Source organism: Dendrobates tinctorius, unplaced genomic scaffold, assembly GCF_039654945.1.
Source record: "Dendrobates tinctorius isolate UK_male_01 unplaced genomic scaffold, ASM3965494v1 ptg000028l, whole genome shotgun sequence".
NCBI lineage: Eukaryota > Metazoa > Chordata > Amphibia > Anura > Dendrobatidae > Dendrobates > Dendrobates tinctorius.
The window spans coordinates 10,723,805-10,795,893 of record NW_027361696.1 but is presented as its reverse complement, the minus strand read 5'-3'; the positions used below and the strand labels follow the sequence as shown (position 1 = coordinate 10,795,893).

At 46.0% G+C, this 72,089-nt stretch overlaps 1 protein-coding gene across 2 annotated transcripts; it reads left to right on the top strand.

The window, feature by feature from the left end:
• Positions 1-15,017: 15,017 nt before the first annotated feature.
• Positions 15,018-65,247, top strand: LOC141085074 (guanylin-like). Of its 2 annotated transcripts, none has more exons than XM_073570108.1 (3): positions 15,018-15,264; positions 15,357-15,531; positions 60,410-65,247. In XM_073570108.1, exons 1-3 carry the CDS (start codon positions 15,058-15,060, stop codon positions 60,466-60,468), a joined length of 441 nt encoding a protein of 146 aa, XP_073426209.1. In that variant the 5' UTR covers positions 15,018-15,057; the 3' UTR covers positions 60,469-65,247. The 2 variants fall into 2 exon arrangements, with proteins under 2 accessions (XP_073426209.1, XP_073426208.1); XM_073570107.1 differs by having other exon boundaries at positions 15,027-15,264; positions 60,407-65,247.
• Positions 65,248-72,089: the final 6,842 nt, after the last annotated feature.

Here is a 72,089-nt window from a genome sequence, read left to right as displayed (position 1 = left end):
CACCTGCAGGTCCTGAAGGAAAACAGGGGTACAGTCAACACCGTCACCCAGAGGTGAGGCAATATGGGTAGCCAGACCCTCCCATCTCTCATAGCTACCCGCAACCCGGACCCAGGTGCACTAAACGCCGTATTAGTGCTCATGTGCACTAACAACAAAATACTACGGGTTGCATTGCAGGGAGCATCCATTTCTGTGACAAATACCTCCCATTAACCACGCGACCACCAGTCACACCACAAATTCCCCCCCTCTGTTCAAACCTGTGGGATTGAACACTTGCCCTAAACCGAGGGCCTTGAGACAGGGCACCCATATCACCTTGCCCTACCAGTCTAGAGGGCCTTCCCAATTGGTTTCGAGTGTCAGCTCCTGAGACATAGTCTGTCACTGTCACCACATCCCTGTCTGTGAACAATGTGCTATCAGACTTTGTCGCCTCATGTTTCAGTGTCAGAAATCTATTAGGTCTTCCCCGACCCCATCAGTCAGTATGAAGGCATAAATTCCTTGCACCCATACGTCCTGTCTGGTCTGACTCTTTGTCATTTCGTCTGCTACAGGGTCTCTCGCTTAGGTCACTCAGCCCTGAGCTAACTGATTCATCACTGCTTCTACCTCTTCCAGCAGGCCACCTTCTGATATCTCGCTGCTGACCACTTCTCCTATGGTCTTTATTGCCTGGAGAGCAGTCCTTCCATTTATCTCTATGTGCTCTGTTATCTCCAGCTTGAGGACTTCCAGTCTTAAGCGAACCTCTTCGCCTCTCTATACCGCGAGTTGAAGGACGTGGCCATCTTCTTCCCATTTCCTGCAGCTCTCTGTTGATCTGCTCTCCCTCAAGTCTTAGCTGCTCTACTTCTTTCAGGAAGGCCACACGGTACTCCAGGAGCATCCGGATATTCCCAAGGCTCTCCAAGGATCCGACAACGACGAATGGAACCAACCCATCTTCACCCATGTCCTGGGCTTTGTCATCAGCCGGAATCCTCACTCTCATCACACCTTACCTATTCACCATCTCCTGCATTACTTTCCCAAACATACTGATAACTTTCCTCACCAGACCTCTGGGCACTTGAATGATGTCTTCTGCAATGCCCCGCTGACTTTGAACTTTCCTCGCATGCTCTAGATGTCGAGCAGCTTCCTTATTCCTCAACAGGATCATCTGCTTCGTGCGGAGGCATTGTAGATGCATATCCCTCAGGACAGCCACCCGCTTGACTGTGACTTCCCTAGTTGACAGTATGACCAACTGCTTCGTCTCTGGTGCCCAGTTCACACTACATGCTTCTATAGCCTTTCTAAAGACGTCATGCGCATCCTCAATGGCACACGCTTCTCGCATGTCTTCGGGTACCTCTATTATACACTTGAAAAGCGAAGTCTCCCCATCTTGGACATACTTTTGGACCCCCTTGTCCTGAGCATCAGCACAGTTTTCCAAGACATCAACGTCCCTTGTATGGCCATCTGCGTGGCACTTTCCCTGCTGGATTTCTTCCTCTGTGGAGGCCCCTTCTGTGGTCAGCCTCTCCAGTTCACTCTCCTTCATTGTGATCAGATCGGGAGAGTGTGACAGTTCGATTTCCCGGTCATCCGTGGATTTCTGGAACTGGGCATTAGTCTCCTTCTCTATCTTGAGCTCTCTAAGAACTTTTTCTCACTCCTCTGCCAGGCAGCGATGCTCATCCTCTCTCCGGAGAAACTCCTGCTGACGCTTCTCTTGGGCCTCTTTGAGCACCTCCATATCTTTCATTATAGCTTTGTTCATAGTTTGACATGCTGACAGGTGACCTCTGAGCTCAGAGACTTCCTTCTCCAGCTCATCCACTCTGTGCTCAGCTGCTTGTCTTAGGACCCTTTCTTGTTCAACATGCTCTTTTACAGTCTCTTTAAACAGCTCTATCTCATGGTCCTGCTCTCTTTTAGCCAGCATGTGTCGCACCATCAGTTCTTTAATCAGATTTTCAGAGGGACTCTCTTGCCCACCCATACTCTGCCTCTTCAGAGCTCAACCTGTTCCTGCATCCGCCTCTATGGTCTCTGCGGGTCTACTACAGGTCTGTTTTAACTCCAGCCCATCACCAACTCCCTCTGTGTTGGGATTTGTCTGAGATAATGTGACCTCCTTACTACACACTCTTTCCCTTGCGTTCGAGTCACAGTCTGAATTGGAGTCACCCCCACTCACCCTGTCATCCTGGAATAGCAAGTCCCCACACAAACAAGTGTCGGACCCCTTGCCTGGAGGTACCCCGTTTCCCACGGTTACATGTTTGGTCACCCCAGCTAAGTCCTCGAGTTGGTCAGACCAAGACTTTCTCCCGGAACTCTAGACTATCGACCTTAGGGGGTGCTACCTCCTCCTTTGAGCCACCCCACACATCAACTTCCCATGCATCTTCAAACAACACAAAGTCACGGCCCCTCTCAAAAGGGTACAATAAGTTTGGTGGTATACTGCCACCTTCGCACTCAACACTTTTGGACATATCAATCATCACTCTGTCCACAGTATAGTCCACAGTGACCCCATGGTTGCAGTGAACCTTGACCTTTTTCTCGGTTAGACAGAGAACGAGAGGAGTTCCTGTCAGAGTCACCTGACTTTTTGAGTCCAGCCGTGCAGAGACTCCTTCATGGTGTAGCATCACAGTACACACCTGCGACCTGTCGTCATATGGAAAGTCTATGCCGCATGCGGAATAAGAATAACACAAACACCGCTGTTCCCCAGACATGTCCACTGGGGTAACCGGTGCAGCACCTTTTGAAAGATCTGTCCCTTTTTGGGCCACTATCCCCTTTTGGGACTCCACCCTTTTTGGGCCATCACCCCCATTTGGGTCACCGCCCCCTTTTGGGATTTCCCCATGTCCCCTCTACAAGCCTGTACACAGCAGGTCTTTCTGGGCTTGCATTGGCCCTTTAAAAGTTTTGTGACCTGGTTCACACTGTCCTCTTATGATACCTCCCCAGCTCCTGCTGGCACTGCCACAGCTCCTGCTACAGCCACAAACCATGGCACCTCCAACTGCCTCTCACTAGCCGCTGCTGCTGCCACTGCAGCTCCTGCTGCTGCAGAACCTCTTGCAACTGCAGCTCCCGCAAGTCCCTGCACGGCTCTACACCACAGACTCCGTGGACCCGCCGATCCACCGCAAGCTTCATAACCCCGCCGAGTTACAGCCAGATGCTTGTCACCTTTGTGGCCCCGCTGAGCCACAGCAAGCTGTCTTGAAAAAAAAAAAACTTCGTAACCCCGCTGAGCCACAGCAAACACCTCACACATGTTTTTTTAAAAAAACCACAGTCTCTCACTGACCCCGGTCAGCGCGACACGGACTCCTGTCCGTTACCTGATGGTGTCAGCCACACAGGTTCCCGGATGCCTCTTCTCCTCAGAGGTATCCAACAAACATTTCTCACTGACCCCGGTCAGTATTACTCACGGTTGTCAGACCGTCGACTCCTATGGCTCAGCCTAGCCAGCACTGCAACATGTGCTTCTTGGACCGTTGCCCCGCAGTCTAGCGCCAATTTTAACCCCTTAAGCCCCAAGGGTGGTTTGCACGTTAATGACCAGGCCAATTTTTACAATTCTGACCACTGTCCCTTTATGAGGTAATAACTCTGAAGCGCTTCCATGGATCCCGGTGATTCTGACAATGTTTTCTCATGACATATTGTACTTTATGTTAGTGGTAAAATTTCATTCAAATAACTTGTGTTTATTTGTGAAAAAAATGGAACTTTGGCGAAAATTTTGAAAATTTCGCAATTTTCCAACTTTGAATTTTTATGCCCTTAAATCACAGAGATACGGCACACAAAAAAACTTAATAAATAACATTTCCCACATGTTTACTTTACATCAGCACAATTTTGGAACCAAAATTTTTATTTGTTAGGAAGTTATAAGGGTTAAAAATTGACCAGCGATTTCTCATTTTTGCAACACCATTTTATTTTTACGGACCACATCACATTTGAAGCCACTTTGAGGGGTCTATATGATAGAAAATACCCAAAAGTGACACCATTCTAAAAACTGCACCCCTTAAGGTGCTCAAAACCACATTCAAGAAGTTTATTAACCCTTTAGGTGCGTCACAGGAATTTTTTGAATATTTAAAAAAAAATGAATATTTAACTTTTTTTCACTAAAAAAATACTTCAGGTTCAATTTTTTTATTTTACCAAGGGTAACAGGAGAAATTGGACTGCAAAAGTTATTGTGCAATTTTTCCTGAGTACGCTGATACCTAATATGTGGGGGGAACCACTGTTTTGGCGCATGGCAGACCTCAGCAGGGAAGGAGCGCCGTTTGACTTTTTCAATGCAAAATTGGCTGGAATTCAGATCGGGCGCCATGTCGCGTTTGGAGAGCCCCTTATGTACCTAAACAGTGGAACCCCCCCAAGTGACCCCATTTTGGAAAATAGACCCCCCAAGGAACTTATCTAGATATGTGGTGAGAACTTTGAACCCCCAAAGGCTTCACAGAAGTTTATAACATACAGTCGTACAATTAAAAAATCATATTTTTTTCCTCAAAAATGATCTTTTCACCCTCAATTCTTATTTTTCCAAGAGTAATAGGACCCTAAAAGATATTTTGCAATTTGTCCTGAGTGCGCTGATACCCCACATGTGGGGGGTAAACCACTATTTGGGCGCATGGCAGAGCTCGGAAGGGAAGCAGCGCCATTTAACGTTTTTGGCTGGAATTGAGGTCGGACACCATGTCGTGTTTGGAAAGGCTCTGATGTACCAAAACAGTAGAAACCCCCCACAAATGACACCATTTTGGAAACTAGACCCCCCAAGGAACTTATCTAGATGTGTGGTGAGCACTTTGAACCCTGCAGTGCTTCACAGAAGTTTATAACGCCCGGGCGTGAAAATAAAAAAATCGTATTTTTTCCACAAACATGATCTTTTAGTCACCAATTTTTTCATTTTCCCAAGGGTACCAGGAGAAATTGGACCCCAAAAGTTGTTGTCCAATTTGTCCCCAATTATAACTCCAACCCTAACCCCAACACACCCCTAACCCTAATCTGAGCCCTAACCCTAGCCCTAACCCTAGCCCTAACCCTAACGGGAAAATGGAAATAAATACATTTTCTTTTAGTTTTATTATTTTTCCCTAACTAAGGGGGTGATAACGGGGGGTTTGATTTACTATTTATAGCGGGGTTTTATTTTTGGCAGCTGTCACACGCTAAAAGACGCTTTTTATTGTAAAAATAGTTTTTGCATCACCACATATTGAGAGCTATAATTTTTCCGTATTTTGACCCACCGAGTCATGTGAGGTCTTATTTTTTGCAGGACGAGTTGACGTTTTTATTGGTACCATTTTCGGACATGTGACATTTTTTGATCGCTTTTTATTCCGATTTTTGGGACGCAGAATGAACAAAAACCAGCGTTTCATGAATTTCTTTTGGGGGGGTGCGTTTACACCGTTCTGCGTGCGGTAAAATTGATAAAGCACTTTTATTCTTCGGGTCGGTACGGTTCCAGTGATAACTCATTTATGTCGTTTTTTTATGTTTTGTCGGTTTTTTGCAATGAAAACAATTTTATATAAAAAATAATTATTTTTGCATCACTTTATTCTGCGAGCTGTAACTTTTTTACTTTTTGCGGATGATGCTGAGTGGCGGCTTGTTTTTTGCGGGACAAGATGACATTTTCAGCGGTACCATGGATATTTATATGCGTCTTTTTGATCGCGCGTTATTGCACTTTTTGTTCGGTGGTATGATAATAAATCATTATTTTTTGCTTCGTTTTTTATTTTTATTTTTTAAGGGGTTCGCTAAAAGGGTTAACTAATGGGACAGTTTTATAGGGCGGGTCGCTACAGACGCGGTGATACCAAATAGGTGTACTTTTATTTTTTCATTTTTTTTTTTTTTTTCAAAAAATGAATTTATTGGGGAATATTTTTATTTTTTTTTACTAATTTATTTGGCGATTTTTTAACCCCTTACCTACAATTGACGTAATATTCCGTCCATGTGACCCTGGACCTAATTACCATGGACGGAATATTACGTCACCGCGATCAGCGGCGCCCACGTGGTGAGCGCCGCTGATCGCGGCCGAGTGTCAGCTAATTATCATAGCTGACACCCGGCACAATGTGTCAGGGGCGGTCACGGACCGCCCCCGACACATTAACCCCTTGCACACCGCGATCAAACATGATCGCGGTGTACCAGGGGTTAAAGGGAAGCATCGGCAGGGAGGGGGCTCCCTCCGTGCTTCCCTGAGCCCCCCACGGCAGCGCAATATGCAGCGCTGCTGCGGGGGACTCCTTTCCTGCAGGTCCCCGGATATAATATGGCGACGGGGACCTCCGGGGGCCTGCAGGAAGCTGGCTTCCTCAGTGCCTGCAAAGCGCAGGCATGAGGAAGCCTGTGCAGTGCCTGTGACAGATCGCTGATCTGTCACAGTGATCTGTGATGTGAGAGATCAGCAATCTGTCACAGGACAGTTATGTCCCCCCTGGGACATTGTAGTAAAGTAAAAAAAAAAAAAAAAAAAAAAAAGTGTAAAAATAATTAAGAAAAAATCGCTAAATAAATTAAAAAAAAAAAAAAAATATTCCCCAATAAATTCATTTTTTGGAAATAAAAAAAAAAAAAACACAATAAAAGTACACATATTTGGTATCGCCGTGTCCGTAACGACCCGCCCTATAAAACTGTCCCAATAGTTAACCCCTTAAGCGAACCCCTTAAAAAATAAAAATAAAAAACGAAGCAAAAAATAATGATTTATTATACCGCCGAACAAAAAGTGCAATAACGCGCGATCAAAAAGACGCATATAAATATCCGTGGTACCGCTGAAAACGTCATCTTGTCCCGCAAAAAACGAGCCGCCATACAGCATCATAAAAAGTTATAGCTCGCAGAATAAAGCGATGCAAAAATAATTATTTTTTATATAAAATTGTTTTCATTGCATAAAAGCGCCAAAACATAAAAAAAAGACCTAAATGAGGTATCGCTGTAACCGTACTGACCCGAAGAATAAAACCGCCTTATAAATTTTACCGCACCCGGAACGGCGTAAACGCACCACCCAAAAGAAATTCATGAAACGCTGGTTTTTGTAAATTCTGCATCCCAAAAAACGAAATAAAAAGCGATCAAAAAATGTCACATGGCCGAACATGATACCAATAAAAGCGTCAACTCGTCCCGCAAAAAATAAGACCTCACATGACTCGGTGGGTCAAAATATGGAAAAATTATAGCTCTCAATATGTGGTGATGCAAAAACTATTTTTACAATAAAAAGCGTCTTTTAGCATGCAACAGCCGCCAAACATAAAAACCGCCATAAATAGTAAATCAAACCCCCCGTTATCACCCCCTTAGTTAGGGAAAAATAATAAAATTAAAAAAATGTATTTATTTCCATTTTCCCATTAGGGTTAGGGCTAGGGTTAGGGTTAGGGCTAGGGTTAGGGTTAGGGTTAGGGCTAGGGTTAGAATTGGGGGTTTCCACTATTTGCGCACATCAGGTGCTCTCCGAACGCAACATGGCGTCTGATCTCAATTCCAGCCAATTCTGCGTTGAAAAAGTCAAATGGTGCTCCTTCCCTTCCAAGCTCTGCCATGCACCCAAACAGTGTTTTACCCCCTCATATGGGTATCAGCCTACTCAGGACAATTTGCAAAACAACTTTTGGGATCCTATTTCTCCTGTTGCCCTTAGGAAAATAAAAATTTGGGGGCAAAAATATCATTTTTGTGGAAAAAAAAATATTTTTTTATTTTCATGCCTGGGCGTTATAAACTTCTGTGAAGCACTTGGGGGTTCAAAGTTCTCACCACACATCTAGATAAGTTCCTTAGGGGGTCTAGTTTCCAAAATGGTGTCATTTGTGGGGGGTTTCCACTGTTTTGGTACATCAGGGGTTTTCCAATCGCGACATGATGTTCGATCTCAATTCCAGCCAAAAACGTCAAATGGCGCTGCTTCCCTTCCGAGCTCTGCCATGCGCCCAAATAGTGGTTTACCCCCACATGTGGGGTATCAGCGTACTGAGGACAAATTGCACAATAACTTTTAGGGTCCTGTTACCCTTGGGAAAATAAAAAATTGGGGTGAAAATATTTTGTGGAAAAAATATGATTTTTTAATTGTACCGCTGTACCTTATAAACTTCTGTGAAGCCCTTGTGGGTTCAAAGTTCTCACCACATATCTAGATAAGTTCCTTGGGGGGTCTAGTTTCCAAAATGGGGTCACTTGTAGGGGGTTTCCACTGTTTAGGTACATCAGGGACTCTCCAAACGTGACATGGCGTCCGATCTGAATTCCAGCGAATTTTGCAAAAAAGTCAAACGGCGCTCCTTCCATTCTGAGCTCTGCCATGCGCCGAAACAGTCGTTCCCCCCCACATATTAGATATCAGCGTACTCAGGAAAATTGCACAATAACTTTTGCAGTCCAATTTCTCCTGTTACCCTTGGTAAAATAAAAAAAATTGAACCTGAAGTATTTTTTTTGTGAAACAAAGTTAGATGTTCATTTTTTTTTAAATATTCAAAAAAATTCCTGTGACGCACCTAAAGGGTTAATAAACTTCTTGAATGTGGTTTTGAGCACCTTAAGGGGTGCAGTTTTTAGAATGGTGTCACTTTTGGGTATTTTCTATCATATAGACCCCTCAAAGTGGCTTCAAATGTGATGTGGTCCGTAAAAATAAAATGGTGTTGTAAAAATGAGAAATCGCTGGTCAACTTTTAACCCTTATAACTTCCTAACAAAAAAAAATTTTGGTTCCAAAATTGTGCTGATGTAAAGTAAACATGTGGGAAATGTTAGTTATCAAGTTTTTTGTGTGCCGTATCTCTGTGATTTAAGGGTATAAAAATTCAAAGTTGGAAAATTGCGAAATTTTCAAAATTTTCGACAAATTTCTGTTTTCTCACAAATAAACGCAAGTTATTTGAATGAAATTTTACCACTAACATGAAGTACAATATGTCACGAGAAAACATTGTCAGAATCACCAGGATCCATGGAAGCGTTCCAGAGTTATGACCTCATAAAGGGACAGCGGTCAGAATTGTAAAAATTGGCCCGGGAGTTAACGTGCAAACCACCCTTGGTAGTGAAGGGGTTAAAAATTATTTTTACACTTTTTTTTTAACTTTATTACATAGTCCCAGGTGGGACATCACTGTCCTGTGACAGATCGCTGATCTGTCACATCACAGATAACTGTGACAGATCAGCAATCTGTCACAGGCAGTTCTGCAGACTTCCTCATGCCTGCGCTTTGCAGGCAGTGAGGAAGTCACTTCCCTACAGGCCCCCGAAGGCCCCCGTCGCCATCTTGGATCCGGGGGCCTGTAGGGAAGGAGACCCCCGCAGCAGCGCTGCACATTGCGCTGCCGTGGGGGGCTCAGGGAAGCACGGAGGGAGCCTCCTCCCTGCCGATGCTTCCCTTTAACCCCCGGTACACCGCGATCGTGTTTGATCGCGGTGTACAAGGGGTTAATGTGTCGGGGGCGGTCCGTGACCGCCCCTGACACATTGTGTCGGGTGTCAGCTGTGATAATCAGCTGACACCCTGCCGCTGCTGATCGCAATAGACGTACTATCCCGTCACTGGGAATTAAGTCCCAGGGCACATGGACGGGATAGTACGTCTAATTGCAGAAAGGGGTTAAGGTTTGTACTCACTCAGCTGCAACGGGAGGGAAAACAGGAGGCATGCTTCTTTAAAAGAGTCCATGCTTTTTAAAGAGTCCGTGAGGGTTTATTTGCTCCATATCCTCACAGCAACAAAGCAAGGTTTCCAGCCTTTACAGTCGAAAGCAACATAAACAGTCCTTAGTCCTTAGCTGGGCTTTATTCCCTCAGGTCCTGTGAGCACACAAGCTGGACATTACAGAGTGGGCTGTGTGTATGGCTCAAGACAGAGCCTCCGGGCTGGACATTGCCCTAGCCTGTGTGTGCACAGGGCCTGAGGGAACAAAGCCCAGCTAAGGACTGTTTATATTGCTTTCGACTGCTGTGAAGGCTGGAAACCTTGTTTTGTTGCTGTGAGGTTTATGGAGCAAATAAACTCTCATGGACTCTTTTAAAGAAGCACGCCTCCTGTTTTCCCTCCCTTAGTAGCTGAGTGAGTACAAACCTTACAACATTTAAAATGAAGAAGTGCTTCTTCTCAGCGCCGGAGTTCAAGCAATCCGACACTGTGGTCTTCTGGCTCCACACTGTCGCGGGAACCTTGTGACACCTAGGTCCCAACTTCCAGGAAAGAACCCTCAAGCGTCACCAGACCCTGGTATAATATACAAGACCACTGAGGATAGCGATGAGATACTGGTAGAAGTGTACACAGCCATTATACATGCGTCACCAGCCCCTGGTAAAATACTGTAAATATAACCACTGAGGATAGCTATGAGATACCAGTAGAAGTGTACACGGCCATTACACAAGGGTCACCAGCACCTGGTATAAAATACTTAACCACTGAGGATAGCAATGAGATACTGGTAGAAGTGTACACAGCCATTATATTGCCTGTTTGGAGATATGGACATTGACATGTATATGGAGCGCCCCGCGCTCGGTGCAACAGGGCCGTGGGGTACTCGGTACCGGGCACGTCGACTTCAATGGGGGACGGTGTCACGGCGGCGGTGACCCGGTCCGTGGCCCTGGGGCGTCCATTAAATAATAAAATAGGGGGAAAAGTTGTTTGTTAGATTCAGTAAAAATGAAGATAAAGTTTATAGATGATTAAATACGTGACGCCACTTGTGGTATTCTGGTGAGAGGTGACCAGCGCTGCAGTGTTGTTCCCCTGAGACTGTTGGTGTGTCGCAGCTGAGGTGAAAATAACTTTCCACAGGTAGAGCAATAGTCCCAGGGCAAAGATGTTTGATTAATAGTTAAGATGGCTGTGAACGTTGGGGTGCAGAGTAATGAGAGAAGGACACAGAGAGGTGCAGTTTCTTTACCTTTTACTGGCAATTGGTTGCCATCCGAAGTACCACATACAGGTGATGGCTTGAGTCTGGCTCGCCTGGAGGCATTCAGGGGATCCACCTTGCCAGGTGGGGGTTTAGGAGCTTCCTTCTGCGCTTTTTGTGTGGGTCTCTAGTGTTTGTAACTAAGCTGAGACCCTCAATTGCGTGATGATTTCACTAACCTGAACGGCTGTCAGCATGAGCCTATTCCACGGGTACCGTCCTTTTCACCATCAGCCCCGGGCTCCTTATCTGCTGCCATGCCCTCAGGTATTCAATGTCGCTCAGGAGTTTACAATCCCCTCTACTTCCAGATTCGGTGGCAGGACATACAGCTCCTGCCCATCCAGGACTCTGGCGTCCCTTTCTCTCTATTAGCGATTCGCTCTGGGGTCTGCTATTTGAAGTTTTTTAGCTTCCTCAGAGCTTATCTGTCTCTGCTCGTATCCTTTCCCTCTTCACAGATCAGCTTCCCCTCACCAGCTCCTCACAGATCAGCTCCCTGTCTTGAACTGACTGGATCTTCCAGAAAGATCTTTTTACCTCACGTTTAACTGTCTTGTTGTAATTTCACATGTGACTGGATACACCGCCTCCAGCAGGGCGAATTTCTATAACACCTGTGAACCTGGATACGCCGCCTCCAGCAGGGCGAATTTAAACAGAGTTAAGAGAAACACCGGGGAAACAGTTACAATGGAGGGCCCTGCAAAAGGGAACGGGGATGTGGAGACCTCCTGCACTCCCCTGAGTCAGTGTCCCTACACTCCTGACGATCCCTAGGCAGGTTCCGCACCTGGTGACGAGCAGGATTCCTCAAATCCCTAGCTCGCCCTGCACCTATCCCTTTCTAGTGAATTGGACGGTGCAGAAACTAATCCCACCACTGCACTTATACACACACAAGGAAAGTCACAAACAGGGAAAAACACCACTTAGCTTAGCTCTGTTACTATTGCTCCCAGCAACAGAGTACGACACCAAAGTTCAGCTTCACCCCTGAAGTTCGACACCTGTATTCAGCTTCTGCCTGAAACTATTACACCAGAGCTCCCCTTAACTGCCAGGAACTCCTCTCTGTAGTTCCTTCCTTCACCAGACTTGGTTGGAAATGAGCAATATCACCAAAACGTGAGTGAGACCACCTGCTACTCCTATATAGGTAGCAGCCAGGGAATCACACCTGCTTCATTATCACGTGCAATAACACTAGCGGCCACCGGGGGCAACTAAACTAAAGTAACCAGAGTGCAATGACCCTAACGGCCACCGGGGGCAAAACTAGAGCTAAAACAACCACAGTGTAATGACCCTAACGGCCGCCAGGGGCGAAACTAACTTTAAGCCAACAGCTTAAAGGAAAATAAAGGTTCTTGTGCAAAATCTGTCAAAATCCAACCTGGATCATGACACTTGTCATTTGCTCACAGCTGCTCTCGTTTCCATGACAACTCCCTCAGCTCATTTCTAGCTGACTCACCAACCCCCTCTACTGGCCAGAATTTATAAGGCAGCTCCTTTTTCTGACCTGCAGCAGGAATTCTGATTTAATCTATGTTACCTGGCATGGGGGTCCCCTTTCTGCCTCCAATCATGACTTCACCTCTTAGAGGGAGTCACATGCAGATGTCACTGTGCAGGAAGGGGGAAGAGGTGAGCTGTGACACTACCTACTGTGAATGGTGGATTCCGTTATCTCTGTTGTGGATTCTGTTATCCTGCTTGTTATGATAACGAGATGATTGCTAATAAGGGATCGCTTCTGGACATGCCAGTCTATTAGAAAAGTTGTTTCTGTTTATTATTTTATGATATAAAGAGTGACATATTTTAAAGTAAATTCTTGCAAAACTTTAAACTATGATTAAAAGGATTGGCCATGTTCTTGTTATTGTTGATGAATGTGTTGGAGATGATAGGGCTCTGGCTAATATGGCCTTTCTGAAATTTCAGCACCAAATATGAAATGTGGGAAATAGAAATATTGGCTATGCTGAATTTCTGCACTAGATGCCTTTTAGTCATCTCATATACTTTGTAGATTGTGAGCCCTCGCCGGCGGGGTCCTCTCCCCTCCTGTACCCGTTGTGACTTGTATCGTTTAAGATTACTGTACTTGTATTTATCATGTATACCCCTCCTCACATGTAAAGTGCCATGGAATAAATGGCGCTATAATAATAATAATAATTATACAAGTGTCATCAGACCCTGATATAACATACATAATCACTCAGGATAAAGATGAGATACTGGTAGAAGGGTACACAGCCTTTATTGATGCGCCACCAATGCTTGGTGTAAATATGTTGAGAAATACAGTTGTGGCCAAAAGTATTGACACCCCTGAAATTTTGTCAGATAATACTCAGTTTCTTCCTGAAAATTATTGCAAACACAAATTCTTTGGTATTATTATCTCCATTTAATTTGTCTTAAATTAAAAAACACAAAAAGAATTGTCCTAAAGCCAAATTGGATATAATTCCACACCAAACATAAAAAAGAGGGTGGACAAAAGTATTGGCACTGTTCGAAAAATCATGTGATGCTTCTCTAATTTGTGTAATTAACAGCACCTGTAATTTACCTGTGGCACCTAACAGGTGTTGGCAATAACTAAATCACACTTGCAGCCAGTTGACATGGATTAAAGTTGACTCAACCTCTGTCCTGTGTCCTTGTGTGTACCACATTGAGCATGGAGAAAAGAAAGAAGACCAAAGAACTGTCTGAGGACTTGAGAAACCAAATTGTGAGGAAGCATGAGCAATCTCAAGGCTACAAGTCCATCTCCAAAGACCTGAATGTTCCTGTGTCTACCGTGCGCAGTGTCATCAAGAAGTTTAAAGCCCATGGCACTGTGGCTAACCTCCCTAGATGTGGACGGAAAAGAAAAATTGACAAGAGATTTCAACGCAAGATCGTGCGGATGTTGGATAAAGAACCTCGACTAACATCCAAACAAGTTCAAGCTGCCCTGCAGTCTGAGGGTACAACAGTGTCAACCCGTACTCTCCGTCGGCATCTGAATGAAAAGGGACTGTATGGTAGGAGACCCAGGAAGACCCCACTTCTTACCCCGAGACATAAAAAAGCCAGTCTGGGGTTTGCCAAAACTTACCTGAAAAAGCCTAAAACGTTTTGAAAGAATGTTCTCTGGTCAGATGAGACAAAAGTAGAGCTTTTTGGGCAAAGGCATCAACATAGAGTTTACAGGAGAAAAAAAGAGGCATTCAAAGAAAAAAACACTGTCCGTACAGTCAAACATGGCGGAGGTTCCCTGATGTTTTGGGGTTGCTTTGCTGCCTTTGGCACTGGACTGCTTGACCGTGTGCATGGCATTATGAAGTCTGAAGACTACCAACAAATTTTGCAGCATAATGTAGGGCCCAGTGTGAGAAAGCTGGGTCTCCCTCAGAGGTCATGGGTCTTTCAGCAGGACAATGACCCAAAACACACTTCTAAAAGCACTAGAAAATTATTTGAGAGAAAGCACAGGAGACTTCTAAGGTGGCCAGCAATGAGTCCAGACCTGAATCCCATAGAACACCTGTGGAGAGATCTAAAAATGGCAGTTTGGAGAAAGCACCCTTCTAATATCAGGTACCTGGAGCAGTTTTTGTCTGGCCCATTTTTGGAGTTTTGTGGGAAATGATCAATGTTTTGCTTTTAGCTTCATTCTCTTTTGTGTTTTTCATTTAAGACCAATTAAATGAAGATAATAATACCAAAGAATTTGTGATTGCAATCATTTTCAGGAAGAAACTGAGCATTATCTGACAAAATTGCAGGGGTGTCAATACTTTTGGCCACAACTGTAAGATAGATGACAGATGCGGGACTGAGGCATCTCTCTGGAAATTAGCTGGGAAACTAAGCTGTCCCAGGCAGAGAGGCACAGATAGTGACCTTTGCCATCTTCTGCCTGTTATTTGGATTGTGATTATAGGAAGGTGGAGTGACAGTGACAGAGAAGACTCTTTCTTATCAGCACCAGATAGGCTCATCCTCATCTGTGAGACATGTAATGCGCTTCCAGCCGACTGGGCAAAGACATGAAGAGGTTAAACAGTTTATAAGTAACTTTGGTCAGAACAAAAAAGGGAGTAATCTGAACAGCGCAGACACAAGTTACTATAGACAAAGAGGACACACAACATCCAATATGAGGTCCGCCCTGCTGCTGTGCGCCCTTCTTCTCCTGGTCCCTGGATCTCCAGCACTAAAGATACAGGTCAGTATTTCACCGCACACCATTATAAACACAGGTCTAATACAGAGCTTGGATATTATAGTATGACATAGTGGACACTTCTTGGTTTACAGGTCGGAGATTTCACATTTATGTTGGATTCAGTGCTGAAGTTGAAGCATTTCTTGGATGGATTCGGGAATGACATGGAGGCTGCAGCAAAAGAAGCGTGCCATAGTCCAATACTCCCAGAGGAATTTCGTCCGGTGTGCGTGGAGGACAATCCTGCGGACATCTTCATCAGGCTTAGTAAGCACTACTAGTAATACTTATATAGTATGGGTAAGTTCACTTTGGGCGTTTTTGCTGCTTTTTTTCTTCAGCAAAACCTGATTTCTTGTCAGGAAAGAAGCTTCGGCAAAAACGCAGGTTTAGGTGCATTTTTGGTGCTGGTTTGGTGCAGATTTGGTGCGTTTTTGGTGCATTTTTTTGTGTCTCTTTGTCCATGCTAATGTCCATGACTTTTCTGCAGAAAAACTGCTGCAAATAATGATACCTGCGTTTTTGCAGCGTTTTTTCAACACCCATTCAAGCCAATGGGTGAAAAACGCTGCAAAAATGCTGAAAGAAGTGACATGCTCTATGTCCCAAAAACGCAGCAAAGCACAAAATCCTGATGACAAAAAAAACAAGGTGTTTGCATAAGATTTCTGAAATCTCATAGGCCAGTGATGGCGAACCTATGGCACGCAAAGCCCTCTCAGCTGGCACGCGGCCTCGCCTCACTGATCCAGAGCTGGAGCTTCCTGGCTGCCTCTCACACATTGAGCGTCGCGGCCGCGGAGCTGAATGATGATGTCATCCAGCTGCGGCCCCGCCTCTCAATGTGTGAGAGGAAGTGAGAGCCGAGGAAGCTGCCGGCGCGCGGAGAGGTGAGTGTGGCCGCTGGTGTGTGTGTGTATGTGTGTGTGGCCGCTGGTGTGTGTGTGGCCGCTGGTATGTGTGTGTGTGTGTGTGTGTGTATGGCCGCTGGTGTGTGTGGTGAGTGTGGCGGTGAGTGTGGTGTGTGTGGCCGCTGGTATGTGTGTGTGTGTGTATGGCCGCTGGTGTGTGTGTGTGTGGTGAGTGTGGCGGTGAGTGTGGCCGCTGTGGTGTGTGTGTATTTGCCAATGATGGGGAGAAGGCCAGTGATGGGGAGGTGGCCAGTGATATGGGGAGATGGCCAGTGATATGGGGAGATGGCCAGTGATATGGGGAGAGGGCCAGTGATATGGGGAGAGGGCCAGTGATATGGGGAGAGGGCCAGTGATCAGGGCTTTGGACCAGGCAGATGCCTGGGGCCCCCACCTACAAAGGGGGCCCCCTGCATCTGCAGTCCATTTATGAAGTGCCCAGACGGTGTACAGCAATGAATAATGCTGTGCATTGCTGTGAAGTCTTGGAGTGTCTCTCGCAAAGCCCCTTGAGCCCCCCTGTCTCTTTCTCCCTGAAGTTAGGTAAAAAATTGAGAGTGAGGGGAAGGGGCCGATTACAGCACAGTGACAGCACAGGACAATGCCTGCAGCTCTGTCTCCTCCTGAGTCCTGTTCATGGCTGCTCTTAGCACTGTCCTGAGAATGGATATGCCAAGTGAAGCCGCAGAACCTGGTAAGTAAGAGCAGCAATAACATGTTAGAGTGCAGTGATTTACTCACTGTGGTCCCAGAGCTCTGTGCTGATTGCTGTAGGATCAGGATTCACAGACACATACAGCAGCGATCAGCATCAGCTCTGACCACAGTCACTAATCACTGCTTGTAATGTGACAGGGCGACCTCCTGTCACTACTGTCTGGATGACACAAGACAGGAATATTGTCTGCTGAATCAGGGGATTTATGATATAGAAATAAATGAATTCCCATGTGAAATAATAAGGGTAAACCATACACATATATAGTATAGGTGTGCATATGAATCAGCGTTTTTGGTGCATTTTTTTTTGCAGCCAAAGCCTCTCTCTTGGCATTAAAAACACTGCTTTCAAAACACCCATTTTTTAGGGTATGTGCAGACGATCCGGAAATGGCACTTTGGACGCAGCGGACATGTGCTCCGTCTAAAGTGCTGCCATCTGTTGAACGCAGGTGATTCCGCGTGTGGTCACTAGTGTTGAGCATTCCGATACTGCAAATATCGGGTATCGGCCAATATTCGCTGTATCGGAATTCCGATACCGAGTACCGATATTTTTTCAATATCGGATACCGGAATTGGAAGTCCCCATAATGCAATGAGCCACTGTTGTGGCCGTGATTGGCTGCTGAAATGATGTCATCATGATGCGCGGTCTGTGCGCATCATGATGCGCGGTCTGTGTCGACAGCCGGGGGTCTGTATGGGCCTGCCGGGGGCCTGTGCCGGCTGCCGGGGGTCTGTACGGGCCTGCCGGGGCTTGTGCCGGCTGCCTGGGGTCTGTACGGGCCTGCTGGGGGCTTGTGCCGGCTGCCAGGGGTCTGTACGGGCCTGCCGGGGGCTTGTGCCGGCTGCCGGGGGTCTGTACGGGCCTGCCGGGAGCTTGTGCCGGCTGCTGGGGGTCTGTGCGGGCCTGCTGGGGGTCTTTTGTGTGTGCAGGCATTGTCCGATGTAGTCCCATCGGACAATGCCTGCTACAATGACAGTGATTGACACATTAGCCAATGATGGGACAGTAGTAGTCCCATCATCCGGCTAATATGTTGAATGTAAAAAAAAAATATATATATACATACTACATACATACTACATATATACAACATTCATACATACATACTACATACATACTACATATATACAACATTCATACAACATACATACTACATATATACAACATTCATACATACTACATACATACAACGTACATACTACATATATACAACATTCATACATACTACATATATACAACATTCATACAACATACATACTACATATATACAACATTCATACATACTACCTACATACTACATACATACATATATACAATATTCATACATACTACATACATACATACTACATATATACAACATTCATACATACTACATACATACTACATATATACAACATTCATACAACATACATACTACATATATACAACATTCATACATACTACATACATACAACGTATATACTACATACATACAACATTCATACAACATACATACTACATATATACAACATTCATACATACTACATACATACTACATACTACATATATACAATATTCATACATACTACATACATACTACATATATACAACATTCATACAACATACATACTACATATATACAACATTCATACATACTACATACATACTACATACATACATACATACTACATATATACAACATTCATATATACAACATTCATACAACATACATACTACATATATACAACATTCATACATACTACATACATACAACATACTACATACATACTACATACTACATATATACAATATTCATACATACTACATATATACAACATTCATACATACTACATATATACAACATTCATACTACATTCATATATACTACATACATACTACATACATACTACATTCATACTACATATATACTACATTCATACAACATACATACTACATTCATACTACATACATACTACATTCATACATACTACATTCATACAACATACATACAACATTCATACAACATTCTACATACATACTACATTCATACAACATACATACATACTACATTCATACAGCATACATACATATATACTACATTTATACTACATACATACTGCATACATACAACATACATGCTATATACAACATACATACTACATAAAATTCATTCATACAACGCATACATACTACATATATACTACATTCATACAACATACATACATAGTACATACTACATACATACAACATGCTACAGACATACAACATACATACATACTACATACAATACATTCATACAATACATACAGTACATATGACACAGAGTACATACTCACCATCAAGTGACACTGGCTTCGGGGATCAAAGTGACAAGTATTCATGAGTATGTACTCTGTTATATCTACTGTATGTCTATATGTATGTATTGTATGAATGTATTGTATGTAGTATGTATGTTGTATGTCTGTAACATGTTGTATGTAGTAAGTATGTATATATGTTGTATGAATGTAGTATGTATGTATGTTGAATGAATGTAGTATATATGTAGAATGTATGTATGCATGTTGTATGAATGTAGTGTATATGTAGTATGTATGTATGTATGTAGTATATATGAAGTATGTATGTAGTATGTTGTATGTATTTTGTATATATGTAGTATGTATGCTGTATGAATGTAGTATATATGTAGTATGTATGTTGTATGAATGTAGTATGTATGTATGCTGTATGAATGTAGTATATATGTAGTATGTATGTTGTATGAATGTAGTATATATGAAGTATGTATGTAGTATGTAGTATGTATGTATGTTGTATGAATTTTGTATATATGTAGTATGTATGCTGTATGAATGTAGTATATATTGTGAGGTAGCGCTGTCATTCAAGGTTGGGGGACACTCGCTTGGCAGCAAATAAATCACATCCGGTACGGGTTTTCCATAAAACCATATCAGTCCGTGAGGTTTATTATTCAGCATAAACCAAAGGAAGCACCACAAAGTTCATTATCTCATCCGTCAGGGTTCCTTATGCGGCTTCACCATCGCATATGTTAGTTCCCTCCAGGGAGCTCTCAGGCACACATCGCCAATGCTCACACAGCCGCTCCACTGGCTGTTAGCCAGGAGATCCTTCTTACGGGACCTTCCAAACTGGACCAATCAGGTCCCAGCATTCCCCCATGTGACCTACCCTGGCCACCACCATATATGGTCCGTAGCCACGCCCACCGGGTCACATGACTATGACCTCATCACAGGTCCTTCACATACTCATATAGCCTTTTACTATAGGTGTTATCAGACACACCCCTGGGTGGATTTGTAGGTAACCAGAACCCGCCCATCTCTCTAGTTACCTGAAGACTTCTCCCTTATACTTAGAAACAACACCTCAGCCATGATATTGCTGATCACACATACACAAGTCTCCATCTCAAAGCCACCCACTTTGAGATACATAACTATCCTTCAGGATTCTGCCACTCACCCGTTCTCTTGGGACATCCACACAGCGCCCCCTAGTGGACACAGTGGTCATTACACCACATACCCCGCCCCTCTGTTCAAACTTGTGGGGTTGAACACACAATCTTACACCAGGATCTCGAGACCGGGCACTCATTACACCTTGCCCCATAGGTCGAGAGAACCGTCTCCCTCTGTCATCCGGCCATATTTCTACGTTAGGCCTCCCCCGCCCCCAGCGGTCATAATATCGGTCATTGTCTTTGACCCTCCAGTTGCAGCCTGTCTGCGTCATCAGACTTTGTTTAGTCACCACCCTCCTAGAGTGCGCTTCGTCACCTGACCGTTCTCCCACTGACCGGCTGTCCCGGTTGGTATGGTCATCAGTCTTAATCGGTCCTACTGTCTGGCCTGCGCCTGACCCATTCAGCGTCTCACAGGAACTGCGGTCTCTCAGCCTCGCACGGCCCATTGAACTGCCACTTGCTGACATTTTTCGGCCACCTGCCATGTCACTACTTGGAGGAACCCTTCGGGTCCTTACATCTTGGGTTGGAGGCGGCCGCCACCTGGTATTCCCTACTTCTTTATTAATTCGCTGACGGTCCAGCCTCAACTGCTCAATTTCTTGCAGGTACCCCACGCGATACTCCACGAGCATCCAAAAGTCTCTCAGGCTCTCCATGGAGCCAACCACGATGATGGGAATTCTACCCACTTCACTGGATACCGGGTCTTCATTATCAGGAGGGATCCTCACCCTCACCACACCGGGGATTTTCACGAGGTCTTGCATCACCTTCCCGGATCTTCCAATGATTCTCCCAATCAGAGCTTTGGGTACCGGAACCACGTCTTTCCGCAAACCCAGCCGATCCATAGCCTCCCTGGCTAACTCCAGGCGTCGAGCAGCTTTCACATTACTCTGCCTGACCAACTGTTTGACGTGGAGACACTGCAAATGCATCTCTTTCAGGACAGCTACCCAGTTTGCTGTATCTTCTCTGGCGGATATTATCACTAACTGCCGAGTCTCAGGTGCCCAGTGCACCTCACATGCCTTGACCGCCTCTTTGAAAGCCTCATGTACACCTTCCTCCACACAGGGGTCTTGCATGTCTTCTGGAACATCAATCACAGTCTTGAAGGACGTGGTCTTGCTCTCTTCCAAGCCAGGAGGCTCTGGCCTTACCAAGGACACTTCCCTCACTACAGTTGACCCGACCGGGTGACTGTCTTCTTCAGTTCTTAACTCATCAACTTCACTCGATTGGATCACTTCATGACCCTTGGCCACTATGGCTACTGGCAGTTCTGTCTTATTATCCCTCACGCTCACCCGCGGTAAGTCTTCGTCCAATTTCTCCCGAAGAAGACTGTTAACTACTCATCTGAGTTCCTCCATCTCTTCCTTGAGGTTCTTGTTCACACTTTGCCAGGTGGACAGGTGACCTCTGAACTCCAAGAACTTCTTTCTCGAGCTCCTCGACCCTGTGTTCGGCCGTTTGTCTCAGTACGCTTTCTCGTTTGACATGTTCATCCACCTCTTCTCTGAGGGCCTGATTCAGTCCTTGCCACGTTACCATGTGACCTTTGAGCTCAGAGACTTCTTTTTCTAGCTCCTCTAGTCTGTGCTCCCTGTCTATCTCAGAGTCACAGTCACCCCCAGAGTCTGAGTCACCCCGACCTGCCGAGTACTCCTTCCAGCTACCCATTAACCGTGCGACTACTTCAGCCGTCTTATCCACCATGTCAGCGTCAGTTTTGTCATGAGATGTCTGGTCCGTCCGTTGGGCTGACGTACCCCTTTTCCCGGTCACTTCCACCTCTGACCTTTCCACGTCAGGAGCCGTCACCGTCTTCGTATTGGTTAGCCCAACAGTAGGAACGTCTCCACCCTCCTGGCCTATATCATCAAACCTGACAAAGTCCCGGCCCCACTCCAAGGCATACACTAAGTCTGATGGTATACTGCCCCCTTGGCCCTCACTGCCTCCACGCCCCTCAAACACCACTCTGTCTAGCACATAGTTCACCGTGACCCCATGTTTACAGCGACCCTGAGCCATTTTCTCAGTCAGACAGAAAGTGAGAAGAGTTCCTACCAGAGTCACCTGACTCTTGGAGTCCAACCGTCCCGAGATTCCTTCCCGGTGCGCATCACAGTACACACTTGCGGCCAGTCATCACTTGGAAAGAATATCCCACATTCTGGAAATGACATACATGAACACTGCGGTTTCCCAGACATACCCACTGAGCCAACCAGTGCTGCCATTTCTTCAGACTCGGCCCCTTTCTGGACCACCACCCCAATTTGGGTTACCTCCTCCTTCTGAGACTCCACCCCTTTTTGGGTTACCACCCCAATTTGGGACTCCACCCCTTTTTGGGATACCACCCCGATTTGGGTCACCGCCCCCTTTTGGGACTCCACCCCCTTTCGGGATTTCCCCATGACCGTTCTGCAGAACTTCTTATGCCACAGTTCACACAGTACAGTTTTTTCCTTCAGGCTGGTACTGGCCCTTTAAGCACAACACCACACCAGTTCCTTCTGGCACTGCCACAGCTCCTGCTTTCACAAACCACCGGCACCTCCGGCTGCTGTTCACACACACACAGCTCCTGCTGCGCCGTCTTCGTGGACCCGCCGGTCCACCGGAAGCCGCTTGTCCCCTTCGTAACCCTGCCGGGTTACTGGAAGCCGCTTGTCACCCTCAAAGATAAAAAAAACACAAAAGAGCACCCATAGGGCCTTACCAGTGCAGGTATAACGGGTCCAAAGAAATAATACAGGGTACTCACCCTCAATAGTTGTGTAAAGCCACAACTACTGTATCCGCTTAGTTACACACAATAAAGCTGCAGCAGGATGGTGTAGACAGACAGCGTCTGCTACCAATGCTCCCAGGGCAGATCCCAAAAAGAAGACACCAGGTCCCTGTGCTGCGAGACCTTCGTGACCGCACTGAGCCACAGCAAGCACTTTCAGGTTTTGCAGAGGAAAAAGGAAACAAAAAAAAACACATGCAGTCTCACACTGACTCTGGTCAGTGCAACACGGACTCCTGTCTGTTACCTTCTCCTCAGAGGTATCCCACAAATTTTAATACAGTCACTTTCTCTGACCTCGGTCAGTATTACTCACGGTTGTCAGACCGTCTGCTCTCCTGGCTCAGAATCGCCAGCACTGCCACACGTGCTTCTGGGAATCGCTGCCGGCATTCTCCGCCAATTGTAGGGATTTCGACTCGCTCAGGTGCAGCGGGAGACAATTATGAGGCAGGTTTTCCCAAAGTCCATGAGGTTTATTTGCTTCATAAACCATAACTCAGCATATCACCAACATAGCCTCTAGCTTAGGCCAAAAGATCATAAACGTCCGTGGCTTCAGACTCGGACCGAGAGTCTCAGCACATGCTGGGAGGTGTAGTCCTCCCCATATACAACTTATACACCGGCCAGGGCAATGTCCCGAGCAGCGCTCTATCTGCAGCCGCAGACACAGGAAGGCTTCTCCTTCCTTAGCACACAGGCCACTCTCTGTAGTGTCCCACCTGGACACAGGGAAGTCTGTCCACACTCTGACAGACTCCCTCCACACTCTCATGTGCCAAACACCTCAATTACATAGCCCTGTAACCACACCCACAGGTGATCACATGGCTATGACCTCACTAAAGGTTCTATTGCCCATAGACACACACAGGCTTCCCTGACACAGTGTAACAGAAATATCAGCAGTACCTCTGCTGATTAATACACCCTGGAGCCTGCATCCCAAGGCCACCCACCTTGAGACCCATAATGGTCATTTAGGACCCTGCTCCTGTTACCACACTGAATGTGCCTGTACACCCGTCCTGGGACACCCACACAGCGCCCCCTAGCGGACATAGTGGTTACTACACCACAGTATGTATGTATATGTGTGTGTATGTCTGTTTGTGTATGTATGTGTGTGGTCTGTATGTGTGTCTGTGTGTATGTATGTGTGTATGTCTGTGTGTGTATGTCTGTGTGCGTATGTATGTGTGTATGTATGTGTGTGTATGTTTGTGTATATATGTGTGTGTGTGTGTGTATGTGTGTGTATGTATGTGTGTGGGTCGCCCTCCCATGGCTGTGGGGTACTCGGTACCGGGCCGGTGTCAGGGAGATGTGTGTCACAGCGGCGGTGACCCGGTCCGTGGCCCTGGGCGCCCAAATCAATGGTGGTTTGTGATATAGTTTGTGTGAACAGTTCGTGACGCCACCTGTGGTGTTTGGCATGCAAGATGTTAAGCCAACGCTGCGTGCAGATCCTCTGGGGCTGATGGTGTGTTGCAGCATAGATGGTGTAGCTCCCACAGGTGAAGCTGTAACTCCAGGGCAGTGTAATTGCAATAGATGAGGATAGGCACAGGCAGTGTGAGGAATGCTGGTACCCAGATCTAGCGGTGCTGACGGTGTTAGCGTACAAATGAATGGAAGACACCAGGGCTTGCAGTTCCAAAGCTTTACTCACAGTCCATGGTACACACTGGTGCCTGCCTCCGTGCCGTGCCCTCCGGGGCAGAGACTCAATCAACCTCCCCGGCAAGTCAGGATTCTCCTCTCCAACACTCCGCCAACATGTACCTTTCCTGAATGACTCCTCTATTGCGCCTTAAGGTGTGAAGAGCTCCAGTACCGTGGTACTCTGGAGTTCCTCCTGTCAGATGTTCCTAACAACTCTACTTGTATGGCAGACAGCTGTAGCCTCTCTCGGGGACTCCCTTCTCCGGAGTCCTGGCTCTCTATTCAGTTGCTGTTGTGCCCCAAGTCTTAGATGGGAGTAGTGCATTTACAGCCAACTACTCCACCGGTGTCTGCTGCAGAACCATAAGCGTCCATACAACCTCGGGGACCGGGCCCCGGCCTTGCGCTGAGAACCAATAGGTAGGGTTCCTCTTCTGACCCACAACTCCTCTCTGTTCTCCTACTCCTTCGTTCCGCACTGTTCTTTCTCTCTCTTATGGAAGCTTAGGTTGCAGTTCTACGTCTTTCTCCTTCTGTTCCTTTCTCGTGCCAGCTGGCTCAGATCACTGAGGCAGCTGCAGCACTCCTTCTCCTTGGACCCATCCTCAGACTCTTCTGACTGACTGTCCTTCTCCCGCCTGACCTACCGTCAGACTGCTCTCTAATTCTAAACCTTCCCAACCATTTATATGGATCTCAACTCCACCCACCTCCAAGCACATCCGGTGTTCCAAGCAGGGAACCACCAGAGCACTCCTAATGTCTAGGAGGAGAGAGAACCCTCACTGTGGTTGTGCTGAACTACCCTGTCATGTGGGATGTGAGTGTTGAAGTGTGGAAAGGAGTTCCCAACTTACCTGGATGGTGGGGCATCACACCTTAGGAGAAGGTGCAGTACCTCTGTGGCGACTGAGCCTCAGGGGCGGCACATGTGTATGTGTGTGTATGTATGTGTGTGTGTATATCTGTGTGTATGTGTGTGTATGTATGTGTGTATGTCTGTGTCTGTGTGTGTATGTATGTATGTGTGTGTGTGTCTGTGTATATGTATGTCTGTGTGTGTATGTATATATGTATGTCTGTCTGTGTGTGTGTCTGTGTGTGTGTATGTATGTATGTCTGTATGTCTATGTGTATGTACAGTATGTGTGTGTCTGTGTGTGTGTGTAGGTTAGCCTGGCCCTGGAGGAGATGTGGACATGAGAAGACTGTGATGAGGAGAGAAGGCCATGATGCCGGGGTGATGGGAGCAGGCCATGAGGGGTAATGGGAGAAGGCCATGGGGGGTGATGGAAAGAAGGCATTGATGGGGAAAAGGCAATGATGGGAGTGATGGAGAGAAGGGAGTGATGGGGAGAAGGCAATGATGGGAGTGATGGAGAGAAGGGAGTGATAGGGAGAAGGCAGTGATGGGAGTGATGGGGTGATGGAGCAGGCAATGATGGGGGTGATGGAGCAGGCAATGATGGAAGTGATGGGGAGAAGGCAATGATAGGAGTGATGGAGTGATGGAGTAGGCAATGATGGGAGTAGGCAATGATAGGAGTGATAGGGAGAAGGCAGTGATGGGGTGATGGAGCAGGCAATGATGGGAGTGATGGAGAGAAGGCAATGATGGAAGTGATGGGGAGAAGGCAGTGATGGGATGATGGAGAAGGAAATGATGGGAGTGATGGGGAGAAGGCAATGATGGGGTGATGGAGAGAAGGCAATGATGGGGGTGATGGAGAGGGCAATGATGGGGTGGTGGGGGAAAAAGAAATGATGATGGGGTGGTGGAGGAGAATGCACTGGTGGTGGTGGAGAGGGCAATAATGGGGGTGGTGGAGGAGGAGGAAATGATGGAGGTGGTGGAATGGGCAATGATGGGAGTGGTGGGGGAGAAAGCAAAGATAGTGGTGGGGAGAAGAAAATGATGGAGGTGGTGAAGAGGGCAATGATGGGGTGGGGGAGATGACAATAATGGGATGCGAGGGGAGGAGGACTATGAGGGGTGTGGGGGATTGGGATGTTAGGAAGGGGGACTTATAATGGCCTAATGGCCTTAGGAACAGGGGGAGGTGGAGGAAGACGTTATCGCTTATTATGTCTAACACAGTCTCTTAGTACAGTTGTGGCCAAAAGTATTGACACCCCTTCAATTTTATCAGATAATACTCAGTTTCTTCCTGAAAATGATTGAAATCACAAATTCTTTGGTATTATTATCTTCATTTAATTTGTCTTAAATGAAAAAAACACAAAAGAGAATGAAGCAAAAAGCAAAACATTGATCATTTCACACAAAACTCCAAAAATGGGCCAGACAAAAGTATTGGCACCCTCAGCCTTATACTTGGTTGCACAACCTTTAGCCAAAATAACTGCGACCAACCGCTTCCGGTAACCATCAATGAGTTTCTTACAATGCTCTGCTGGAATTTTAGACCATTCTTCTTTGGCAAACTGCTCCAGGTCCCTGATATTTGAAGGGTGCCTTCTCCAAACTGCCATTTTTAGATCTCTCCACAGGTGTTCTATGGGATTCAGGTCTGGACTCATTGCTGGCCACCTTAGAAGTCTCCAGTGCTTTCTCTCAAACCATTTTCTAGTGCTTTTTGAAGTGTGTTTTGGGTCATTGTCCTGCTGGAAGACACATGACCTCTGAGGGAGACCCAGCTTTCTCACACTGGGCCCTACATTATGCTGCAAAATTTGTTGGTAGTCTTCAGACTTCATAATGCCATGCACACGGTCAAGCAGTCCAGTGCCAGAGGCAGCAAAGCAACCCCAAAACATCAGGGAACCTCCGCCATGTTTGACTGTAGGGACCGTGTTTTTTTCTTTGAATGCCTCTTTTTTTCTCCTGTAAACTCTATGTTGATGCCTTTGCCCAAAAAGCTCTACTTTTGTCTCATCTGACCAGAGAACATTCTTCCAAAACGTTTTAGGCTTTTTCAGGTAAATCTTGGCAAACTCTAGCCTGGCTTTTTTATGTCTCGGGGTAAGAAGTGGGGTCTTCCTTGGTCTCCTACCATACAGTCCCTTTTCATTCAGACGCCGACGGATAGTACGGGTTGACACTGTTGTACCCTCGGACTGCAGGGCAGCTTGAACTTGTTTGGATGTTAGTCGAGGTTCTTTATCCAACATCTGCACAATCTTGCGTTGAAATCTCTTGTCAATTTTTCTTTTCCGTCCAAATCTAGGGAGGTTAGCCACAGTGCCATGGGCTTTAAACTTCTTGATGACACTGCGCACGGTAGACACAGGAACATTCAGGTCTTTGGAGATGGACTTGTAGCCTTGAGATTGCTCATGCTTCCTCACAATTTGGTTTCTCAAGTCCTCAGACAGTTCTTTGGTCTTCTTTCTTTTCTCCATGCTCAATGTGGTACACACAAAGACACAGGACAGAGGTTGAGTCAACTTTAATCCATATCAACTGGCTGCAAGTGTGATTTAGTTATTGCCAACACCTGTTAGGTGCTACAGGTAAGTTACAGGTGCTGTTAATTACACAAATTAGAGAAGCATCACATGATTTTTCGAACAGTGCCAATACTTTTGTCCACCCTCTTTTTTATGTTTGGTGTGGAATTATATCCAATTTGGCTTTAGGACAATTCTTTTTGTGTTTTTTCATTTAAGACAAATTAAATGAAAAATATTTTTGGCCACAACTGTATATAGTGTACTCACTATGTCTAACACAGTCCCTTAGTATATAGTGGACTCACTAATTCTGTATAACACCACCCTTAGTTACATAGTTTCCTCTTTTATTATGTATAACACGTCCTTTATTATGTACCATCCTCTCTAGTTATATATGGTGCCGTCCTTTATTATATAGCTTCCTCTGCTGTTATGTATAGTGCTGTCTCTTACATAGTGTATTCTTGTTAATTTTGTTATTTACAGTGCCCTCTTTTATTACATAGTCCCCTCTCTTGTTAGATATAAAATGACTGCTGATGGAGCTGCCGGTGACCAAACTACCAGTCCATCAGCTCCTCCATTAGAAAGGAAACTTTCCCATGCTCCATCAGCCATCATTGCATTATACAGCTAACAAGACAGGACGGTATGTAATAAAAAACAGGGCTCTATATAATTCAATATGTAAGGGACGGTACTGTACATAAGAGAGGGCACTGTGTAAGGGACAGCAATATACATAATAAAGGAGACTATGTAATATATATACATGTATGTATGTGTGGCTATATAATATCAATATATATATATATATAGCTTTGACTCCATAAAAGGAGGGGGGCCCAGACACATTTCTTGCACAAGGGCCCCAAGCTGTCAGTGTCGGCCCCTGCGCTACCCGGTAGTGCAATTTAATTAACCCCTTTCTGATATCAGACGTACTATCCCGTCCATGGGACCCGGGCCCCTATGCCTATGGATGGGATAGTATGTGTAGCGCGATCAGCGGCGCTCACATAGTGAGCGCCGCTGATCGCGGCCAGATGTCAGCTGATTATCACAGCTGACACCTGGCACAATGTGTCAGGGGCGGTCACGGACTGCCCCGACACGTTAACCCCTTGCACACCGCGATCAAACACGATGAACAGATCGCTGATCTGTCACAGTGATCTGTGATGTGACAGATCAGCGATCTGTCACATGACAGTTATGTCCCCCCTGGGACAATGTAATAAAGTTAAAAAAAAGTGTTTAAAAATAATTTTAAAAAAATCGCTAAATAAATTAAAAAAAAATAAAAAATTCCCAAATAAATTCATTTTTTGGAAATAAAAAAAATAAACAATAAAAGTGCACATATTTGGTATCGCCGTGTCCGTAACGACCCGCCCTATAAAACTGTCCCATTAGTTAACCCCTTTAGCGAACCCCTTAAAAAATAAAAATAAGAAGCGAAGCAAAAAATAATGATTTATTATCATATCGCCGAACAAAAAGTGCAATAACGCGCGATCAAAAAGGCGCATATAAACATCCATGGTACCGCTGAAAATGTCATCTCGTCCCGGAAAAAACGAGCTGCCATTCAGCATCATGAGTAAAACAATAAAAAAGTTATAGCTCGCAGAATAAAGCAATGCAAAAATAATTATTTTTTATATAAAATTGTTTTCATTGCATAAAAGCGCCAAAACATACAAAAACGACCTAAATGAGGTATCACTGTAACCGTACCGACCCAAAGAATAAAACTGTCTTATCAATTTCACCAAACGCGGAACGGTGTAAACGCACCCCCCAAAAGAAATTCATGAAACGCCGGTTTTTGTTCATTCTGCATCCCAAAAATTGGAATTAAAAGCGATCAAAAGATATCACGTGCCCGAAAATGATACCAATAAAAAGTTAACTCGTCTCGCAAAAAATAAGACCTCACATGACTCGGTGAGTCAAAATGTGGAAAAATTATTACTCTCAATATGTGGTGATGCAAAAACTTTTTTTTACAATAAAAAGCGTCTTTTAGCGTGTGACTGCTGCCAAACATTAAAACCTCCATAAATAGTAAATCAAACCCCCCGTTATCATCCCCTTAGTTAGGGAAAAATAATAAAATTAAAAGAAAATGTATTTATTTCCATTTTCCCATTAGGGCTAGGGTTAGAGCTAGGGCTAGGGCTAGAGTTGGGGCTGAGATTAGGGTTAGGGGTGTGTTGGGGTTAGGCTTGGAGTTATAATTGGGGGGTTTCCACTGTTTGGGCACATCAGGTGCTCTCCAAATGCAACATGGCGTCTGATCTCAATTTCAGCCAATTCTGCATTGAAAAAGTCAAATGGTGCTCCTTCCCTTCCAAGCTCTGCCATGCGCCCAAACAGTGTTTTACCCCCACATATGAGGTATCAGCCTACTCAGGACAAATTTCAAAACAACTTTTGGGGTCCAATTTCTCCTGTTACCTGTAGGAAAATAAAAAATTGGGGGCAAAAAATATTTTTGTGGAAAAAAATGTTTTTTTTATTTTCACGCCCGGGCGTTATAAACTTCTGTGAAGCACTTGGGGGTTCAAAGTGCTCACCACACATCTAGATAAGTTCCTTGGGGGGTCTAGTTTCCAAAATAGGGTCACTTGTGGGGGGTTTCCACTGTTTAGGAACATCAGGGGCTCTCCAAAAGCAACATGACACCCCCAGACCATTCCATCAAAGTCTGCATTCCAAAACGTCACTACTTCCCTTCCGAGCCCTGACGTGTGCCCATACAGTAGTTTTCTCCCACATATGGGGTATCAGCGTACTCAGGACAAATTGCACAACAACTTTTGGGGTCCAATTTCTCCTGGTACCCTTGGGAAAATAAAAAAATTGGTGACTAAAAGATCATGTTTGTTGAAAAAATACAATTTTTTTATTTTCACGCCTGGGCGTTATAAACTTCTGTGAAGCACTTGGGGGTTCAAAGTGCTCACCACACATCTAGATAAGTTCCTTGGGGGGTCTAGTTTCCAAAATAGGGTCACTTGTGGGGAGTTTCAATAGTTTAGGTACATCAGGGGCTCTCCAAACGCACATGACACCCGCTGACCATTCCATCAAAGTTTGCATTCCAAAACGTCACTACTTCCCTTCCGAGCCCCGACGTGTGCCCATACAGTAGTCTTCTCCCACATATGAGGTATCAGCATACTCAGAACAAAATGCACAACAACTTTTGGGGTCCATTTTCTCCTGATACCCTTGGGAAAATAAAAAAATTGGGGACTAAATGATCATGTTTGTTGAAAAAATACAATTTTTTTATTTTCACGACCGGTCGTTATAAACTTCTGTGAAGCACTGGGGGGTTCAAAGTGCTCACCACACATCTAGATAAGTTCCTTGGGGGGTCTAGTTTCCAAAATAGGGTCACTTGTGGGGGGTTTCCACTGTTTAGGAACATCAGGGGCTCTCCAAAAGCAACATGACACCCCCAGACCATTCCATCAAAATCTGCATTCCAAAACGTCACTACTTCCCTTCCGAGCCCTGACGTGTGCCCATACAGTAGTTTTCTCCCACATATGGGGTATCAGCGTACTCAGGACAAATTGCACAACAACTTTTGGGGTCCAATTTCTCCTGGTACCCTTGGGAAAATAAAAAAATTGGTGACTAAAAGATCATGTTTGTTGAAAAAATACAATTTTTTTATTTTCACGCCTGGGCGTTATAAACTTCTGTGAAGCACTTGGGGGTTCAAAGTGCTCACCACACATCTAGATAAGTTCCTTGGGGGGTCTAGTTTCCAAAATAGGGTCACTTGTGGGGAGTTTCAATAGTTTAGGTACATCAGGGGCTCTCCAAACGCACATGACACCCGCTGACCATTCCATCAAAGTTTGCATTCCAAAACGTCACTACTTCCCTTCCGAGCCCCGACGTGTGCCCATACAGTAGTCTTCTCCCACATATGAGGTATCAGCATACTCAGAACAAAATGTACAACTTTTGGGGTCCATTTTCTCCTGATACCCTTGGGAAAATAAAAAAATTGGGGACTAAATGATCATGTTTGTTGAAAAAATACAATTTTTTTATTTTCACGACCGGTCGTTATAAACTTCTGTGAAGCACTGGGGGGTTCAAAGTGCTCACCACACATCTAGATAAGTTCCTTAGGGGGTCTAGTTTCCAAAATGGGGTCACTTGTGGGGGGTCTCCACTGTTTAGGAACATCAGGGGCTCTCCAAAAGCAACATGACACCCCCAGACCATTCCATCAAAGTCTGCATTCCAAAACGTCACTACTTCCCTTCCGAGCCCTGACGTGTGCCCATACAGTAGTTTTCTCCCACATATGGGGTATCAGCGTACTCAGGACAAATTGCACAACAACTTTTGGGGTCCAATTTCTCTTGGTACCCTTGGGAAAATAAAAAAATTGGTGACTAAAAGATCATGTTTGTTGAAAAAATACGATTTTTTTATTTTCACGCCCGGGCGTTATAAACTTCTGTGAAGCACTGGGGGATTCAAAGTGCTCACCACACATCTAGATAAGTTCCTTGGGGGGTCTAGTTTCCAAAATGGTGTCATTTATGGGGGTTTTCACTGTTTTTGTACATCAGGGGCTTTCTAAACGCGACATAGTGTCCGATCTCAATTCCAGCCAAAAACGTCAAATGGCGCTGCTTCCCTTCCGAGCTCTGCCATGCGCCCAAATAGTGGTCTACCCCCACATTTGGGGTATCAGCGTACTCAGGACAAATTGCACAATAACTTTTAGGGTCCTGTTACCCTTGGAAAAGTAAGAATTGAGGATGAAAAGATCATTTTTGTGGAAAAAATATGATTTTTTAATTGTACGGCTGTACGTTATAAACTTTTGTGAAGCCCTTGTGGGTTTAAAGTTCTCACCACATATCTAGATAAGTTCCTTGTGGGGTCTAGTTTGCAAAATGGGGTCACTTGTGAGGGGTTTCCACTGTTTAGGTACATCAGGGGCTCTCCAAACGTGACGTGGTGTCCGATCTGAATTCCAGCCAATTTTGCATTGAAAAAGTCAAACGGCGCTCCTTCCCTTCTGAGCTCTGCTATGCGCCGAAACAGTGGCCCCCCCCCCCACATATCAGGTATCGGCGTACTCAGGACAAATTGCACAATAACTTTTGCAGTCCAATTTCTCCTGTTACCCTTGGTAAATAAAAAAAATTGAACCTGAAGTATTTTTTTTGTGAAAAAAAGTTAAATGTTCATTTTTTTTTAAATATTCAAAAAATTCCTGTGACGCACCTGAAGGGTTAATAAACTTCTTAAATATGGTTTTGAGCACCTTGAGGGGTGCAGTTTTTAGAATGGTGTCACTTTTGGATATTTTCTATCATATAGACCCCTCAAAGTGGCTTCAAATGTGATGTGGTCCGTAAAAATAAAATGATGTTGCAAAAGTGAGAAATCGCTGGTCAACTTTTAACCCTTATAATATCCTAATAAAAAAAAATTTTGGTTCCCCAAATGTGCTGATGTAAAGTAAACATGTGGGAAATGTTACTTATTAAGTTTTTTGTGTGCCATATCTCTGTGATTTAAGGGCATAAAAATTCAAAGTTGGAAAATTGCGAAATTTTTGCCAAATTTCCGTTTTTTTCACAAATAAATGCAAGTTATTTGAATGAAATTTTACCACTAATATGAAGTACAATATGTCACAAGAAAACAAGAATCACCGGGATCCATGGAAGCGTTTCAGAGTTTTTACCTCATAAAGGGACAGTGGTCAGAATTGTAAAAATTGGCCCGGTCATGAACGTGCAAACCACCCTTGGGGGTGAAGGGCTCAAGTACATTACTGCGGCGCTCCCGCCGGCCCGGTGCGTGTAGTGTAGGGGATTCGGGGCCCCGGCGGAAAAAAATGTACACTATGATTTCGCAGCCTACGCTGCATTTCTGTGCCTGCTGTGTGGAGTGAAGCACATATTGGGCCCGCCTGCAGCCAGTCACAGAGTGTATTGCTTCAGACTAGTTCAGTCCTGCCCCTTCCCTGAGCCCTCGCTGTCTATTAGCTCTCTGCAGAGCTGCCTGAAGCATGGACCTCTGGGAATGTCTTGAAGGGGGTGTGTCTTTGAGGGGGTGTGTCTTTGAGGGGGCCCCGTTTAAAAGTTTGCTATGGGGTCCAATCAGTTCTAGTACACCCCTGACACCGCATGTCCGTCTCTGCGGGTGAGGTGCGGGCATATGTGCACGCATAGTGGACATGGAATTTCTAGAAATCCCATCCACTATGCTGTAACATCTGGCCGCTGCGGGTTGGATGCTGCGGATGTACGCAGCATCCAGATTTTACTGATTGTGGACACATACCCTTAGAGCTTTTGCTGTTTTTTTTGTATAGTATTCATTTTGTCTACAGTTCATGTTTAATAAAGTTTGTTTTATTCACCAAAAACAAAGATAAAAACAACGTTGTGACATTTGCAGCTTTTCTAAAACTTTTTCATTGCTTCTACGGGTGAAAAAATTGCTGAAAGAAATGCCACACTGCAGATTTAAAAAACGCTGCAGTTGTGAAATTCAGTCAGGAGAAAATAAAAGGGTGTGCAGGAGATCTCTGAAAATCTCAGTCTTTGCTTGTGCTATAAAATGCTGTAAACTTCTTATTTGCAGAAGAAAAAGCTGCAGAAATTCTGCCTATGAACGTGGCCAAAAGCAGCTTTTTAAAGTGCCAACAAAACATGAGATTTCCGAAGTCTCCTGCATGCGCTTGTTTTTTTTCTGACTGAATTTCAGAACTGCAGCGCTTTTTAAATCTGCAGTGTGTCACTTCTTTCAGTGTTTTCACCCATAGAAAGCAATGAAAGAATATAAAAAAGAAAGCTGCAGATATTGCAATGGCATTTTTCACTGCAATTTTTTAAGTGGTTTTGGTGAATTAAACTATTAAGTGTCGTTTACATGTTCAGTATTTGGTCAGTATTTCACATCAGTATTTGTAATGCAGAAACAGCAGTGGAACAATCAGAGGAAACTGACCGAATACTCAACATGTGAACGTGGCCTTAAACATACTGTAGACAAAGCAAACATCCCCACTTTAAAAAAAACGCTGAAAAAAAGTGTAAAGAACACCAGAAAACAAGCTGAAAAACAGGTGTTTTGAGCGCAACATTTTTACTGCCAATAGAACAGGTTTTGGCTACTAAAAAAAATGCATGTGAACATAGCCATAGCGTTTCAGAGTAAGACTGTGGTGTTACATAAGACTGCAGGTGACATCTTCTATATTATCTGTTCTCAGAGAGATATCACTGCTATCTCTGGTGCTACATAGGATGAGGTCACAGTCATGTGACTGGTCACGTGAGCCGGGGAGGGCTTCTGTTCCGCAGTGTGCTGTGCATAGAGGGAATTGTATGGCGATCAGTACACAGCCCCTTCTGAAATGACAGGTGGGCGTGGTGGCTGATTCGCAGTGCGGGAAATCTAAAATCCCGGCCGGGATAACGGGTGGGAGTGTCAAAATCGGGACTGTCCCGCTGGATCCAGGACAGTAGGGAGCCCTGCCGTGTTATCTGCAGTGTTAAAAACAAAATTAAGAGGGGTTTGGGGGACAGCTCTTTGTCTTGGGGCTTGGGCTCCCCAATCTTTTCTTACCCTAGCAACGCTCCTGTGTAATGCTAATAGTGGCAGACCTGTTGGCTGATATAAGGCCCCTGAATATGAGGGCCACAGTGCCAGCACAGGCCCCTCTGCCACCTGTATCCACATCCTGCTCATGTAATGTAACCTAAATGTGTGATTTTACAATGTTAGCATTTGGGGCCCCACTTTAAATGTTTGCCTAGGGCCCCACTTTGTCTAAAACCGGCCCTGCCAGTGATATGGGGAGATGGCCAGTGATGGGGAGATGGCCAGTGATGGGGAGAGGGACAGTGATGGGAAGATGACCAGTGATGGGGAGAGGGCCAGTGATGGGGAGAGGGCCAATGATGGGGAGAGGACCAATGATGGGAGTGATGGGGAGAGGGACAATGATGGGGAGAAGGAAATGATGGAGGTGGTGGAATGGGCAATTTCTACATGAAGGGGATCATGATGGGGCATATTTCTACATGAAGGGGATCATGATGGGGCATATTTCTACATGAAGGGGATCATGATGGGGCATATTTCTGCATGAAGGGGATCATGATGGGGAATATTTCTGCATGAAGGGGATCATGATGGGGCATACTTCTGCATGAAGGGGATCATGATGGGGCATATTTCTGCATGAAAGGGATCATGACGGGGCATTTCTACAAGAAGGGGATCATGATGGGGCATTTGGCACGTGTTGGCACTTCGTCATAAATAATTGGGTTTTAGGTTGCAGTTTGGGCACTCGGTCTCAGAAAGGTTCGCCATCACTGTCATAGGCTTTGCTGGTACTGTAAAAAGCAGCTGACAATTAGCATAAACAAACGCATCAAAAACGCCCAGTGTGAACTTACCCTTAAGAGTATTCTGCATAACAGTGCTCACAGCATGCAATCATGGACACTGCACAATAGTGTCATACCTTGTATCAACATCAGCATCATAATTATAACTAAGAACCTTATAACTGAGTCAGATACAGCCATAACTAGAGCACTGTATACAAAGCACCCCCATAGCAGGACCAAACACAGCTCAGCCTGTAGTACTGCTAACCATAACAAGGTCAATACAGCACTGCACATTGCTATCTACAGAACCCCCAGATATCAGGGTCAGACACATGCCTTCCCAGAACATTGTTATTCAAAGAACCCCCATAAAATGGTTAGACACAGTCATTATCCTTAGGATCCTCATAACAGTCTCCTGATATCCAGGGCCGGCGTTACCACTCACTGCACCTGGGCAAGTGCCGGGGTCCTGGACAGATTGGGGGGCTCACTCACTGTTGGGGACACAAGCACACTATGGGGCCTGTGAGTTGGGGGTGCCCGGTGCCAGCATTTGCACAGGGCCTGTGGGTCGCCCTCCCAGGGCCGTGGGGTACTCGGTACCGGGCCGGTATCAGCGGGATGTGTCACAGCAGCGGTGACCCGGACCGTGGCCCTGGGCGCCCAAGTAATGGGGGAATTGAAATGGTGGTGGAATGTAGTTAAATGAATAGTTCGTGACGCCACCTGTGGTGTTCGGCAAGTGAGGTGTTAGGCCGATGCTGCATGCAGATCCTCTGGGACTGATGGTGTGTTGCAGCCAAGATGGTGAAGCTCCCCACAGGTGGAGCTGTAGTCCCAGGGCAGTGTAGATGTGGAATTAGAGGAGAGGCACAAGCGGTGTAGAAGCTGGTACCCAGATGTAGTGGTGCTGGGTGCGTTGGCACGAGAATGAATGGAGGACACCAGGGCTTGTAGTTCCAAAGCTTTACTCACAGTCTGTAGTACACACAGGTGCCTGCCTCTGTGCTGTGTCCTCCGGGTCAGGGACTCAGTCAACCTCCAGGCAAGATGGAATGCTCCCTTCCAACACTCCGCCAACATGTGCCTTTCTGAACGTCTCCTCTTTAGCGCCTTTAAGTGTGAAGTACTCCCAGTACTGAGTTACACTGGAGTGTCTCCTAACAGATGTTCCCAAGAACTCTACTTGTACGGCAGACAGCTGTAGCCTGCTTCAGGGACTCCTTACTCCTGAGTCCCGGCTCTCTATCCGTGTTGCTGTTGTGCCCCCAAGTCTTAGATGGGAGTAGTGCATTTACAGCCCACTACTCCACCAGTGTCTGCTGCAGAACCATTAGTGTCCATACAACCTCGGGGACTGGGCCTAGGCCTTGCGCTTAGAACTTCTAGGCAGGGTTCTTCCTCTAACCCACGTCCTCTCTGTTCCCTTTACTCCTTCGTTCCGTTCTAATCTCTCTCTCTTATGGAAGATCAGGTTTCAGTTCAATGTCTTTCTCCTTCTTTCCTTTCCCGTGCCAGCAGACCCAGGTCACTTAGATCTGCTGCAGCACCTCCTTCCTCCATCCCTCTTCCAGAGATCTCCTTTCCTCACTCCTCTCTGAGTGGCTTCCTCACTCAGACTGACCCGTAATCCTAAACCTTCCCACTCTTTTATGTATTCTCAACTCCACCCGCCTCCCAGCACATTTCGTTTTCCAAGCAGGGAGCCACCAAAGGTGCTCTGCTACTCTCTAAGCTAGGAGCCGCAATGTGGCTTTGCTGAACTACTCTGTGTCACGTCTCCGTCAGATTTGGGGCCTGCTGTTCCGGTCGCAGCCACTAGGAGGCGCCGGACCGCCACTTCGCCGTCAGACTCGGGGACGGCTGTTCCTGCCTCGGCCACTGGGAGGCGCTGTGGTTCTATTATGTCGCCGTCAGACTCAGGGCCTATGGTCCCAGCTTTAGCCACTAGGAGGCGCCGGTCCATCACATCACCGTTGGATTCGAGGCCTGCTGTTCCGGTCACGGCCACTAGGAGGCGCCGGACCGCCACTTCACCGTCAGACTCGGGGACGGCTGTTCCTGCCTCGGCCACTAGGAGGCGCCGTGGTCCACCCGTGAGTTATGGTGGTGACAGAGAAGTGGCTCCTGCGCAGGCATCTGGTGGGCGCAGGCTCTGCCCCTCTGTCAGTCATCAGGGGGTTACTGCATCACCATCTGGCCTGGTCCTGGGGGCGGCCCTAATGACATCACCAGTCCAGGAACCTGTGAGGGATGACCTGATCCCTCAAATACCTTGGGACTGGTCTTGCAAGCCGCTGGATATATTCTTGGTTCCCCTGTGTGTTACTTAGTGATTGATTTCTGTTTGACTCTGACCTCAGCCTGGATTTGTGACCCCTCTTTTGCCTGACGATTCTGTACTTCTGCTACTCTCCTGGTTTGTGACCTTGGCCTGGATATTCTGACTCTGCTACTTCCTAACGATTCTGTACCTCTGCCGCCCTCCTGGTTTTTGACTCTGACCTTGGCCTGAATTTGTCTCTGCTATTGCCTGCCGTTTTTTGTACTTCACTCTGACGACCGTCCTGCTCTGGCCGCTGCTCCTATTCAGACAGTACCTCCTGGGCTCTGTTGTAAATCCAGATCCCTGTATAGGGGTAAAGGGTATCAGTGTTTCTCGGGGTGTTGCCTGGCTGCAGCCCAGAACCGCAGACGGACGTTACATTATATCTGGCCATAAAATTAACTGCTTCTTGCGTATATACCCAACATATACAAAAGCAGTCTCCCTGAACTTTTTTTTTTTTTTTTTTCTGACTGAGCTGATTTTTAGCCTGAACACCTGGTGCACTGCACAGCCTGGAAGATCACGCTCATTTTCCTGCACAACTATGCGGCAGTCTAGAGTCTTCAAGGAGAGAGCTGCACCTCAGAGATCCATGCTCCTGGCACGTCGACCTCTGGGCAACTACTCTGGCTATGGTTGCCCAGAGGTTCAGGTATTGCCCGCAGATGCGGCTAAAGTTTTATTACCCATTTCAGTTTCATGTGGTCAGAAAACGCTGTGTTTAAACGCGTATGTGGATAGTGGCTCTGAAGGAAATTTTATGGATTCCTTGACTGCTAGGAATCTGGGTGTAACTCTACTAAAACTTAACGCCCCTATTAAAACCACGGCTATTAATGGCACATCCATTATTCAGGAGGGGGTTAAGTTTGTTACTGCCAAGGTTGCTATGTCTGTGGGAGCCTTACACACTGAGCTTGTGTCATTTTTTGTGATGGACAATTTAACCTCTGCAATTATTCTGGATATGCCATGGTTACGCCAGCACAATCCTGTCATCGACTGGCACTTGGGTGACGTTGTACGCTGGAGCCCACAGTGTCAGAAAAATTGCATATCCTTGGCAGTAAACCAAGTTAAGGTTAAAACCCCCTGCATACCGTTTGATTTCAGAGATTTTGAGGATGTCTTTTCTATTGTAGAATCTGAAAAGCTACCCCCTCACAGAGAGTATGATTGCCCTATTGATCTAATTCCGGATGCCCGTCTCCCTAAGGGAAGAATATTTAATCTCTCTGGCCCAGAGCGTCAGGCCATGAATGACTATATTGCAGATAGCCTAAGAAAAGGGTTTATCAGACCGTCCATTTCTCCAGTTGGGGCCGGGTTCTTCTTTGTGGAGAAGAAAGATGGTGGTCTCAGACCCTGCATTGATTATCGGGAGTTGAATGCAATCACTATAAAAAACCAGTATCCGCTTCCACTCATCCCTGATCTTTTTAATCAGCTAACAGGAGCCCGTTGGTTTACTAAACTTGACCTCCGGGGGGCATACAATGTGGTCCGCATAAGAAAGGGAGATGAGTGGAAAACGGCCTTCAATACACCCCTTGGCCATTTTGAGTACCTGGTAATGCCGTTCGGACTCAGCAACGCACCTGCCGTATTTCAGCACTTTGTTAATGATATTTTTAGAGACATTTGTGGGGTGTATGTCGTGGTGTATTTAGATGACATTCTGATTTACTCTGCTGACCCTGTGACACACTCTCAACACGTCTGTTCTGTGCTACAAAGACTACGTGAACACTCCTTGTTTGCTAAACTGGAGAAATGTGTCTTTTTTGCTGAGGAGGTACAGTTTTTAGGATACATGGTTTCAGGTAAAGGCTTCCGCATGGATCCTGCCAAGGTCCAGCCTATTAAGGCTTGGGTGCAACCCAAATCGCTGAAAGCGCTGCAGCGATTTTTGGGGTTCGCTAATTATTACCGCAAGTTTATTAGAGGTTTCTCAGAGATTGCCAAGCCACTCACGGATCTGACCCGGAAAGGGGCGGACGTGGCCAACTGGAATCCTGAGGCAATTCAGGCGTTTCTTACGTTAAAAGAGTGCTTTGTGGCCAACCCAGTTTTGGTTCAGCCGGATCTGGACCGTCCATTTATTGTGGAGGTGGATGCCTCTGAAGTCGGAGTGGGAGCAGTGCTATCACAAGGCACTACATCCCTAACTCAGCTTCGTCCATGTGCGTTTTTTTCCCGCAAATTCTCTTCCACGGAGAAAAACTATGATATAGGGAATTGGGAACTATTGGCAATTAAATGGGCCTTCGAGGAATGGCGTCACTTCCTCGAGGGCGCCAAACACAAGATCACGGTAATTACCGATCATAAGAACCTGACATACCTAGAATCAGCAAAAAGGTTAAATCCTAGACAAGCAAGGTGGGCATTGTTTTTCTCTAGGTTTAATTTTATAATCACCTTCCGCCCTGGTACAAAAAACGTGAGGGCCGATGCCCTCTCTCGCAGTTTCGGCCCCTCACAAGCTGAGGACTGTGAACCAGTTCCGATATTGGCCACTGGGATTGTTGTGTCCGCAGTGTCATTGGACCTTCTGGAGGAGATCCGTAAATCCCCAGAACCAGCCCCTGACACTACGCCACCCAACAAATTGTTCGTTCCGCCTGCGTTTCGCCTACAAGTGCTTAGAGAATCACATGACTCTGTCTTGGCAGGCCATCCTGGTCTCAATAATACCGCCAGATTGATAACTAGGAATTTTTGGTGGCCGACGGTGGTTAAGGACTGCAAAGAATATGTCTTAGCATGTGAGGTCTGTGCCCGCGCCAAGTCCTCCCATAATCGCCCTGCCGGCTGGCTCCAGTCCTTGCCCATCCCCGAGAGTCCATGGACCCACATCTCCATGGACTTCATTACGGACCTACCGTCCTCAGATGGAAAGACTTGTATCTGGGTGGTGGTGGACAGGTTCAGTAAACAATGTCATTTTGTCCCCCTGTCGGGGTTACCTAACTCGGAAACGTTGAGTAAACTGTTTATTGTACATGTGGTACGTTTACACGGGGCCCCGGTCAATATTGTGTCTGACAGGGGTACCCAATTCGTGTCAAAGTTCTGGAGGGCGTTCTGTAAACACATTGGTATTGAGCTATCTTTTTCCTCGGCTTACCACCCTGAAACCAATGGTCAAACCGAACGAGTCAACCAGGCTCTGGAGCAATACCTTCGTTGCTACGTCTCAGAACACCAGTCCGATTGGGCAGAACATCTGCCACTAGCCGAGTTTGCCCTAAATAATCAGTATCAGGACTCCATTAAGTCAACCCCCTTTTTCTGCAACCACGGGCTGCATCCGCGCTTTGGCTCATTCTCGGCCAGACTGTCGGAGCTTCCTGGGGTAGAGAAAAATATACATTGTTTAAAAACCATTTGGTCTGAGGTAAACTCTAACTTGAAAGGGGCCCAGGTTAGACAGACCTCGGCAGCGAACAAACGGCGATCCAAAGGACCACACGTGGGAGTTGGAGACAAGGTTTGGCTCTCCACCAAAAACATCAAGCTTAAAGTACCGTCTGCCAAACTGGGTCCCAGATTTATTGGTCCATACGAGATTATAGAGGTGATTAACCCGGTGGCCTTCCGTTTAAAACTCCCTCAGTCTTTCAAATTACCCAGTGTCTTCCACAAGTCTCTCCTCAAGTTGTATCGCTCCCCAATTCACCCTGTCCCGTCCCCTCCTCCTCCCGTTTCGGTCGGAGGGTCCTTGGAGTATGAAGTCCATGGTGTCCTTGAATCCCACCTTGTAAGAGGGTCCGTACAGTATCTGGTACACTGGAAGGGCTACGGCCCGGAGGAGAGGTCCTGGGTCCCTGCAAGGGACATCCATGCAAAAGCACTAATTAGAAGGTTTCACCTCCTTCACCCTGACAAACCAGGTTTTGAGGGTCCGGAGGCCCCTCTTGGAAGGGGGGGTACTGTCACGTCTCCGTCAGATTTGGGGCCTGCTGTTCCGGTCGCAGCCACTAGGAGGCGCCGGACCGCCACTTCGCCGTCAGACTCGGGGACGGCTGTTCCTGCCTCGGCCACTGGGAGGCGCTGTGGTTCTATTATGTCGCCGTCAGACTCAGGGCCTATGGTCCCAGCTTTAGCCACTAGGAGGCGCCGGTCCGTCACATCACCGTTGGATTCGAGGCCTGCTGTTCCGGTCACGGCCACTAGGAGGCGCCGGACCGCCACTTCACCGTCAGACTCGGGGACGGCTGTTCCTGCCTCGGCCACTGGGAGGCGCCGTGGTCCACCCGTGAGTTATGGTGGTGACAGAAAAGTGGCTCCTGCGCAGGCATCTGGTGGGCGCAGGCTCAGCCCCTCTGTCAGTCATCAGGGGGTTACTGCATCACCGTCTGGCCTGGTCCTGGGGGCGGCCCTAATGACATCACCAGTCCAGGAACCTGTGAGGGATGACCTGATCCCTCAAATACCTTGGGACTGGTCTTGCAAGCCGCCGGATATATTCTTGGTTCCCCTGTGTGTTACTTAGTGATTGATTTCTGTTTGACTCTGACCTCAGCCTGGATTTGTGACCCCTCTTTTGCCTGACGATTCTGTACTTCTGCTACTCTCCTGGTTTGTGACCTTGGCCTGGATATTCTGACTCTGCTACTTCCTAACGATTCTGTACCTCTGCCGCCCTCCTGGTTTTTGACTCTGACCTTGGCCTGAATTTGTCTCTGCTATTGCCTGCCATTTTTTGTACTTCACTCTGACGACCGTCCTGCTCTGGCCGCTGCTCATATTCAGACAGCTACCTCCTGGGCTCTGTTGTAAATCCAGATCCCTGTATAGGGGTAAAGGGTATCAGTGTTTCTCGGGGTGTTGCCTGGCTGCAGCCCAGAACCGCAGACGGACGTTACACTCTGTTGTGTGGGGTGCGGGTGTTGGAGCGTGGTCAGGAGCCTCCAACTTACCTGGATGGTGGGGCACCACACCTCAGGAGGAGGTGCAGTACCTCTGTGGCGACTGAGCCTCAGGGGCGCCACACCTGCCCTGCAACTTAAACGGTTTCAAATACTCACCTCTCCCTGTTCCATGCTGCTCCGGTCTCAGCTACGTTGGTCTCCTCAGTGTATTCTGACTCTCTGTGGGGTCCAAGTGCAGAGGGTGCGATGACGCCACTACAGTGCACCCTCTGTGCAGAGAAGAAACCAGTACTGCGATGTGTTCGTGTACCCTCAACGTCCCCTCACATCACCCCCCCAGTGTCCCCTCACATCTCCCCCCAATGTCCCCTTACATCTCCCCCCAATATCCCCTCACATCACAGCCTCCCAACATCAGTTCCCCCAATGTCCCCTTACATTACAGCGCCCCAGTGTCCCCTCACATCTCAGCCCCCAAAATGTCCCCTCACATCACAGCACCTCCAATGTCCCCTCACATCAAAGCCCCCCCAATGTTCCCTTACATCACAGCCTCCCCAATGTCCCCTCACATCACAGCCCCCAAATGTCTCTTCACATCACACCTCCCAATATCCCCTCACATCACAGCTTCCCCACATCACATCCCCAATGTCCCCTCACATCACAGCCTCCCCTATGTCCCCTCACATCACAGCCTCCAAACATCAGTTCCCCCAATGTCCCTTCCCATCACAACACCACCCAAAGTCCCCTCACATCACAGCCCCCAATGTCCAGGGACATTACAGCCCCCCAATGTCCCCTCATATTACAGCTCCCCATGACCCCTCACATCACACCTCCAATGTTCCCTTTCATTACTGTACACCCACCAATATCCCCTCACATCACACCCCAAGTGTCCCCTCACATCACAGCCCCCCATGTGTCCCCTCACATCACAGTCACCCAATGTCCCCTCACATCACAGCCCCCCAATGTCCCCTCATATCAAAGCCCCCGAATGTCCCCTCACATCACAGCCCCCAATATCCCCCAGATCACAGCCACCTCCAATATCCCCTCAAATCACATCACCCCAGTATCCCCTCAGATCACAGCCTCCCCAATGTCCCCTCACATCACAGCTCCCCAATGTCCCCTCACATCACAGCTCCCCAATGTCCCCTCACATCACAGCTTCCCAATGTCCCCTCACATCACAGCTTCCCAATGTCCCCTCACATCACAGCTCCCAATGTCCCGTGACATTACAGCCCCCCAATGTCCCCTCACATCACACCCCCGATGTTCCCTTTCATTACACCTACCAATGTCCCCTCACATCACACCCCGTGTCCCCTCATATCACAGCTCCTCAAGTGTCCCCTCATATCACAGCTCCTCAAGTGTCCCCTCATATCACAGCTCCTCAAATGTCCCCTCATATCACAGCTCCTCAAGTGTCCCCTCACATCACAGTCACCCAATGTCCCCTCACATCACAGCCCCCCATGTGTCCCGTCACATCACAGCCCCCCCCAATGTCCCCTCACATCATTGTCCCCCAGTGTCCCCTCATATCAAAAGCCCCTGAATGTCCCCTCAGATCACAGCCACCTCCAATATCCCCTCAAATCACATCACCCCAATATCCCCTCAGATCACAGCCTCCCAAATATCCCCTCACATTACACCCCAATGTCCCCTCACATCCCAGCCCTCAATGTACACCCAATGGAGCGCCCTCACTCACCAGGGCCGTGGGGTACTCGGTACTGGGCCGGTTGATCTTCTCAACGGGGATTGTCACGGCAGCAGTGACCCGGTCCGTGGCCCTAGGGCTCCATTACAAAAGGGGTTGTTTCAGTGTGCTTATGGTGATGAAAGTTTATAAGTGATTTGTGACGCCACCTGTGGTGTTCGGCAATGAAGATGTAAGCCGACGCTGCAGACAGATCCTCTGGGACATATGGTGTGGTGCAGCAATGATGTTATAGCCCTCCACAGGCAGGACTATAGTCCCAGGGCAGAGTAGGTGGAGTGACACTTAGATGGTGTAGTGTCGGGCGCAAGGGATGTAGCAGTGCTGGACGGGTTGGCGCTGGAGTAAGTGGAGGACACCAGGGCATGTAGTTCCAAAGCTTTATTCACAGTCTGTTGCAGGTACAGGTGCCCGCATCCGTGCCGTGTCCTCCGGGTCAGGAGCTCAGCCAACCTCCAGGCAAAATGAAGTACTCCTTTCCAACACTCCACCAACATATGTGCCTTTTCTGAACGTCTCCCTCTTAGCGCCTTTGAGTGAAGTACTCACAGTACTGAGTTACTGGAGTTCCTCCTGTCTGGTGTTCCTAAGAATCCTACTTGTACGGCAGACAGCTGTAGCCTACTTCGGGGACCCCTTCTACATTGTCCCGGCTCACTAACGTTGCTGTTGTGCCCCCAAGTCTTGTGTGGGAATAAAGTGGTGACAACTTCTATTCCTCCGGTATCTGCTGCAGGACCATTAGTATCCATACAACCTTGGGGACCGGACCCCGGCCTTGCGCTTAGAACTTGGGGAGGGTTCTCCTCTAACCCTGGTCCTTGTTCTCTTATTCTCCTCACGTCCCGTACTAATCCTTTCCTTCTTATGGAGAGTCAGGCTTTCTTTCAATGTTCCTTTCTGGTGCCAGCGGACCCAGATCACTGAGGTCGGCTGCAGCACTTCCTTCCTCTGTCCCACACAGGGGATCTCCTTTCACGGACTGACCTTATCAGACTCCTGTGACTATCTCCCTAAATCCTATCCTCTTCCCGCTCTTTTAGTGCAAACTAAACTCAGCTCCACCCACCTCCCAGCACGTTTCGTGTTCCAAGCAGGGAGCCACCAAGGGGTGCTATGCTACACTCCAAGCTGGGAGCCGCCGAAGGTGCTTTGCTACACTACTTTGTGGTGTGGGGTGCAGGTGTTGGAGTGTGGTCAGGTGTCTCCACCTTACCTGGATGGTGGGGTTCCACACCTCAGGAGGAGGTGCAGTACCTCTGTGGCGACTGAATCCTCAGAGGCGCCACACCAACACCCCCCAATATCCTCTCACATCATAGCCCACAATGTCCCCTCACATCACCTCCCATGTCCCCCCACCCCCCAACACCACTCACAACCACTGTCCCTTCACATCAAACACAACTAATGTCCCCTCATATCACAACCACCCAATGTCCCCTAAAATTACACCCCTAGTGTCCCTTTAATCACACACCCCCAATGTCCCCACACATCACCCCCATTCCTTGCCACAATCTCGCTTCCAATGTTCCCTTCCAACAGCCCCCCAATATTTTTTCACAAGAGCTCCCATGCATCATGTCTTGCCATGCTCCGCCTTGGTGACTAGCTTGGCTGCAGGACTTACATGTGTTCACGCTTCAGTTGTACATTTGGTCAATACCCCAGGATTGTATATAAATCAAATATGTACAGAGTTTCCTGTTCCCCCAAATATGCAAGTGGAGGGCCGCTCACACACCAGACAGACAAACTGCCCATTCTATTGTACAGGAAGTGCTGCACTCCACTCCACTGAGTATACCTCACCTCTATACCCTTTACCCATATGTATTTATAGGTGTATACTGCCACTATACAGTAACTATATACCATACAGTATATCATCTGTATGTATTTATAGCCCAGTACAGTGCTTTTGAAATAGTATTCATACCCAGTGAACTTTTCAACATTTTTTCATGTATGGGTATGTGCAGACGATCCGGAACTGGCAGCGCTTTGGACACCATGCATGTTTGCTACCGTCTATTGAATGCAGGTGACTCCTCTGTGATCACTGAACCGTGCGGATTCACCTCGTCCAATACATCGTATGGGTGAAAGTTCTCTAGCGGCGACTACCATCTCCGCAAGAGAAATTGACATGCTGCGGTCTGGAAAGATGCACCACATGTGCTTCTCCGCTGGTGATTCACGGGCATCTGTGGACGCATAGTGGGCATGGGATTTCTTGAAATCCAATCCACTATGCTGTAACAACTGGCCGCTGTTGGTTGGATGCTGCACAAGTACACAGCGTCCAACCGCAGCGATTACTGATCGCGTGCACATTTTTCTTGGAATTTTCTGCTTTGATACTAGCACAAAGTAGCAAATATTTTTGACCTGTAAGGCTAAGTGCACACGTACCGGAACTCTCGCGGAAATTACCGCGAGAATTCCGGAATTCCAGTCCACGGGAAAATCGCATTTTAAATTCCCGCGATTTTCCCGCGGAAAAACTAGCATTTTGCAAGCGTAATTAGCTTGCAAAATGCTAGCGTTCTCCAAGCGATCTGTAGCATCGCTTGGAGAACTGATTAACAGGTTGGTCACACTCGTCAAACATAGTGTTTGACAAGTGTGACCAACTTTTTACTACTGAGGCCGCCTATGCAGCATCAGTAGTAAAAGATAAAATTTAAAAAAAAATAAAAAACGGTGTTATTCTTACCCTCCGACGTCCCGCGCATCCGTTCCCAGTAATCCTTTGCGAAAATGCCCGCGATGACGTCAGTTCTCGCGGGATCGCAACGTCTCGCGGTAATTCGCGATGACGTCGCGCGAATGACCGCGAGACTTCGCGATCCCGCGAGATCGGACGCCATCGCGAGCATTTTCGCAAAGGACTACTGGGAACGGGAGCGTGAAAAGAAGCGGAAAGACTGCGCGGGACGCCGGAGGGTGAGAATAACAATATTTTTTATTTTTAAATTTTTTTTTTTACAGGGATATGGTACCCAAAGCCCAGAGGATAGTCTACTCTCCTCCGGACCGTGGGTACCATCCGCAAATGTTCTGCTTACTTTCCGCATGTTGTGCACAGCCACATGCGGAAAGTAAGCGGAACAATGCATTCCTATGGGTGCGGGATCGCCGCGAATCCGCAAATTAATGAGCATGCTGCGGTTTTTACCGCGAAGCGCTTCCGCCGCGGTAAAAACCGCAGCATTAGCACAGAATTGCGGAATCCCATAGGAATGCATGGGATGCTTATTTTTCGCGGCAAAATCGCGCGGTTAAAACAGCTGCGGAAACGCGAAAAAAACGCCACGTGTGAACCCAGCCTTAAGGAAATGATACATGGATTTCTGTATATTTTAAAACATATGGAAATTGTGAGGTGCATTTGTATTTAACCCCTGAGTCAATACTTTGTAGGATCACCTTTCACTGCAATTATTGCTGCAGTATTTTGTGGTCTGCCTCTACCAGCTTTGCACATCTAGAGGTGACATTTTGCCCTTCTTCTTTGCACTCGCACGCTTGCTTAGTGAGATTGGATGGAGACGTCTGTGATCAATAATTTTCACGTCTTGTCACAGATCCTCTGGGATTTTGGTCTGGATGGTGACTGCGCTGTTCACACACATGAATATGCTCTTATCTAAACCTTCCATTGTAGCTCTGGCAAGGTGTTGAGGGTCGTTGTCCTGCTGGAAGGTGAACCTATGCCCCAGTATCAAGCCTTTTGCAGTCTCTAGCAGCTTTTCCTCCAGGATTCTCTTGTATTTAGCTCCATCCATCTTCCCATCACCTCTGATTAGCTTCCTTGCCCCTGCTGAAGATAAACCTCCTCACAGCAGGATGTTGACATCACCATGTGTGATGGGGGGATGGTGTTTTCAGGGTGATGTGTTGTGTTAGTTTTTCATCACATAGCGTTTTTCATTTACTCAAAAAGTTCTCCTTTAGGGTTCGCTCACATCAATATATATATATATATATATATATATATATATATATATATATATATAAAATCACTCCGAAGTTCATCCTGAAAAGTTAGGAGTGTCCTGCGTATGCCGCTTTGTATGTCATACGAGTGTGCAATTTTCTTTTCTCACCTATCGTCCGTATGAAGTGCGTATGCAATGCGTTTTTAACTTAAAATGTGTTTACAAAACTAATAAAGCAATCTAAGATATAGATGATAGAAAGATATTAGACCTATAATAGATAATCAACAAATAAGTAGATATCTTGTAGATATAAAATTTTACAAGCCCCCTATATATAATAAACTTTTACCCTTTAGTGCCTTTCATGTGGCAGCGCGGGTCAGGCTGTGAGGCAGTGCAGCATCAGTTACGTCACCGCTAGTCACTGATGCTGCGCTGCCTCACAGCCTGACCCACGCTGAACTCTTGAGCGTGGGAAAATGCCAGTTCATTCTCCCACGCTGCTGAGTTCAGCATAGGTCAGGCCAGCAGGGAGGGCAGACTCAGTGAAGTCAGCGCTTATCTCTGAAGAAAGCGCTGGCATCATCTCATTCATTCAGCAGTAGTTTACAGCCGGGACGGTCGCATGTAGCACTGCTCCTGGTTGTAAACTGTACATAGCCCAGATATGGATTAAATTGTGGGAATGAACGCTGGACAGATATGGTATATTGTTTTTTTTTATTATTTCTTACAGGAGAATGAGGACGTCGCTTGGATTAGCAGAACAATAAAGATGACAAACTGTGTGTCATGATACCAGTGCTGGGTGACCGGCACTGCTGGGGTTAATGTTCTGACCTCAGTGCAGACTCTCACCTGCACACCTGGGACCTATTATGGTGGCCTCTCATTGGTTCTGGGGAGGCTTCTTATAGCCTCAGGAAGCTCCCATCCCGCGTCAGTTATACTTTCGCCCTTGGCATTGTGTGGTGACCCCTGAGTGTGTTAGTGCTGTGTTCTGGTTGCTTGATTCTCTGTGTATGACTCGATCTGTTCTCTGGATTTTGCTTTGGATTCTGCCTGGTACCTTCTACGTCTGTTTGGTTTTGAGCTCTGCTTGGCTTTGACTATCCGTTCTCATCCCTGGTACTTTACTGATATCTTGTGTATGACCTTTGGTTTGTCTGACCTCCCGTCTGTTTATCCCTCCTGTACCTCGCTTGCCTGTACTGTGCATGACCCCCGCTTTGCCCGACTTTGAGTTTTCTACTTTCTTTGAAATCAGGACGCTAAGCCCCTTGCAGTCACATGACCCTTCACATGACCGTAGGTCCTGTGCCGGCTTGCTAAACTTCTACATTCAGGTCCTGTGCATCTTTATTTTCCGGCTGTTCTTGTCCCCAGGGGTCCCTACGGTGCAGGTGAGTCCCTGCTTAGCAGAGGCTGTCAGGACCCTGACACTGTGTTTATTTTATTTAAGTAAAAGACTTTATTCTGGCTGTGTGGTTTTTTTAACCACTTAACAACTCTAGGATTAGTAATGGATAGGTGTATTGACACCTCTCCATTACTAAGCCTAGCTTGATGTCACCTTACAATAGAAAGGTGGCATCAACCCCATATGCCACCACTACAGGGCAGTGGGAAGAGATAGGCTAAGTGCCAGAATTGGCGCATCTTAGAAATGCGCCATATCTGGGGCAGCTGGGGGCAGATGTTTGTAGCCAGTGGGGGCCAATAACCATGGTCCCTTCCTAGGCTAAGAATATCTGCCGCCAGTCGCTGGCTTTCCCTCTCTGGCGCAGAAAATTGCGTGGGAGCCTACGCTGATTTTTTTCCCGAAAAGATTCTTTTATTAATACACACATGTCCCATAATTTGCACACACACTATACTAATCATATTGGTCACTGTCATCTATATATGAAACTAATATGCATGTGTTTACTGTATGTAAACCATGTCTTCTATCCTGTCGGCTCCTGCATTGATTTTACAGAAGCCGACAAATGAATTAATGGCTAATCTTCCTTCTATATCTCTATGCAATATAAAGATACAGAATATATATACTAGATGGTGGCCCGATTCTATCGCATCGGGTATTCTAGAATATGTTCTGTAAAGTTAAGTGAACTACGCTGCGCTGTGAGTGAGGGTTAGGGTACAGTTACACTTAGCGACGCACCAGCGATCCCAAGGACGATACGAACTGTTAAGGATCACTGGAGCGTTGCTACATGATTGCTAGTAAGCTGTCAGACAGGCAGATCTATTCAACGACGCAGCAACGATACGGCCGCTGCGTGTCACAGGGATCCCACTAGCGATCTCGTTATGTGAAATGGGACCTTTAAATTCTGCATCAATATTGCTGATTGGGCTGTGATGCATAATGTGTCCCATACGCCAGCGCCGCAGTGACAGCCGCCTCTCCCCACAGTCCCCCTGTGCCGCCCCCTCGCCTGTCTCTGCCCCTTGCGCCCACACACCGGTCGCTGTCCCCCTCACAAAATGCAGGATCCGGTCCAGGTAGAAGTTGTCTCTGTCTGCCTCCATAGCTGCGCTGCTCGGTTGTTGGAGTCAGTGCATTGCCAGAGAACCACAGCCGGTGCCTAACTCATCGCGAGACCAGGCGGCATATCGCAAGACTTCCCGCAGCGGCCGACACGCCGGCCTCATACACTGGAGTGCACGGTACGTTGTCTGTTGCAAATGGAATAGTGCTCCCTTTATTTTTTGAGCAGTTATATATGATATTTTTTGAAGAAAATTTGGTTTTAAAACGATGCGTACAGTTGTGTACTACAATGCGATTTTAACATGAGCTTTTACATACAGAGTACTGCTGTATGTAAAAGCTCATGTTAAAATCACCTTGCTTATGGATTGCATACGGATGTCATACGGATACTAGATGTGAGGAAATTGCATCCTCGCATTGCAAACGGATTATATACGGATCATCATACAGAGAACACTCCTGCGATTCTTGGCTGTCAAAATCGGATCGATTTTTTTTTTTTTTTTTTTTTTTTTTTATACGTTGAGTGTGACTCCAGCCTAAGCTCCACTACCGCCCTATGTGGGTCCTTCACCGTCGCCGTCACATGCCTAGTCCCTAATTGTCACCTCACTATTTCCTTGCTAGTGCACTGGCCGGCAAGGACACTAGCATCGCCACTGCAGGTGATATCAACACAGGGAGAGTGACGAACACAAGACAGACAGAAAAAGGGAAATTATACTTAACTACTGCCTCTGCTGCAAAGCACCACACAGCAGAGGACAAGGCACCAGGGCCACAAAAACAGCAGATTCACCACTGAACCCAGAGAGCTCCTTACTCCACTCTGGTCATCATAGATATCTCTATATCTCTATTACTGACAGTCAGCTGATGTGTCATGTGGCTTTTTAAAGGGAGGTGTGAGTGAACACTACCCACATTAGCTGACCAGCAACAAAGCAGCTGCCAGTAAGGAAACTGACATTTCGCTGGCCCGAAAAGGAGAAAAGCTACAATTAAATTATAGCAGAACCAGAGCTGCCACGAATCCAAAAATGAATTGTGACAGTTGTCGGTCAGACATCCCCATTACGAACCCAGTAATCCAAAGCAAAAAAATCATACACACAGAAAAATAAATTTTATTTGAAAAAACACTCCCCTATGCTTTCCCCAGTTCACTAATTTGCTTTTAAATTTAAAAAAAGCCACGCAGGCCCGCGTAGACCATGGAATCTGCCATAGTCCATCGAATCTGACATAATCCACCAATGAATGCCTGAAAAACATAAAAAGAGAGAACCGAAAAACAAGACCCTGGTCCTTGTTCACCAATTTATTAGAAAAAATGTTCCCATTCAGGTCCAACATTGTTCTCCAAATCGGCATTGGCGACTGTGAATAGCAGTAATTTTACTGCCATTCAGTCACCGAGTAGTGACGTCACCACTCAACAGAACCGCAGGTTCGACCTGCGCTCTGTGAGACCTTGCGACTCAGTGGTGACAGCAGTAATTATACCGTACATTAGTCTCACAGAGGGCAGCGTGACTCGGCAACTCCGATGAGCGGTATAGTTACTGATGTCACCGCTGTTCATAGCCGCCGGGTCACGTGGAGTGCAGTGTGAGCCTGCGATTCTAACGTTACTGCTAATCAGAATCACTGCAGCCGGATTGGGGGAATGCTGGACTACATCAGCCCTCATGGGAACATTTTTTTCAAATTAATTGGTGAACGAGGGACAGCGTATTGTTTTTTGTTCTCTTTTTATGTTTTTCAGGTATCCTTTGGTGGACTATGTCAGATTTGGTGGACTATGGCAGATTCCCTCGACTACAGCGGACCTCTGTGGCTTTTTCATTTATTTAAAAACAAATTGGTGAACCAGGGAAAGTGTCGGAGAGTGTTTTTTTTAAATGAAATTTATTTTTCTGTGTGTGATTTTTTTTTTATTACTTGGTTAATAATAGGGGTGTCTAATAGACACCTCTCCATTACTAACACCAGGGCTTGATGCCAGCTGTGATTTTTTACAAGTCACAGCTGATATCAAATCCAAATACTATTACCATAATTGCCACCGCACCGGGAAGAGTTGGGTAAAGTACCAGAATTGATGCATCTAATCTGATGCGCCACTTCTTGGGCTGCGGTGGGCTGGTATTTTTAGACTGAGAAGGGCTCGATGACCATGGATCTTCCCATCCCAATAACATCATCTGTCTGCTTTAGCTTTGCTGGTCATCAAAAATGGGGGGAAACACGTCTTTTTTTTCAATTATTTATTTAATTAACTGTTAGGTGAAAGAAGCTTAAAAAGCTGGACTTTAAAGTAACCGTTCAAGGCATTAATGGGTGCCATTTTAGAATATATGGGGTGTTGTGAAATTATATAACTGCCAAATATCTACAGTCATGGGCAAAAGTCTTGGCACCTGTAAAAATTAATCCAGAAAATGAAGTATTTCTCCCAGAAAATTATTGCAATTACACGTTTTGCTATAGACCTGTTTATTTCCTTTTTGTGTATTGAAACAACACAAAAAACCCCTGAAAAAATGGCAAATTGGACATAAGCAAGTGATGCTCCTTCACACTCACCTGTTGCAATTAACAGCTTTGGGCAATCTGAAAGTCACTCCTGAAGCCAGATAAAAAGGGATGAAGTTGACTCAATCTTTGGATTGTGTTCTGTGTGTGACACACTAAGCATGGAGAACAGATGGAGGAGAAGAGACCGGTCTGAGGACTTGAGAACCAAGATTGTTGAATAATCTCAAGGTTAGAAGTCCGTCTTCAGAGATCTTGATGTTCCTTTGTCCACGGTGTGCAACATAATCAAGAAGATTACAACCTATGATACTGTAGCTATTCTCCCTTGATGTGGACGGCAGAGAATAATTGATGAAAGGGTGTAAAGCAGGATACTCCGGATGGTGGATTTTAGGGCTGGCGGAACGCACCAAATAATAAAATAATAGTAAGGTGCGTTTGCAGCCCGGGGTCCACCGAGCAGGGGTGGTAAACTGCTGCTTAGTAATGGCGGAAGTATAAAGCGGTATACAAGAGGCTACATGTGGGTTAACGTCACCCAGTGTGAACAGAAACGAACTCTGTTACGACACAGAGCCGCGCCACCGCTGAACATAAATGTTGAATCCTGTTAAAATCACAGCACTCGGCAAGAGAGCGCTCAGTATGCGGTCACAGAACTCAGCCCCAAGGACACTAGGTCTGAGTCAATCTAGACCTACTGAGCGAGTGGCGTCACACCTGCAGACGCCACTATAGCTGCTGACTAAGGTGGAGTGTCGAGCACGTGCACCGTGGCGTGCAGAGCCACCAGTGGACACTGATGTTAGTCTCAGACTCTGCCTCTACCTACACCTAAGCCTGGGAGCATAACAGGCTAGGCTGCACAACACATGCGTACCAAGGGGAGAGGTTTCAAATGAGTCAGTCACCAGAGACATTCATACATGCATACAACACTCACTCCTCATAGTCTGGTAATGCAGTCTATACTAGCACATGGCCTAGCGGCCATGCAAACCTTTTGTAGCCGTGTCCTTCCGGGACCTTTCTGACCTTTCTGATGGTCCAATCCAAGCTGGAGAAGAACCTGAGCATGTGACCTCCGATCTCCAATGAGAGATTGTCCCACGGGCATGCTCAGTGGACCGAAAGGTGGACTTAGTCCCTGGAGTAGCTCGCTGCTGACCAGCTTTGCTATAACTGGACCTGAAGTGGCAGCAGCAACCAAACCCACTGAGCTAGTCTGGGCAGAGTGCCGGGACCAACGAGTCTGCTGAGCAACCTCCTCTGCGGCTGGAGAGGAATGGGAGACCATCGGAAGCAAGGCTCGGGATTCCAGCTGTGCAGTGACAGGAACCCGACGTGGATGAGCAGTCCCAAACAAGTTCCAAAGAAACTGAAGCTTTCCTGCGTGCTCAGGGTACATCAGTGTCAGTGCAAACTATCTGTCGAAACTTGAATGAAATGCTATAGCAGGAGACCAAGGAGGAGCCCACTGCTGTCACCGAGACATAAAAAAGCTAGACTGCAGTTTGCCAAAATGTGAGTAAGCCAAGATCCTTCTTGGAAAGTGTCTTGTGGACAGATGAGACTAAGACAGAGCTTTTTGGTAAAGCACATCATTTGGAAAAAGGATTGAGGCTACAAAGGACAAAGTACCTAAAGTCAAATATGGTGGTAAGTTTAAAAATGTTTTGGGGATGTTTTGCTGCCTCTGGCACCGGGTGCCTTGACTGTGTGCAAGGTATCATGAAATCTGAAGATTACCAAAGGATATTGGGCTGCAATGTTATTCCCAGTGTCAGAAAGATGACTTTACATTCTAGGTCATGGGTCTTCCGTCAGGACAGTGACCCCAAACATACTTCAAGAAGCCCCAGAAATGGATGGAAAACTATTGCTGGAGAGTTCTGAAGTGTCAGCAAGGACTCCATTCCAATGATCACCTGTGAAGAGATCTTACCACCGCTGTTGGGAGAAGGCGCCTTCACTCATGAGAGACCAGAACAGGTTGCAAACCAAGAGTGCTCCCAAATTCCAGCTGAGAGTTGTAAGAAGCCTGTGGATGGTTATACGTAGGAAGCAATCGAGTGCAGTTACACTGGGGAAAAAAGTATTTAATCAGCCACCAATTGTGCAAGTTCTCCCACTTAAAAAGATGAGAGGCCTGTAATTGACATCTTAGGTAGACCACAACTATGCGAGTCAGAATGAGAAAACAAATCCAGAAAATCACTTTGTCTGATTTGGCAACATTTGCAAAGTATGGTGGAAAATAAGTATTTGGTCATTAGCAAATTTTCGTCTCAATATTTTGTTTTATATTCGGTATTTCTCTCAGAAAATAATTGCAGTTACATATTTTGTTATACACATGTTTATTTCATTTGTATTTATTGTAACAAGACAAAAAAACAGAGACAAAAGGCGTATTGGACATAATTTCACACAAAATCCCAAAAATTGGCTGCACAACATTGTTGGCAACTTCAACTTAATATTTGGTTGCACCCTTTGGAATATATACAGTGGGGAAAAAAGTATTTAGTCAGCCACCAATTGTGCAAGTTCTCCCACTTAAAAAGATGAGAGAGGCCTGTAATTGACATCATAGGTAGACCACAACTATGAGAGTCAAAATGAGAAAACAATTCCTGATAATCACCTTGTCTGATTTAGCAAGATTTATTTAGCAAATTATGGTGGAAAATAAGTATTTGGTCACCTAAAAAACATGTAAGATTTCAGGCTCTCACAGACCTGTAACTTCTTTAAGAGGCTCCTCTGTCCTCCACTCATTGCCTGTAGTAATGGCACCTTTTTGAACTTGTTATCAGAATAAAAGACACCTGTCCACAATATCAAACAGTGACACTTCATCTCCACTATGGTGAAGACCAAAGAGCTGTCGAAGGACACCAGAAACCAAATTGTTGCCCTGCATCAGGCTGGGAAGACTGAATCTGCCATAGGCAAGCTGCTTGGTGTGATGAAATCAACTGTGGGAGCAATAATAAGATAATGGAAGACATTCAAGACCACTGAAAATCTCCCTCGATCTAGGGCTCCACGCAAGATTTCACCCTGTGGGGTCAAAATGATCACAAGAACGGTGAGCAAAAATCCCAGAACCACACGGGGGGACCAAGTGAATGAACTGTATAGAGCTGGGACCACCGTAACAAAGACTGCCATCAGTAACACACTACGCCGCCAGGGACTCAGATCCTGCAGTGCCAGACGTGTCCCCCCGCTTAAGCCAGTACATGTCCGGGCCCGTCTGAAGTTTGCTAGAGAGCATTTGGTTTATTCAGAAGAGTAATGGGAGAATGTTATATGGTCTGATGAAACCAAGTTAAACTGTTTGGTAGAAAGAATGCCGAGTTGCATCCAAAGAACACCATACCTACTGTAAAACATGGGAGTGGCAACATCATGCTTTGGGGCTGTTTCTCTGCAAAGGGACCAGGATGACTGATCCGTGTACATGAAAGAATGAATGGGGCCATGTATCGTGAGATTTTTAGTGCAAACCTCCTTCCATCAACAAGGGCATTGATGAAACGTAGATTGGTCTTTCAGCATGATAATGATCCGAAGCCAGGACAATGAAGGAGTGGCTTCGTAAGAAGCATATGAAGGTCCTGGAGTGGCCTAGCCAGTCTCCAGCTCTCAACCCCATAGAAAAGCTTTGGAGGGATTTGAAAGTCCCTGTTGCCCAGCGACAGGCCCAAAACATCACTGCTGTAGAGGAGATCTGCATGGAGGAATGGGCCAATATACCACCAAAAGTGTATGCCAACCTTGTGAAGACTTACAGAAAATGTTTGACCTCTGTCATTGCCAACAAAGGATACCAGTACATCATTTTCTGGAACAATTTCAAGGGTGCCAACACTTTCAGTCATGACTGTATCTCTCTTTTTCAGGAGGTATTTGCCTGCTTCAATTTCCTGGTTTCTTTGAGATGTGTGCATAAAAATGAGATGGCGTATGGATGGTCTGTGTGCCATCTGCTTTTTTCTCGCACCCATAGACTTGCATTGACAAGTCTCGTCCGAGATACACAGTCAATCGGAGCATGCAGCGATTTTTTTTTTTTTTTTTTTTTTTTTTTTTTTTTTTTTTTTTGACGTCGAGCAGACCTGAGAGGAATTCCACAGATGAGCTAGGCCTCATTGAATAACATTGTTTAGAGTGCAATGCCATGTTTTTTGCGCTCCTACGTATTTTACTCCAGTGTGAACAAACCTCTAGGCCTCGTTCACACATGTGTATAAATCAGACAAGTGTAATCCAATAAAACATGGCATTGCACTTTGCTATAATGAGGCCGAGCTCATCTGCAGATTTTCTCTCAGCTGTATTTGATGTGCTGCCATTTCACTCCGAAATCTGATGGGTGTGAGAAAACAATCTGATGTCAGACGGCCAAAAAGTAAAGCGTCCGATTGTTACGGATACATTACAATCGTGTAACATAGGAAACTGTAAATGGCCCTGTAAGATTAATAGCTGCTAAGTAAAAAAACGTATTGTAGACATACAGCACACGGATGACAAGAAAAAAATCATCCCACTCTCTCAGATGCGAATGGGACATAATTATTTATACACAAGTGTGAAGGGTTCCTTCGTCTCATCTGACTAGAGCACCTTCTTCTACATCCTCACTGTGCGACATCTCATGGCTTTGTTTCTTCTTGCCCCTCTTCCATAAAGGCCAGATTTGTGGACTAATAGTTATGTTGTGTACAGATGCTCTCCCCGAGCTGTGGATCTTGGCAGCTCCTCCAGTGACCATGGACCTTTTGGCTCCTTCTCTCATTAGTGCTCTCCTTGCTTGGGAGGTAAGGTTAGGTGATCGGCCATGTCTTGGCAGGTTTACAGTTGGTCCATACTCCTTCCATTTTTGGATGATGGATTGGATAGTGCTTTGTGAGATGTTCAGAGCTTGGGCTATTTTTTTTAACCTAACACTGCTTTACTCTTCTCCACAAAATTATCCCTGACCTGTCTGGTGGGCTCCTTGGTTTTCATGACTGTATGATCCCTAATGTTCTCACACAATCCTCTGAGGCCTACACAGAACAGCTGTAGTTATATTGAGAAGTAATCACACCCAGGGGGATACAATGTACTAATGTGACTTCTAGAGATGACCGGTCACTCAGCAATTTATTTAGGGGTATCAGACTAGAGGGGGCTGAATGCACCCCACAACTGTCAGATTTGTATGTTTTAAATTTTTAGGAAAACTCATCATTTACTTTACATGTCACAAGAAGTATCATTTCTCCTTGCGGAGGATGACATGCTAAGCATGTCGACATGAGGAGACTTAAAGCCGCAATGCTCCTCTGGGAAATATGCTAATTAAGCAAATTGTCTCTTCAGAGAGGAAGAGGACTAGAACTCTAGTGCCACCTATTGGAAGTAGCAATCCTAAAAGTCAATGTCGACCCTTTAACGAACCTTGTTATATGCCAGAATCTCAATTTGCAGACACTGTGTTTCGGGGTACTTCCCCTCGTCAGTGCAAAGTGTGAGATCTGGTTTGGCTGTGAGAGAGGAGTCACAAATACTTGCTACTTTGTGTTGATATCATATAAAATTCTGATGAAATACATTTAGGTTTCTGGGTGTACTATGAAAATACGTGGAAAGTTCATGGGGCATGAAGACTTGCTGCACAGTGTCCTATGGCGCAGTTGAGGTATAGCTCAGGAAATAGTCATCTGATGTCTGCTTATATGTAACTCACATCTCATACTTTCCTACAGTAGAAGCTGCCATGGATGAATGTGAACTCTGCGCCCACCCAGCCTGTCCTGGCTGCCTGTGACCCCCCCATTATCGTACCCTCTCTGAAGATCTATGTGCAACATTTCTCTGGACCTTTCTGTACTGTGACGTGGATGCAATATAATGTGGGCTGTTATTGTGGAATCTCATCTGGGCTGTAACGTGGAACCTTCTTGTGTGGACTGACTGATCACTTGTGGATCACCAGCTGTAGCCACTTCCCAAAACTAAATCCTCCGTCAGAAGCACATTCATGGCTGTATCCTTGGCTTCTTCTGTAGCTGTATCCTCGGCTTCCTCTGCAGCTGTATCCTCGGCTTCCTCTGCAGTTGTATCCTTAGCCTCCTCTACAGCTGTATCCTCGGCCTCTTCTGCAGCTGTATCCTCGGCCTCCTATGGAGCTGTATCCTCGGCCTCCTCTGCAGCTGTATCCTCGACAGATGTATTTACAGCCTATAGATACAGTGCCCAGCATAAATTAGTGCACCCCTGTATTATAAGAGCATTATATAGAGAGAACCCAGTATAGATGATTACACCCCCTGTATTATCAGTGCATTATATAGCGCTCAGTATAAGTGAGTACATCCCTGTATTATCAAAGCATTATATATAGAGTGCCCAGCATAAATGAGTACACCCCCTGTATTATCAGTACATTATATACACAGTGCTGAGCATAAGTGAGTACACCCCTGTATTATCAGTGCACTATATATACAAAGCCCAGCATAAGTGAGTACACCCCTGCATTATCAGTACATTATATATAGAGTGCTCAGCTTAAATGAGTACACCCCCTGTATTATCAGTGCATTATATATAGAGTGCTCAGCAGAAGGGAGTAAACCCTTGTATTATGAGTGCATTATATATAGAGTACCCATCATAAATGAGGTCACCCCTGTATTATCATTGCATTATATATAGCGTGCTCAGTGTAAGTGAGTACATCCCTTGTATTATCAGTGGATTATACAGCTCTGGCAAAACTTAAGAGACCACTGCACAGTTTTATAAAACTCAGCTTCTCTACATGTCTGACAGCCATTCCATTCCAGTGTCAGTTGAATTCCTACCAGAGTACACCTCATTCTACTTAAGGCCCCGTCTCACAGCGAGATCGCTAGCGCGTCACCGATTTTGTGAGGCAACAGCGATCTCGCTACATGTGACATGCAGCAGCGACCGGCCCCCCTGTTGGATATCACTGATCGTGCAGGAATGTCTTGGGCCATTTTTTCGTCATCAATGTCCCTCTGGCCAGCATGCATCGCTGTTTTTGATGGCTGGATCGTTGCTGCGTCGCTGAAGAGATCTGCCTGTTTGGCAGCTTACTAGTGATCATTTAGCGACGCTCCAGCGATCCCTACCAGGTCGTATCGTTGTCGGGATCACTGGTGCATCGCTAAGTGAAACGGGACCCTTAATGTGCTTCTGATAAGGTGATCACCTGAACCAAATCTTATTTATCAAAGGAAAGTATAAAAAACCCTGCTGTGGTGTTCACAATCCTCTTGCAAAACAAGTGCTAGCAATATCCCAAAAGTAATAGGAATGATAAAATAACTTTTAACCATGCCACAGGAGTTGAAAAGAAAAGTCTTGAGTGTGGAAAAGAAGGGTTCAATTCTGGCTTTACTAGCAGAGGGATACAGTGAGCATCATGTTGCCTCCATCCTTAAAATTTCTAAGACGGCAGTCCATTACAGCAAGGTCAAGCAGCAGACATTGGGGACAACAAAGCTACAGACCGGCAGAGGGCAAAAACGACTCTCCACTGACCGGGATGACCGTCATCTTATTCGAATGTCACTCAGCAACCGCAGGATGACATCAAGTGACCTACAAAGGGAATAGCAAATGGCAACTGGGGTGAAGTGCACAGCAAGAACAGTTCATAACAGGCTCCTAGAGGCAGGGCTCAAGTCATGTAAAGCTAGAAAAAAGCCTTTCATCAATGAGAAGCAAAGGAGTTAGGCCAAAGTTTACCAAAGACCATAAGGATTGGACCATAGAGGACTGGAGTAACGTAATCTTCTCTGATGAGTCTAATTTTCAGCTTTGCCCAACATCTGGTCATCTAATGGTTAGACGGAGACATGGAGGGGCGTACAAGCCACAGTGTCTTGCACCCACTGTGAAATTTGGTGGAGGATCGGTGATGATTTGGTTATGCTTCAGCAAGGCTGGAATTGGGCAGGTTAATCTTTGCGAAGGACATATGAATCAAGCCGCATACAAGGTTATCCTGGAAAAACAGTTGATTGCTTCTGCTCAGGCAATGGTCCCCAACTCTGAGGACTGGTATTTCCAGCAGGACAATGCGCCATGCCACACAGCTAGGTCAATCAATATGTGGATAAAGGACCACCACATCAAATCCCTGTCATGGCCAGCCCAATCTCCAGACCTGAACCCCATTGAAAACCTCTGGAATGTAATCAAGAGGAAGATGGATACTCACAAGCTATCAAAGAAGAACTGCTTAAATAGTTGTACCAGGAGTGACCTAAGGTCACCAAAAAGCAGTGTGAAAGACTGGTGGAAAGCATGCCAAGACGCATGAAAGCTGTGACTAAAAATCATGGTAATTCCACAAAATATTGATTTCTTTTCTTTTCTTCAGGTAAAACATTAGTATTATTGTTTCTAAATGATTATGAACTTGTTTTCTTAGCATTATTTGAGGTCTGCAAGCACTGCATTTTTATGTTATTTTGACCATTTCTCATTTTCTGAAAATAAATACAAAATTTAGTGATTGGAAATTCAAAATTATGCTATCAGTAGTTTATAGAATAAAAGAGTAATTTACATTTTGCTCAAAAATATACCTATAAAGAGAAAAATCAGACAAACTGAAAATTTTGCAGTGGTCTCTTCATTTTTGCCAGAGCTCTATATACCGTGCCCAGCATAAATGAGTACACCCCTATATTATCAGTACAGTATATATACAGGTCTCAGCATAAGTGAGTACACCCCTGTGTTATCAGTGCCTTATATACACAGTGCTCGATATAAATATGTACACCCCTGTATCATAGTGCATTTTATGCAAAGTGCTCTATACAAAATATGTACACCTCTGTATTATCAGTGCATTATATATACAGTGTTCGATATATATATGTGCACCCTCTTTGAAAAAGTAAGATTTTCATCAATATCTCACTGAGCAGTTTCCACTTTCTGACAATTCTCAGTTTCGTGGAACATTTTCCCCATAACATGACAATGAGGTTATACGAGTATTATGATTTGATTCGTAATATGACTCTCTACAAAAGCTTCTATTTTATTCAAATTAGTTTATGCAAAAATGAGTACACCACACGACAATAACCCCTCCATCGAGTATTGTGTGTGAGCTCCATCATGTGTAAGGAGTCTTCTAGGTCTGGAAGGAACAAGGTGGTGATACATTACTGTGTCCATCTGCCTCCATCTTTAGAACAAGCTCTAGAGCCTGGAAGAGGAAGAGTGCTGACAACTTGTCTCCAGTACACAGGGGTCCGGTTCTCAGATCAGGAGACACTTGTACGTTTGGGTTAAAAAATGTTCTATGTATCTCAGTCTTGTCAAAAATGTTGACGTTGTTCCTGTGTTCAGTGAGATATTAATTCAAATCTTACTTGTCAAGTGGTGTACTGATTTATGCTGAGCACTGTGTATATAATGTACTGATAGTACAGGGGTGTACTCATTTATGCTGAGCTCTGTATAACCACGTCCACAACCAGATGGACAGACATTTGCATAGAGATCACCGTAGCCATCTTCGAAGCCTCCGCCATATCCACAGCATTCCTTGCACCATATCTGTATTGCTTCTCCTCGGAGGTCCACTCCATTAGGACGACTCATTGGCACATTATCCTTAACTGTGTAACAAAGAACCAATGCTTTGTATGTTCACATGAAATAAAGAACTCAGGCTTTCCACTGATCTGTTTGCTCTGCTCATGTTATAGCCTCCTCGTGGGCGGGGCTTCTGCCCCAGTTAGTGCACGACCATGGTGATGTCACAATGAGGTCACAACTGCTCTTCCCAAGAGGTATTCCTCAGTAAGGGGGCTTAAACTGAGCAAGAGACATATAAGAGATATGGCTCCATCACAGATTTTATCACCCTGTACTCGCATACTGTACTGTACACTGCACTATCCTATATATGGTGTTGTGCACTGTCGTTTATACTGTCCTATACACTATGCCATGTGCTGCCTTATATAATGTGACCATTTACATACTGTGGTGTGTAGTCTTCTATATACTGTGCCTTGTAATGTCCTATAAACTGTGCTATCTTACGTACTGTACATGTACTGTTCTGTTTACTGTGCCATCCTATATATTCTGCCGTGTGCGACCTGTATACTGTGCTGAGTGCTGTCCTATATACTCTGCTGTGTGCGTCCTATATACTGAGCTGAGTGCTGTCCTATATACTCTGCCATGTGCAACCTCTATACTGTGCTGAGTGCTCTCCTATATACTCTGCCATGTGTGTCCTATATACTGTGCTGAGTGCTGTCCTATATACTCTGCCGTGTGCGTCCTATATACTGAGCTGACCTATATAATCAGCCGTGTGCGCCCTATATACTGTGCCGAGTGCTGTCCTATATACTTTGCCGTGTGCTGCTCCTATATACTGTGCTGACCTACTGTATATAATGTGCCGTCTGCATCCTATATACTGTGCTGAGTGCTATCCTATATACTCTAACGTGTGTCCTTATATACTCTGCTGTGAAATACTTGGTTGTGCTGAGAAATGAAAACAGTAAAGTTGTTCAGTTTCAAGTTGAAATGGACTGTGTCTCAATCCATGCGAAATTGTTTGCAGACCGCATTCAGTGGCACAGAAGATATCTTGATTATGCTGGACCTGAAGTCACAGGTATGTTGAATAATGGACATTATTTTCATGTGATGGGAGGCCAGGGCCTAGAAGCCCCGATCTCCTCGGCCATGATTACGGCCCCGGCCCTCCCTGACAGGTTCAACTTCCAACAAGACAATGACCCTAAGCACACAGCTAAAATAACAAAGGCGTGGCTTCAGAACAACTCTGTGATCATTCTTGACTGGCTCAGCCAGAGACCTGACCCAGGGCTGGTTTTAGGCAGAGTGGGGCCCTATGCAAAGTTTAAAATGGGGTCCCAAATTTTAACATATTGCACATCACACAGAAGCGTTTTGATTGTATTTGCATGCGCTGAGTTCATGACGCTAAATGAGTGTGATAGACAATATTGAAGTTGTTCAAAATTTGATTCCCGGCCTCTTTCCACCATCAGAGAAAGAATGATGGGAACAGAATAATCACTAATGGATCAATTTCCCCATAAAGTATTATGTTATCAGCAGCACATAGTCCTCCATACACTCAGTCCTCCATATACTATTATACACTACTCATATATTAAAATACACTGCTCAGTCCTCCATATAGTATAATACACTCCTCATAGTGCTCCATATAGTATAATACACTGCCAGTCATCCATGTAGTACAATTCACTTCCCATAGTATAATGCACCCCATAGTTCTTCATATAGTATAATGTATTCCCCATAGTCCTCGATACAGTATAATGCAGCCCACATATAGTATAATGCAGCCCCACCATACAATATAAGGTAACCCCCGTAGAATATAATTCAGCCCCCCTCTTATAGTATAATGCAGCCACCCCACAGAATATAATGTACAGTAACCCTCTCCATAGAATATAATGATAATGCAACCCCTCCATAGAATATATGGGCAGCCCCCTCAGAGTATAATGCAGCCCCTTATATAGTATAATGTAGCCCTCCTCATATAGTATAATGCAGCCCCAATAGACTATAATGTAGCCCCCTCATAAAGTATAAAAGCCCCCATACAATATAATCTAACCCCCCATAGAATATAATGTAGCCCTGTATAGAATATAATACAGCCCACATCCCCATAGAATATAATGTAGCCCCCCATATTATATAACACAGCCTCCCCCATAGAATATAATGTATTATGTACCCCCATGGTATATAACACAGCCCACATGGTATACAGCACAGGCCTCCCCTGGTATACAGCACGCCTCCCCAATATACAGCACAAGTCCCCCCTGGTATACAGCACAGTCTACTGGTATACAGCACAGGCCCCACATGGTAAACAGCAAAGGGCCCCCTGGTATACAGCAAAGGCCTCCATAGTATACAGCACAGGCCCAACATGGTATACTGCACAGGTCCCCCTGGTATACAGAACTGGCCCCTCATGGTATACAGCACAGGCCCCCCTGGTATACAGCACAGGCCCCCCTGGTATACAGCACAGACCCCCCTGGTATACAGCACAGGCCCCCCTGGTATACAGCACAGGCCCTACATGGTATACATCACAGGCCCCCCTGGTATAAAGCACAGGCCCCACATGGTATACTGCACAGGCCCCCCAGTATACAGCACAGGCCCCTCATGGTATACAGCACAGGTCCCCTGGTATGCAGCACAGGTCCACGTGGTATACAGCTCAGGCCCCCCTGATATACAGCACAAGTCCACATGGTATACAGCACAGGCCCACCTGGTATACAGCACAGGTCCACATGCTATACAGCACAGGCCCTCCCTGGTATACAGCACAGGTCCACATGGTATACAGCACAACCCCCCCGCTATACAGCACAAGTCCACATGTCATACAGCACAAGTCCCCCCTGGTATACAGCACAGGCCCCACATGGTATACAGCACAGGCCCCCCCGGTATACAGCACAGGTCCACATGGTATACAGCACAGCCCCCTGGTATAGAGCACAGGTACACATGGAGTACAGCACAGACTCCCCTGGTATACAGCACAGGTCCACATGGTATACAGCACAGGCCCTGTTATGTCCCATGAATGAGACATTTTACAGACTGTCTTGTACTTTTTACATGCTGTATTGCAGTCTCTCATATTGTTTTGTTGTTGCTATGTGTTCCTGTGTTTTGCATAGCTGAAATCCTCCCTTTCCATGAAGTTTGTTCCTTCTGTCTCCCTCTTCTGGTGTGATGTCACTTCTTTCTTCGTCTGCCTGTGTCTCAGTCTCCATCTTGGCTTCATTAGAGGCACACGTGCTTTCAGCCTGTCAGAAGAAAGTCTTTTTTACCTGCTGCTGTTTTGTATGCATTCAACAAGAATTCTTAAAGAAATCAAAGTCTCTTCTGGATGCTTCATAACATGTGTGCCTGCAGCTGAGTTAAGCTATCTGCGACCGTCACCAATTGTAAGTAAGGTGAAGAGATCTAGCATCTCACAGAGCCATATTTGCAACCACAGGCCCCGGGGACAGAATAGTAAAAAAGACTTACCAGATTCATCTGTAAAGCCACCCGCAGCTTCTATAAAGCTACAGAACTTCCTGCAGAGCATCCGCTCTCAGCATATAAGAGACTATACAGCTCCCCTTTTCCCTCTGAATCAGGATGGCTGAAGGAATGACTACACGGTCTCTGCCAGACCCATTGTTAGAGGAAGAGTGCATAGAACTTGATCCACCATCTAGTGAGAAGGCTAGACGTCCCACAAAGCCCACATGGAAAGTAAGGGCCCCGTCACACATAGCGACTCACCAGCGATCCCGACGATATGAACTTCACCAGCGATCAGCACCAGCGACGCTGAGCGGGCGTGTCGCTGTGTACATTAGTTACCAGTGCGCTGATGCAAGGAGATGGTAACCCAGATACACATCGGGTTTCTAAGCGGCGCGCAGCACTTAGAAACCCGATGTGTACCTTGGTTACCAGCTCCCTGCATCAGCTAGCTGGTAACTAAGTTACACATTGCATTTCTAAGCACCGCGCGCTGCTTAGAAACCCAATGTTTACCTTGGTTACCAGCTAGCTGATTGCTGGTCGTTGCTCTCCCGCCTGCCACACGCAGCGATGCATGCTGGCCAGCGGGAGACCAATGACCCAAAAAAAGTCCTGACCTTTCATGAATGATCAGCGATACCCGGCAGGGGGGCTGGTCACTGATAGCTGTCACACACAGCGATCTCGATGGTGAGATCACTGTTGCGTCACAAAACCTGTGACTCAGCAGCAATCTCGCTAGTGAAATCGCTGTGTGTGATGGGGGCTTAAGGGAGAATCTAGAATCCAGTAAACATGATCTTCTCCGTGCTATAGCAGAGCTATGGCAAAAACTGCTGAGTCACATAAACAGCCTGTCTCAGCCTGGTTCTCTCGAACGACCACCAGAGGGAACCCTTGCATAACTGTGTTCAGATTATCAACTGTATGCAGAAACAGCAGGCCAGTACATCTCAGTGTTACAGAGACTCTGTGAAGGAGTCAGCTTACACTGAGCCGATTTCTTTAGAGTGGACCCTCTGGGTCGTGGCACCCACCCATCTAGGGCGAGCTGACCTTGTGAGGAACCACCCCCTATGCAGGAAGTGTCAGGGGCAAGACCAAGGGGGTGAGCCACCACGACTGCTGGCACCAGACGACCGGCTCAGGTAGACACTAGGTACGAGTGTCTGACGACAAAGGACGTGCAGGAAACACGACAAGACAAGACGTAAGTTCAAGGTATCTTCATTAAGGCAAATACAGCATAACATTCAGTGCAAAAACGTGATAACAAGCAAAACACAGCAAGGTGCGTATGTGGCATGCCAAGGTCCATGGAATAATACGTGCTAGAAGGCAAGCCCGGTTACCGGCATAGACACGATGTCTTCGGACAGCAGGCAGGGATCAGGGCATAAGGCTGTAGACTTCATGCTTACGATCTCTGGCAGTGATGGCAGGTTCCGGGAATCCAGCAGGCAAACCAGGGTACAGGCAAGGAGGCATGACAGATCTCCAGGCATGGTGTGTGTTAGGGAACACGACGAGGTCCAAGGCAAGATTCTAGGCAGGATGCGTGCTAGGGTCACACCAGGGTCCAGGGCAAGGTGCAAGGCAAGGTGCATGTGTAGGGGACACACCAGGGTTCAAAGTTCAACATACAAGACAGGGTGCGTGTGTAGAGACATGCCAGGGTACGAGGTACAAGGCAGAGTCCTGCGTGTTATGAATGGGTCACCGAGGAGAGAAAAGCAAAACAAGCTAAATCACAGAAAACCAGAGAGGTTGGTAACTATAAAAAACAGGAGAAAACTCAGAGCATGCAGTAAAAAAGTTATCAAATTTTATTAGAGTAAAGTACTACTAATGACATATATATAACGGTGTGCTAATGAAGATAAACTGCCACAATAAGTATAATAATAAGTATAATAAGTAGTGTTGAGCATTCCGATACCGCAAGTATCGGATATCGGCCGATACTTGCTGTATCGGAATTCCGATACCGACATCCGATATTTTTTCAATATCGGGCATCGGAATCGGAAGTTCAAAGTTGATTGACAGCCGAAATGACGTCATCATGATGCGCGGTGTGTGCGCATCATGATGCGCCGTCATTTCGGGCCTCCCGGGGGTCTCTGCCGGCCTGCCGGGGGGCTGTGCCGGCCTGCCGGGGGTCTGTACCGGCCTGCCGGGGGGCTGTGCCGGCCTGCCGGTGGTATGTGCACCCTGTGGGGGGCTGTACCGGCCTGCCGGGGGGCTGTGCTGATGTCCAGGGGTCTGTGCAGGCATCGTCCGATGGGACTACAAGTCCCATCTGGCGATGCCTGCTACCATGACAGTGATTGACACATTAGCCAATGATGGGACAGTAGTAGTCCCATCATCCGGCTAATGTGTTAAATGTTTAAAAAAAAAAAAAAAAAAATACTACATACATACTACATGCATGCTACATACATACCACATATATACTACATGCATGCTACATACATACTACATGCTACATACATACTACATGCTACATACATGCTACATACATGCTACATACATGCTACATACATGCTACATACATGCTACATGCATGCTACATACATACTACATGCTACATACATACCACATATATACTACATACATACTACATGCATGCTACATACTACATGCTACATACATACCACATATATACTACATACATACTACATACATGCTACATACATACTACATACATACTACATACATACTACATGCATGCTACATACATACTACATGCTACATATATACTACATGCATGCTACATACATGCTACATACATGCTACATACATGCTACATACATGCTACATACATGCATCATACATACTACATACTACATATATGCATCATACATACTACATGCTACATACATACTACATACATACTACATATATACTACATGCATGCTACATACATACTGCATGCATGCTACATACATGCTACATACATGCTACATACATACTACATACATACTACATGCATGCTACATACATACTACATGCTATATATACTACATACATGCTACATATATGCTACATACATGCTACATACATACTACATGCATGCTACATACATACTACATACATACTACATGCATGCTACATACATACTACATGCTACATATATACTACATACATACTACATATATACTACATGCATGCTACATACATACTACATGCATGCTACATACATACTACATGCATGCTACATACATACGACATGCTACATACATACTACATACTACATGCATGCTACATACAATACATTCATACAATACATACATAGACATACAGTACATATAACATAGAGTAACATACTTACCAATACTTGTCACATTGTTCCCCGAAGCCATTGTCGTCTACGGAATAAATATTAACATAACAAACCACAAAAATTCTCACCCATGATCCGAAGCAGTCCACGAGTGTGTCCCACGACGATCTTGGGTAAAGAACTGCAGCATCAGCTGATGCTGCCGCTCTCTACGGGCTGCAGGAATCCAATGACGGAAGGTAGGTATCCTTCCGCACTGTATTCCTCCGCCACTTAAAAAAAAAAAATCCCTAGTCTCACTTTATGGTAAAAGCTGTGTGGGAAATTCCCACACAGCTTTTACAGGAATACAGAGAGGATTGCAGAATCAGAGCAGAGACGGATGGTTACCTAGCAACGGCGTGCAGGCATGAGGTAAGGCGCGCGTGCAGACTGCTCCAGGCATCTTGCAGCATGAGACATAATGGGCATGAGAATTCAGTGCATGTGCACACTGCTCCAGGAGTCATGCGGCATACCAGACATGGCGGGCATGATAGTTCGGTGCACGTGCACACAGCTCCAGGGATCATGCGGCATAACAGACATAGCGGTCATGACAGTCCTAACCGACATGGCGGGCATGACAGACTTAACCCGTCAGTTCCCTGCAAAGAGCTGCAAGCTTTCCAACAACTTAACACTGAGAGAGATAGCATGGTGCGCGATATAAAAGCCAAGACAGAGGCAAGAATCGCGCTAATAGCCGAGATGTCATCTTGTATTTCTGGCTCAGCCAGACAGTCAAAGCAATCATCTAAGTCACGCTCTTCAAAATCCTCAACCCTCAACGAACAGCTCGTAAGAGCACGTGCAGAAGCTGAGGCCACGAAATATGAGCTGCCTTCGCGCTAAAGAAAACTGAGATGGAAATAGAGGCAGCCGAAGCAGTGCACAGAAAGGCAAAAAAAGGGCAGAAATAGAGGCCCTAGAGAAGGAATGTGAACACACCACAGCCATGG

What these genes read in the sequence shown, in the direction of transcription:
- LOC141085074 (XM_073570107.1), top strand. Translation starts at nt 15,058, where the DNA reads ATGCGCTTCCAGCCGACTGGGCAAAGACATGAAGAGGTTAAACAGTTT. An exon ending in CTCCAGCACTAAAGATACAG is followed by an intron (nt 15,265 to 15,356) that starts GTCAGTATTTCA and finishes CTTGGTTTACAG; the next exon opens with GTCGGAGATTTCACATTTAT. An exon ending in GGACATCTTCATCAGGCTTA is followed by an intron (nt 15,532 to 60,406) that starts GTAAGCACTACT and finishes ACTTTCCTACAG; the next exon opens with TAGAAGCTGCCATGGATGAA.